This window comes from Heteronotia binoei, chromosome 17, assembly GCF_032191835.1.
Source record: "Heteronotia binoei isolate CCM8104 ecotype False Entrance Well chromosome 17, APGP_CSIRO_Hbin_v1, whole genome shotgun sequence".
Lineage (NCBI taxonomy): Eukaryota > Metazoa > Chordata > Lepidosauria > Squamata > Gekkonidae > Heteronotia > Heteronotia binoei.
The window spans coordinates 49,054,365-49,125,049 of record NC_083239.1 but is presented as its reverse complement, the minus strand read 5'-3'; the positions used below and the strand labels follow the sequence as shown (position 1 = coordinate 49,125,049).

At 49.4% G+C, this 70,685-nt stretch overlaps 1 protein-coding gene and 2 non-coding genes across 3 annotated transcripts; all 3 read right to left on the bottom strand.

Annotated features, from left to right (window-relative positions):
• Positions 1-18,247: 18,247 nt before the first annotated feature.
• TRNAA-GGC (transfer RNA alanine (anticodon GGC)) lies at positions 18,248-18,319 on the bottom strand. The gene has a single exon. It is a non-coding gene; the product is annotated as a tRNA-Ala (tRNA).
• Positions 18,320-44,533: 26,214 nt separating this feature from the next.
• On the bottom strand, positions 44,534-69,846 carry KPTN (kaptin, actin binding protein). The gene is made up of 12 exons (XM_060257618.1): positions 69,566-69,846; positions 66,887-66,969; positions 65,008-65,092; positions 58,942-58,996; positions 56,834-56,909; positions 55,494-55,567; positions 53,415-53,524; positions 51,620-51,733; positions 50,599-50,662; positions 50,375-50,510; positions 48,775-48,936; positions 44,534-45,059 (listed from the first exon to the last, which is right to left on the bottom strand). The coding sequence occupies exons 1-12, from the start codon at positions 69,825-69,827 to the stop codon at positions 44,922-44,924; spliced, it is 1,359 nt and encodes a 452-aa protein (XP_060113601.1). The 5' UTR covers positions 69,828-69,846; the 3' UTR covers positions 44,534-44,921.
• TRNAA-AGC (transfer RNA alanine (anticodon AGC)) lies at positions 50,858-50,929 on the bottom strand. The gene has a single exon. It is a non-coding gene; the product is annotated as a tRNA-Ala (tRNA).
• Positions 69,847-70,685: the final 839 nt, after the last annotated feature.

The following is a 70,685-nucleotide window of genomic DNA, read 5'->3' as shown; positions in this document are numbered from 1 at the left end:
CTCTAAGCTGAGTTAGTGTGAGCTCACAGTTTTTTAGCCTCGAGCTCACACATTTTTGTCTCAGCTCAGGAAAAATGGCCCCAGAGCACACTAATTGATGCAGCAGTTCACAACTTTAATGCCAGGAGCTCACGACTTAGAATTTTTGCTCAGAAGACTCCGGAGCTTAGAGGGAGCATTGCTACAGACACTGGCTCTTGTTTTTTTAAATAAATTTGTAGACATACCACTTTAAACAAACACACACGCACTCACACCCCTTTGCCAGGTCATGCAAAAACAGAGCTTTTTTGTGAAGAGAACCCAGCAGGAACTCATTTGCATATTAGGCCACACCCCCTGACATCACCATTGTTTTGTGCAGGGACTTATTTGCATATTAGGCCATACCCCCTGACACCAAGCCAGCCGGAACTGTGTTCCTGTGCATTGCTGCTCAAAAAAAGAGGTCAAGCACCCTGTGCAAGCACCAGTCATTTTCAACTCTGGGGTGATGCGGCTTTCACAATGTTTTCACAGCAGACTTTTTATGGGGTGGTTTGCCCTTGCCTTCCCCAGCCATCTACACTTTCCCCCCCAGCAAGCTGGGGACTCATTTTACCGACCTCGGAAGGGTGGAAGGCTGAGTCAACCTGGAGCCGGCTACCCGAACCAGCTTCCGCTGGGATCGAACTCAGGTCGTGAGCAGAGAGCTCCGACTGCAGTCCTGCAGCTTTACCACTCTGCGCCACGGGGCTCTTTTGCTCAAAAAAAAAAAAAAAAGCCCTGGGTAAAAATAATCCAGTCTGAAAAGAAACTTTTTACTAATTCTTTGTCCCGGAAACCTCCCAAAGATATCTCCATTGAGGCTTCGTATCATTATTCAATTTCATTGAGCTGATTAAAAGTCAGACAGTTAAACAAAAAAGAACATTTGCTGATGAAACCGGCTCCAGTTAATTATTTTTAAAACCATACTGCTGGTTGCCTGAGGCCTGACGGAAGGCCCCATTTGCCTTTCGTGTGCCTTCCTTTCCTGTACCACCCAGCGTTCTGGATTTGCTTCTCTTTTTTACCCAATTCCGATACCCAGGGGTGGAATTCTAGCAGGAGCCAATCCTCCAAGAGCTTACAAAAAAGAGCCTTGTAACCCCTTGCGGGATTGGCTACATCCAGGGTGTGTGTGGGGTTGTCAGGTCCAATTCAAGAAATCTCTGGGGACTTTGGGGTTGGAGCCAGGAGACTTTGGGGGTGGAGCCAGGAGCAAAGTTGTGACAAGCATGATTGAATTCCAAAGGGAGTTTTGGCCATCACATTTAAAGGGACCACACACCTTTTCAATGCCTTCTCTCCATTGGAAAAAATGAATAGGGGCACCTATTCATTATTCTTTGGGGGCTCACAGAATTGGACCTCCTGAAGTGGGGGGAGGGCCTCCAGACCGGGGGATCCCCTGCCCCAACCTGGGGACTGAGCAACCAACAAAGAGCAGTGTGGATACTGGAGCAAGGAATAAAGGTTACCACAACCCTCCACACCGACCAGCCTCAAAATTAATACACCTTAAGTATCACTCGTAACACTCAGCAGATAAATTATCAAAAATTTCATTGAGTTAATCAAACAATTATAGAAGAACAATATGGTAGAGCCTTAGGTGATTGTGGGTGTGGACTCTTGTTCCTTATTATTCTTCAATAATTGTTTGATTGACTCAATGGAATTTCGATAATTTGTTTACTGAGTGTTATGAGTGATACTTCGGGTGTATTAATTTCGAGGCTGGTTTGTGTGGAGGTTCGTGGTAACCTTTATTCCCTGCCCCACCTGGAGATTGGCAACCCTAGGTGTGTGGCCTAATATGCAAAGGAGCTCCTGCTAGAATTTCACCCCTGCCGATAGATACCCTTTGCATGCTCACATCTTACATCGGAAGGGGGCTCCTTACGGTGATACTAGAACTCGAGGGCAGCTGAGCAAGCCGGCGGGCAGTAGGTTCAGGACGGACAAAAGGAAACACTATTTTGCACAGTATCTAAACATGTGAGCAGTGACTCCCAAAAGTTTCTCCCCTGTCACAAATTTGGTTAGTCTTTAAGGCGCTACGGGACTCTGACTCTTTTCTACTGCTACAGGCACACCAACGTGTAGGGCTTCCAAGCCCCTGGGTCAGATGGGGGTTCTCCTGCCCTGGAGGTTCCCCGATGTGGGCCAGCAGGGGGAACCTCCCCTGATGATGACATCACTTGAGAGTGACATCATCACGCCAGCGACGTCGTGCGTGGCTCCTCCAGGCGTTTCCAGGAAAACTCTATGGTTTCCCTGGATGCTCTAGCAATTTGGAGAGCAAAACTCGACGGTACCTATTGTACTGTAGAGTTTTCCCTCCCAAATTGCTAGAGCATCTGGGGAAACCATAGAGTTTTCCTGGAAACGCCTAGAGCAGCTGCACGCGATGTCGCCGGCGTGATGACATCACTTCCGGCTGACGTCATTGTGTCGCGTGCGCACTTTGCATGTGCGCAAATGTCCCCCGCCAGAGGACTTGGCAATCCTACAACACAGCTACCAATTTTGATCTACTTCATGCAGAGAGTGATTCAAATGTGGAATTTGCTGCCGGAGGGCGGAGTGATGGAATAAACAGTTTTAAAGGGGGATTTAGATAGATGCATGGAGGATGATAAATTCATCAATGACTACTAGCCATGGTGACTGCGGGGAGCTCCACATTCAGAGGCAGTCAACCTCTGAATCCCAGAGCCAGGAGGCTATGTCAGGGGAAGGCAGTCTCCATGCTCTGTAGTTAGACCTCCAGAGGAACTGGTTGGCCACTGTGGGAGACAGGATGCTGGACTAGATGGGCTATTGGTTTGATTCAGCAGGGCTCTTCTTACTTAGAATCATAGAATCCTAGAGTTGGAAGGGACCTCCAGGGTCATCTAGTCCAACCCTTTGCACAATGCAGGAAACCCAAAACACCTCCCCCTAAATTCACAAGATCTTCATTGCTGTCAGATCGCCATCTAGCCTCAGTTTAAAAACCTCCAAGGAAGGGGAGCCCACCACCTCCCAAGGAAGCCTTTCTTATGAAGGTCTCAGCCTCAGTGGTAGATCATCTACTTGGTAAGGAGAAGGTCCCAGGTTCAATCCCTGGCATCTCCAAAAAAGGGTCCAGGCAAACTGGTGTGAAAAACCTCCGCTTGAGACCCTGGAGAGCCGCTGCCAGTCTGAGTAGACAATACTGACTTGATGGACCAAAGGTCTGATTCAGTATAAGGCAGCTTCATATGTTCATATGCGCCCTGTTGTTGGCCCTCCAGAGGAACTAGCTGGCCACTGTGTTTGACAAATTGCTGGTCTGATCCAGCAGGGCTCTTCTTGTGTTCTTATTGAAGAAAAGTGTCTCTGCTTCTGGAATAGGATCCATCCCATTTGACAGAACAAGAGTCAATATCTTGGGTTCGCCATTGCCTGTCTCTACATAGCAACCTTGGACATCCATAACGGTCTCCCATCCTAGTACTAACCAGCTTCTGAGAGCTGATGAAATCAAGCTAGCCTAGTTTAGGTTTTGGTTTGGCCTATCCCTGATTTTGTCCCATAAAAGAGGCTACTAAAATGGCTATTGTTTTGCAACCCCATGGCCACTTAATGGGGCTACGGCCAAGGAAAGACCTGAACCCAACTCTCCTGACACTTCTCTCTCCCTCCTCCCTCCCCTATCGATGAGCCTCCCTCCCTCTCTCCCTCCCTCCCTTCCTTCCTCTCTTTCTTTCTTCCTCCCTCCCTTCCTCCCTCCCTCCCTCTCTTTCTTCCTCCTCCCTCCCTCCCTTCCTTCCCCTCCCTCCCTCTCTTTCTTCCTCCCTCCCTCCCTCCCTTCCTCCCTCTCTTTCTTCCTCCCTCCCTCCCTTCCTCTCTTTCTTCCTCCCTCCCTTCCTCCCTCCCTCCTCTCTTTCTTCCTCCCTCCCTCCCTCCCTTCCTTCCTCCCTCCCTCCCTTCCTCCCTCCCTCCCTTCCTCTCTTCCTCCCTCCCTTCCTCCCTCCCTCCCTCCCTTCCTTCCTCCCTCCCTTCCTCCCTCCCTCTCTTTCTTCCTCCCTCCCTCCCTCCCTCCCTTCCTTCCTTCCTTCCTTCCTTCCTTCCTTCCTTCCTTCCTTCCTTCCTTCCTTCCTTCCCTCCTTCCTTCCTCCCTCCCTCCCCTCCCCTTCCATGTCTTATGGTTCTCAAACATCTGACATTCATGTCTTGCAACTCTCAAACATCAGATGTTTGTTCTGTGTGGCTCTTACGTGAAGCAAGTGTGGCCACCCCTGGGCTATACCATGCCACCTTGCTTCCTGCAACCAGATCCCCCAGCAAGGGACTTCCAGGGCAAGTGAGAAACAGGTGGTTTGCCCTTGCCTTCCTCTGCAGAGCCTTCCTTGGTGGTCTTCCACCCAAATACCCACCCTGAATAGCTTCCAAAATCTGATAGGCTTGGGCTATACCATGCCACCCCTTCCTGCAATCAGATACCCCAGCAAGGAGCTTTCAAGGCAAGTGAGAAGCTGAGGGGGTGGTCTGCCCTTGGCTTCCTCTGCAGAGTCCTCCTTGGTGGTCTCCCATCCAAGTACTGACCCTGCTTAGCTTCCAAGATATGATGAGATCAGGCTATACTATAACTCAGGGGTGGCCAAACATGCTTAATGTAAGAGCCACAAAGAATAAATGCCAGGTGTTTGAGAGCCGCAAGACATGAACATCAGATGGTTGAGAGCTGTAAGGGAGGGAGGGAGGCAAATAGAATGGGGGGAGAGAGAGGGAGAAAGAAAGCAACTTTAACTTTAATTGTGGCTTGGAGAAGTGATTTAAAGAGAGAAATGCCTTCTCCAAGACAGCCAATGGGTGGGGGCTTCAAGAGGCACACAATATGTGTGAAAGAGGCACAGTTTAGCCACCCCTGGTATAACTCATGCCACCTTCCTTCCTGCAACCAGATACCCCCGCAAGGGGCTTTCAAGGGAAGTGAGAAGCAGAGGTGGCTGGCCCTTGCCTTCCTCTGAAGAGCCTTCCTTGGTGATCTTCCACCCAAAGACCCACCCTGCATGGCTTCTGAGATCTAATGAGTTTGGGCTATACCGTGCCACCTTCCTTCCTTCCTTCAACCAGATCCCCCAGCAAGGGGCTTCCAAGGGAAGTGAGAAGCAGAGGCGGCTGGCCCTTGCCTTCCTCTGCAGAGCCTTCCTCTGTGGTCCTCCTCTCCAAGTATTCACCGGAGCCGACCCTGCATAGCTTCTGAGATCTGATGAGAATGGGTTTCCCCCCCCCCATGCCTTCCCTCCTGCTCCCTGCTCCCAGATATGAAAGGCTTGGAGCAGTCAAAATAAATCCTTACTCATTCATGTATTATTAGAGATAGGGGGGGGGGGGTGTGCTATTAACGTTCTGCCCATAGGATGCCGGAGTCCAAAGTGTTCTGGGACTCCCCCCCCCAAAAAAAAACCACACCGTTCCAGGGGATGCCTTGGCTGGTCTTGGACCCCCTCGTTTGCAGGCGGAGTTGTCCCAGGCCTTCCTCTCGGGAAGGGCTTCCCTGCCTTGCAGCGGGGTAATCCCCCCCTAATCGACTTGCCGGTCACGTCAACGGGAGGAAACATCAATCTGGCAGGAGGGCCTGAGAAATCCGTCATGATTAAACAACCGCGAGAAGAAGAGACGGTTCTGCAGCAGGAAGAGCCCAGCAGAAGCAGGGCGGGGGGGGGGGGGGGGGGAATCTTGTCCCTATTAGAGATCAATATAAAAACCCTTTTAGGGGGAAGGGGGTTCCACACCATTTTTTTTTTGCATGGCTGGCATGATTGGAAAAGGGTTCCGTGGATTTCTGGAGGAAAAACTGCTAACCCTGCCTGTGAAACGAAACTTCCCTGTTCAGGGGCAGTATATCTCAGAGTCGAGGTGCAAATCACGATGTGCAGGGAGGCGGGGGTGGGAGCAGGGGTGGGATTCTAGCAGGAGCGCCTTTGCATGTTAGGCCACACACCCCTGATGTAGCCAGTCCTCCGAGAGCTTCCAAAGAAGAGCCTTGGAATTTTCGCAGGAGCTCCTTTGCATATTAGGCCACACACCCCTGATGTAGCCAATCCTCCTGGAGCTTCCAAAGAAGAGCCTTGGAATTTTCGCAGGAGCTCCTTTGCATATTAGGCCACACACCCCTGATGTAGCCAATCCTCCAAGAGCTTCCAAAGAAGAGCCTTGGAATTTTAGCAGGAGCTCCTTTGCATATTAGGCCACACACCCCTGATGTAGCCAATCCTCCTGGAGCTTCCAAAGAAGAGCCTTGGAATTTTCGCAGGAGCTCCTTTGCATATTAGGCCACACACCCCTGATGTAGCCAATCTCCCAAGAGCTTCCAAAGAAGAGCCTTGGAATTTTAGCAGGAGCTCCTTTGCATATTAGGCCACACACCCCTGATGTAGCCAATCCTCCAAGAGCTTCCAAAGAAGAGCCTTGGAATTTTAGCAGGAGCTCCTTTGCATATTAGGCCACACACCCCTGATGTAGCCAATCCTCCTGGAGCTTCCAAAGAAGAGCCTTGGAATTTTAGCAGGAGCTCCTTTGCATATTTGGCCACACACCCCTGATGTAGCCAATCCTCCTGGAGCTTCCAAAGAAGAGCCTTGGAATTTTAGCAGGAGCTCCTTTGCATAATAGGCCACACACCCCTGATGTAGCCAATCCCCCAAGAGCTTCCAAAGAAGAGCCTTGGAATTTTAGCAGGAGCTCCTTTGCATATTAGGCCACACACCCCTGATATAGCCAGTCCTCCAAGAGCTTCCAAAGAAGAGCCTTGGAATTTTAGCAGGAGCTCCTTTGCATAATAGGCCACACACCCCTGATGTAGCCAGTCCTCCAAGAGCTTACAAGACTCCTTTTTGTAAGCTCTTGGAGGATTGGCTCCATCGAGGGGGTGTGGCCTAATATGCAAAGGAGCTCCTGCCAGAATCCCACCCCTGGGTGGGAGGCAAGAGACAGGAGTGCTGCCAAGAGGGGAACCATCGCTATCCTCAACCAAATCCCTGGTGGAACATCTCTGTCTTACAGACCCTGTGGAACCGCATTAGGTCTTGGTGCCCTGCTGTCACGTAGCACAGAGCTCCACCAGGTTGGAGCCAAGGTGGAAAAGCCCTGGCTTTAGCTGAGGACGGCCCGATCACTCCCAGGCCAGGGACCACCGGTGGCTTCTGATCTACCAAGCACGATGCTCTTTGAGGCAGGGGTCGTTGTGTAGAAAAATAGGTGGTGGAGCTCATTAGCATAACTCGTTAGCATATGCTGCCCCCTCCCAGCCAAAAGCAACCCAAAGCAAGAAAGGAGAGCCCCAGGTGAACGAGGCCTGCTTGGGCTGGCTAGAGATCCAGGCCTCACTCACCTGGGGCTCTTCTTGGCCACCCTCCCCCCCAGTCGAAAGGCCAGCAAGCCACCCACCACCCAAATCACAGAAGTGGAAAAAGGACAGTGCGGGCTTCTCCAGGGGTTAATGAGGGCTGCTGGGGACATGGCAAAGCCCCTGGTGGCTGGCTGGCTGCCCACTCTCCTAATCCAGGGATTGTTATGCAGCTGCACCTACTATTCAATGGACAAGGTAGGTGGGGAGGAGGAGGGGGAACCCTCAGGAAGGTTCAGGAGCTGCGCTCCTGTGAGCTCCTGCTGAATCAGAGACCTGCTTCAGGGGGTATACCAGGAGAGGCGGTCCTGAAGATATCCATTCCCCCTGGAGAGAACGGCTGCTCTGGAGGGTGGACTCAATGGTATGGTTCCATTTGGAGGCTCCTCCCCTCCCCAAGCCCCGCCCTCCCCAAGCCCCACCCTCCCCAAGCCCCGCCTCCAAAATATTCAACGATTTCCCAGCCTAGAGCTGGCAGTCTTACTGAGAAGCTGTGTTCTGCTGGCAGGGAGGGGGACACGCATTCTGACCGGCTGTTGTCTCTGCCTCAGCTCCCCCTCAAGGCTACAGTGCAGGGGTGGTCAACGGTAGCTCTCCAGATGTCTTTTGCCTACAACTCCCATCAGCCCCAGCCAGCATGGCCAATGGCTGGGGCTGATGGGAGTTGTAGGAAAAAACATCTGGATGGCTACCGTTGGCCACCCCTGCTATAGTGGTCGTCCACTGGCCTACCTTGCAAGGCTGTTGTATACCCACCCAAGCAAATGAACGTGAAGAGCGTCAACCTCTCCCTAAATGGTGCCATTGTGAACACAAGTGGTGGGCTGCTCAGGAAAGCACTCTGCCCATGGAAAGGCACTTTGGCATAGTGGTTAAGTGTACAGACTCTTACCTGGGACAACCAGGCTTGATTCCCCCACTCCTCCACTTGCAGCTGCTGGAATGGCTTTGGGTCAACTAGGGCAGCTGCTGTGAGAGCTCTCTCAGCCCCACCGACCCCACAGGGTGCCTGTTGTGGGGAGAGGAAACGAAGGAGATTGAGAGCCAGCTTGGCGTAGTGCTTCGGCGTGCAGACTCTTACCTGGGAGAACCGGGCTTGATTCCCCCACTCCTCCACTTGCACCTGCTGGAATGGCCTTGGGTCAGCCACAGCTCTTATAGGAGTTGTCCTTGAAAGGGTAGCTTCTGGCAGAGCTCTCTCAGCCCCACCTACCTCACAGGGTGTCAGTTGTGGGGGAGAAAGGGAAAGGATATTGTGACTGCTCCAAGACTCTGAAATTCAGAGTATGCAGTGCCAGATTAGACCCTGTGGAGGCCCCTCGGCAGTCAAAATCTCAGAAATCTCAAAATCCCTTGCAAATTATCTCAGAGTCAGAGCCCCCGCCCCACGGCCTGTGGCCCCCGCTGCAGCCTGCAGGCCCCTTCTCAAGAGCCCCTTAGACAAAGCTGCGGGGGAGAGGCAGAGAGAGGCAAACTTGGCAACGACGCCAGCAGCAGCCGCGCCAGGCAAGTCGGGTAAAGAGCTGTCTGTCTGTGCAGGGTGGGAGGGCTGTGAGCAAAGGGGAAACTGGGGGGGGAGCCGCCCGGGGCCCCTAAAGGTGTGGGGGCCCGTAGGCCAGTGCCTACTTGCCCTAATTGTTAGTCCAGCCCTGAGAGTATAGGGTGGGATACAAATGCAATTTCGTCATCATCATCATCATCATCTTCTTCTTCTTCTCAGGAAAAAGGAAAGGTCCCCTGTGCAAGCACCAGTCGTTTCCGACGTCACTCTGGGGTGACGTTGCTTTCACGGCAGACTTTTGACGGGGTGGTTTGCCATTGCCATCCCCAGTCATCTACGCTTTCCCCCCAGCAAGCTGGAGACTCATTTGACCAACCTCGGAAGGATGGAAGGCTGAGTCAACCCCGAGCCGGCTACCTGAAAACCCAGCTTCCAAACTCAGGTCGTGAGCAGAGCTTGGGACTGCAGTAGTGCAGCTTTAACACTGCACCACGGGGCTCTTGCTTCTTCTCAGAAGGAAGTTCTAATGGGGGGGGGGTCTAGCAAATTTCTGTGCCCCACACCTGGTGGTCTCCTTTTGGACAGATGAAGCTGCATTTTTGGCTCAGGAATCATCATTGGCTGGAGCTTGCAGGAGATGCTGAGAGCCGACTTCACACATCTTCCAGCAGTTCCATGGAAGGGGGGGAACACCCCATGGATTATGGATGGGGGGGGGGAGTATTAAGCAGGAGGATGGATAAAGAAAGGATTATGCACCAAACTCAGGAGATACATATATAAAAAGCAAGGTATGCGGAGGTTAATGGGGGGAATTATTACATAAAATAACAGGGACCTTTCCCTCCCATGTTCCTAGGCAGGGTTGCCAGTCCCCAGGTGGAAATATCGCAATCCTAAAGTACCACGGGAAGTTCAGCAAAATAGCCAAGAAAAACTGTGGAAAATAACGAAAAACTAGCAAAGCCTCCATATTGCAATATGGAAAAGTGTATTTTGAAACGAATATCCCTCCGTGCGCAATCAATGGCATTTAAATATCCAGTCTGCAAACTGATGAAAGATTTAGCAGAGAACTTAAGGGACCGCTTTGCACCGACTCCTTGAAGCGCTAGCGCTTTCGCCGACTGAGGGACTGACAGAAATGGTCTTAAACATTTAAAGTCGGAAACTGGCCTGTATACATGGAGTTCTAAATTCTGATATATTATCTGCACTGTAAACTCCCTTATGTAGATTTTTGTAGAGAAGAAGAAGAAGAAGACAATGACAACAATGACTGCATTGGATTTATATTCCACCCTCTACCCTGAATCTTAGAGTCTCAAAGTGGCTCACAATTTCCTTTTCCTTCCTCCCCAACAACAGACACCCTGTGAGGCTGAGAGAGCTCTCACAGATGTGGGAGATGTAGGTGGGGCTAAGAGAGCGCTCACAGATGCTGCCCTTTCAAGGACAACTCCTACAAGAGCTATGGCTGATCCAAGGCCGTTCCAGCAGATGCAAGCGGAGGAGCGGTGAATCAAACCCAGTTCTCCCAGATAAGAGTTCGCACACTTAAGCAAGACACCAAACTGGGTAGGGCTGAGAGCTCTGACAGCAGCGGTCCTTTCAAGGAGAACTCTGCGAGAGCTATGGCTGACCCAAGGCCATTCCAGCAGCTGCAAGTGGAGGAGTGGGGAATCAAACCTGGTTCTCCCAGATAAGAGTCTGCCCTTTCAAGGACAACCTCTGCCAGAGCTATGGCTGACCCAAGGCCATTCCAGCAGCTGCAAGTGGAGGAGTGGGGAATCAAACCCGGTTCTCCCAGATAAGAGTCTGCCCTTTCGAGGACAACCTCTGCCAGAGCTACGGCTGACCCAAGGCCATTCCAGCAGCTGCAAGTGGAGGAGTGGGGGATCTAACCCAGTTCTCCCAGATAAAAGTCTGTTCTTTCAAGGACAACCTCTGCCAGAGCTATAGCTGACCCAAGGCCATTCCGGCAGCTGCAAGTGGAGGAGTGGGGAATCAAACTCGGTTCTCCCAGATAAGAGTCTGCCCTTTCAAGGACAACCTCCGCCAGAGCTATGGCTGACCCAAGGCCATCCCAGCAGCTGCAAGTGGAGGAGTGCGGAATCTAACCCGGTTCTCCCAGATAAGAGTCTGCCCTTTCAAGGACAACCTCTGCCAGAGCTATGGCTGACCCAAGGCCATCCCAGCAGCTGCAAGTGGAGGAGTGGGGAATGTAACCCGGTTCTCCCAGGTAAGAGTCTGCGCACTTCGCCACTACACCAAACTGGCTCAAGTGGTGGCAGCGATGATATAACAAGCTTGCAAAGCAGGGAGAGGCTCGACTCAATTTTTCCCAGCATGGAATTCATAAGCAGACGAGGTGTAAAAAAGAAGAAGAAGCAGCAATGCCCGGGGGAGGTTCTTTCTTACACACACACACACACACACACACACACACCTGCTGTTCAGTGGCAGATTGGGACTTGTTACTAGGACATGCAGCGTATCAGATTTGGATTTTGTTGGCAGAAAATTACACACGCAGCATGGCAGCTCTTCTGCAAAGCGGCGGGCTGCACACCTGCGCATGAGTGCGAGTGCCACTCCTGTTGCGAGACCGGCAGGCCTGGCCCCCTGCTATGGACTCGCTAACTCAGGTATACAAGAGCCTCACAGCAGCCCAACAGCGGGCAGGCAGGATCAGACCAAGGGCTCTACAACCCTGCGTTCGGTTTCCGACGAAAAGCAGGTGGAGGGTGACAACAAGCAGAAACACCCTCCCCTCTCTTTCGAGCAGGGGTGGCCAGACTGCAGCTCTTTCAGACATGTTGTGTGGCTCCCACCATCCCGTCAGGCACCTTGGAGGACGTTCCACCCTGCATTTGAGCTTCTTGGACCTAACCCTTGCTGTGAATTTGTCTAATTCATTTATTTGCTTTATCTGTAAGAACATAAGACCATAAAAGAAGCCATGTTGCATAAGGCCAGAGGCCCATCCAGTCCAACACTGTGTGTCACATAAGAACATAAGAGAAGCCCAGTTGGATCAGGCCAATGGCCCCTCCAGTCCAACACTGTGTGTCACATAAGAACATAAGAGAAGCCCTGTTGGATCAGGCCAATGCCCCATCCAGTCCAACACTGTGTGTCACATAAGAGAAGCCCTGTTGGATCAGGCCAATGGCCCATCCAGTCCAACACTCTGGGTCACATAAGAGAAGCCCTGTTGGATCAGGCCAGTGGCCCACCCAGTCCAACACTCTGAGTCACATAAGAACATAAGAGAAGCCATGTTGGATCAGGCCAATGGCCCATCCAGTCCAACACTCTGTGTCACATAAAAACATAAGAGAAGCCATGTTGGATCAGGCCAATGGCCCATCCAGTCCAACACCCTGTGTCACATAAGAACATAAGAGAAGCCCTGTTGGATCAGGCCAATGGCCCATCCAGTCCGTGTCACATAAGAGAAGCCATGTTGGATCAGGCCAATGGCCCATCCATTCCAACACTCTGTGTCACATAAGAACATAAGAGAAGCCATGTTGGATCAGGCCAATGGCCCATCCAGTCCAGCACTCTGTGTCACATAAGAACATAAGAGAAGCCCTGTTGGATCAGGCCAATGGCCCATCCATTCCAACACTCTGTGTAACATAAGAACATAAGAGAAGCCCTGTTGGATCAGGCCAATGGCCCATCCAGTCCAACACTCTGTGTCACATAAGAACATAAGAGAAGCCAAGTTAAATCAGGCCAATGGCCCATCCAGTCCAGCACTCTGTGTCACATGAGAACATAAGAGAAGCCATGTTGGATCAGGCCAATGACCCATCCAGTCCAACACTCTGTGTCACAAAAGAACATAAGAGAAGCCATGTTGGATCAGACCAATGGCCCATCCAGTCCAACACTCTGTGTCACATAAGAACATAAGAGAAGCCATGTTGGATCAGGCCAATGGCCCATCCAGTCCAACACTCTGTATCACATAAGAACAGAAGAGAAGCCATGTTGGATCAGGCCAATGGCCCATCCAGTCCAACACTCTGTGTCACATAAGAACATAAGAGAAGCCATGTTGGATCAGGCCAATGGCCCATCCAGTCCAGCATTCTGCGTCACATAAGAACATAAGAGAAGCCATGTTGGATCAGGCCAATGGCCCATCCAGTCCAACACTCTGCGTCACATAAGAACATAAGAGAAGCCATGTTGGATCAGGCCAGAGGCCCATCCAGTCCAACACTCTGTGTCACATAAGAACATAAGAGAAGCCATGTTGGATCAGGCCAATGGCCCATCCAATCCAGCACTCTGTGTCACATAAGAACATAAGAGAATCCATGTTGGATCAGGCCAATGGCCCATCCAGTCCAACACTCTGTGTCACATAAGAGAATCCATGTTGGATCAGGCCAGTGGCCCATCCAGTCCAACACTCTGTGTCACACAGTGGCCAAAGCCCAGGTGGTATCAGGAGGTCGGTCAGCAGGGCAAGACTCCAGAAGCCCTCCCACAGTTGCTTCCCAAGCACTAAAAACACAGAGCATCACTGCCCCAGACAGAGTGTTCCATCTATAACTTTTGGCTAAGAGAACATAAGAGAAGCCATGTTGGATCAGGCCAATGGTCCATCCAGTCCAACACTCTGTGTCACACAGTGGCCAAAAAACCCAGGGGCCATCAGGAGGTCCATCAGTGGGGCCAGGACATTAGAAGCCAATGGCCCATCCAGTCCAACACTCTGTGTCACATAAGAACATAAGAGAAGCCATGTTGGATCAGGCCAGTGGCCCATCCAGTCCAACACTCTGAGTCACAAAGTGGCCAAAAAAACTCAGGTGCCATCAGGAGGTCCACCAGTGGGGCCAGGACACTAGAAGCCCTTCCACTGTGCCCGCCCCCCCAGGCATCAAGAATGCAGAGCATCACTGCCCCAGACAGAGAGTTCCAACGATAAGCTGTGACTAATAGCCACTGATGGACCTCTGCTCCAGATGTTTACCCAAGCCATGGATGGCCCTCTGCTCCATAGGCTTATCCATAAGTACCCCACCCTTCTCCCCAAAGGGGAGACGTATTTCTCCTCTCCTCCATTTTCTCCTCACCACAACCCTGTGAGAGCAGACTGCCACTTGGAGCATGGGCTCCCCAAATCTTGGTTTGACTCAATGACATTGCACTGGCTCTCTCTTTGGTTACCCCTCAGGTCTGCCCTGATCTAAATAGCCCAGGCTAGCCCAGCCTCATCAGAACTTTGACACTAAGCAGGGTCAGCCCTGGTCAGTTCTTGGATGGGAGACCACCCAGGAAGCCCAGGGTCGCTCTGCAGAGGCAGGCAATGGTAAACCACCTCCGAACTTCTCTAGCCTTGAAAACCCTACAGCAGGAGTGTCAAACATGCAGCCCGGGGTCCAAATCAGGCCCTCGGACAGCTCCTATCAGACCCCCAAGCAATCCGCTGTCATCTGCTTCCTTCTCCCTTTCTCTCACTTCCTTCTGCATCACAGCTTGCTTCGCAAGGCTTGCTCAATCGCACAGCAGAGCTACAGAGTGAAGTCTATTTTCTCCATTGCCTGAGGCTCCTCCCTTGGGGAGGAAGGGGGGGGGAGGAATAGCTTGCTTTGCCAGGCTCTCTCAATTGGACAGCAAAGCTACTGAGCCAAGCCTCTTGTCCCTCTATTGGCTGAGGCTCATCTCCCTCCCGGCCCCCTGAGGAAGGAAGGAAAGAGCCAGAACTTCCTTTCCTGGATCCCATGGGAGAGATACAAAGAAAGCACCTTTAAGACCATCGAGTGCTAATGTTTTAAGCATGTTTTATTTTTTAAAAATAATCTTTAATTGTGTTGGTCTGTGTCCTTTATAAAGTTTCTATCCCTGCTACCTAATCTTAAATAGATACACATACGGCCCAGCCCGACAAGGTCTCATTTATGTCAGATTCGGCCCTCATAGCAAATGAATTCGAATCCCCTATAGGGTCTCCATACAGCAGTTGTGACTTGACTGTCGTTTCCTCAGTCATCACCACACCAGTGTCTAAGCTAGTGGCCACGATCCCAGTTTATGGCAGAGCATTCCACAAGCACATGAGACGCGATGGTAATTTTTTTAAAAATAAAAGAAATGGCAAGTTCTCCTTCATGAACGTGTCCGCCTCTGTCTCACAGATGGCTTTTTGCGTAATTTATTATCAGCCACACCGAGACTTTGAGATGTTCGGCTAAGACTGTCATAAAAACTGAGTCTTGTTCAGATACATTTGTCCCTAGAGTCGGGGGAAGAGTCTGATCGTTGCTGGGGGGTGGGTGGGAATGAAGACTTTAATGGGTCTTTGACTATTTCAATTACCTAGAGATTCGCCCACCGGCACAGCTGGGAGGTTGGAAATGAAAGAGGGAGACGGCAAGACGTGCACAAGCGAGTCATGGAATTACAGCAGAGAAGAGAGGTTCTGCTAGAATGTGAGCCAGATCACCAGGAGTGTGTGCTGCAGGGTGGCGGAAGGAAGGAAAAGACCAAGCGACAAACCCAGCATGGCTTCTGTGTCCCCTAGTCTGTGCTGTAGAGTGGTAGAGTGCCCAATATAGAAGACTTGGGTTCAAATCTCTGCTTTGATGTGGAAGCATGCAGGGAGCCAATCACCCTCTTGCAGCCTAGCCTACCTCGATGGGATGTTGTGAGGGCAGGGCAGGTGAAAGCTATCCCAGGCTCTTCCGCGGAAGATTATAGCCGAGGGGTGGCCAAACTTGCTAAACATAAGAGCCACAGAATAAATGTCAGATGTTTGAGAACCGCAAGACATGGACAGAGAGAGAGGTAGAAAGAAAGCAACTTTAACTTGAAATGCATTCTCCAAGCTGCTGGCTGGCTTGGCTTGGAGAAGTAATCTAAAGAGACAAATGCCTTCTTCAAGGCAGCTGACAGGGTGGTGGGGCTTCAAGAGCCATACAATACGCTTGGGCTTTAAAAAAAAAAAAACAAAACCACCCAGTTTAGATTTCTCACCACTGCATAATGAAAAATACCATCTCTGGAAGTCAAAGCCCGTCTTCCGGTGGCAAGTTGACACCTGTCATGTTCACAGACGTGCCAACGCGGATGGTACACCGCTAGAATTAGCCGGGACCCTCTGATTCATGCTCTATTTCCGACGTGGCCTCCGGTGTTCAACATGATCTCGCCCTCCTCCTCCTTCCCATCCCCGTGCGATGCAAGCCGTATGGCACATGCGCCACCCAGCACTACCAAGACTCTGAACATGACCCCCAGCCCCAAATTTCTCCAGACATCACACACTCTCTCTCCCCACCCGGGCAGCTCTGCAACCACAAAACATGGACTTCAGCTTTTTCGGATGGGGGCGTGGGGAATGTGTTTGGATTATAACAGTAGGCTTTAAAAGAGCACAGAAGAGAGAGCCCACCTTTGTGTTCCTGCCAGGGTACTGGCAGCCACAGGCGTAGATTCCAGAGATTCGCCCACCCGGGGACTATAGCGGGCGGGGGGGTGGTAAACCTTGCTTAGCATAAGAGCCACATACAGGAAAGGTCAGATGTTTGAGAGCTGCAAGGCATGAACAGTGAATGTTTGAGAAAAGGAAGGAAGGAAGGAAGGAAGGAAGGAAGGAAGGAAGGAAGGAAGGAAGGTCTCAAAACCTTCTTACAATCCCTGGGCCAAAGGAGGCCCGTCTGAAAGTGACCAGAGACAGGGCCTTCTCGATTGCAGCTCCCTGTTGGTGGAATCAGCTCCCGGAGGAGGTGAGGGCCTTGCGGAACCTTGAACAGTTCCGCAGGGCCTGCAAAACAGCCCTCTTCCGGTTGGCATATAATTAATTGTTATCGGAATGCCTGAACATTCAAATCTCGAACATCAGATTATTCAATACTGGAATATTGAAGAATTGATTTAAGGAAGGTAGCATAGTACATACTGAAGTGAGTTTTACGTGCTTTTATGTATTTTATAAGTATTTTATCTATTTTATTGTATAATTATAATTATTAATGTATTTTGAATTGATTTTGTTAGCTTATTGTGTTGTGAGGGTATTGTGTCGGTGGGGTAGGGCGGGATACAAATCGAATAAAATAAAAAATAAAAAAGGAAGGAAGGAAGGAAGGAAGGAAGGAAGGAAGGAAGGAAGGAAGGAAGGAAGGAAGGAAGGAAGGAAGGAAGGAAGGAAAACAGACGAGGGAGGGAGAGGCAGAATGAAAGCAACTTTAACTTTAAATGCCTTCTCCAAGCCGCCGTCTGGCTTGCCTTGGAGAAGTAATTTTAAGAGAGAAATGCCTTCTCCAAGCCAACTGACAGGGTAGTGGGGGATTCAAGAGCCACACAATGTGTGTGAAAGAGCTACATGTGGCTCCTGAACCACAGTTTGGCCACCCCTGAATTGCCAGACATGTGCCTGGTGAATTTCATTTCTGATTCTGGGCGCTGTCTCCTGCCCTTGATGGGCAATAACTTTATTATGATCTTTTAAATTATTTTTAAAAAGCATCAACAGCTGCTATACTAGGTGCACCACTGCCCAACAGCCAACACACAAAGCTGCCTTCTAATGAAACAGACCCTTGGTCTATTAAAGTCAGTACTGTCTACTCACACTGGCAGCAGCTCTCCAGGGTCTCAGGCAGAGGTCTTTCCTATCACTTACTGCCTAGTAACTGGAGATGTCAGGGATCAAACCTGGGACCTTCTGCATGCTAAGAAGGTGCTCTACCACTGAGCTACAGCCCCACTTCATGGCTCTCCGAAGTCTCAGACTGAGGTCTTTCTCCTCACCTCCTGCCTGGTCCTTTTACCCTGGAGATTGAACCTGGGACCTTCTGCATGCTGAGCAGATGCTCTACCACTGTGCTACAGCCCCACTTCATGGCTCTCCAGGGTCTCAGGCTGAGGTCTTTCCCATCACCTCCTGCCTGGTTCTTTGAACTAGAGATGCCGGGGATCAAACCTGGGACCTTCTGCATGCTAAGAAGGTACTCTATCACTGAGCTACAGCCCCACTTTATGGCTCTCCAAAGTCTCAGACTGAGGTCTTTCTCATCACCTCCTGCCTGGTCCTTTTACCCTGGAGATGCCAGGGATTGAACCTGGGACCTTCTGCATGCCAAGCAGAGGCTCTATCACTGAACTACAGCCCCACTTCATGGTTTTCCTGTGTCTCAGGCTGAGGTCTTTCCCATCCCCTTCTCCCTGGTCCTTTTAACTGGAGATGATGGGGATTGAACCTGGGACCTTTGGCTTGCTGAGTAGATGCTCTACCACTGAGCTACAGCCCCACCCCATGGCTCTCCAGGGTTTCAAGGGTCTTTCCCATCACCTCCTGCCGGGCCCTTTCTAACTGGAGATGCCAGGGATTGAACCTGGGACCTTCTGCATGCCAAGCAGAGGCTCTGCCACTGAGCTACATCCCCACTCCATGGCTTTCCAGGGTCTTAAGTAGAGGTCTTTCCCATCACCTCCTGCCTGGTCCTTTTAACTGGAGACACCGGGGATTGAACCTGGGACTTTCTGCATGCAAAGCAGAGGATCTTCCACTGAGCCACAGTCCCTTCCCATGATTCACATGCTCTCTCCTGCCCCTTTCCTCCTGGCACCAAATGCTTGCCTGGACAAAAAGAAAAAGGCTTGACTGCTCTCCTAGCAGACTTAGAGCCTTCAAAACCCATTCACTTCAAGGGATTTAGAAGAGTGAAATCTGTGTTAGGATTGCACTGTATGAATTCATGCCCACTCTGCCCTTCTTCCAAGAGAGCTTGTTGCAAAGTAAATTAGGTTATGCCCTTTTATCCTCACAACGAGCCTGCAAAGCGGACCTGTGCCATCATTCCCCATGTCACAGCTCGACAGACTTCTACACTGACACCCTCACTGCTTTCAGTTTAAGACGGGAGCACTGAGGATGTTCTGTTTGAGTCCCCCCCATGCAAAAATTGCAGGGCCGATGCGGAGACATTTACATTGCTTTGTCTGCGTAGAATTCTACCCTGACACCTCCATACCTCATCCAAACCACACCCTTCCAAGTCCCTTTTTGATTCTAATCCATACTTCATGCTCAGATCTTCAAGACAAATGGCAGGCAGCTGATAAAACAGGCGAGGTTATGGGGAGGGGTGCACTGAAACTGTGCACTGAAGCAAGTGAAGTATCTCCACAGGGCTTTGATTCCCTTCCCCCCCACAACCCCACTACGAGCACACACACAGAGGAACCGCTTTTTCCAAGAGACCTGACTTTAAAAAAAAAACAACCACCACCTAATGCAAACTACACCCCCTTCCAACAAGTTGTATCACCTTCAGTAAAGCTGAGAGGGCTGTTAGTGGAGAGAGGGGAAATACTGAGAGAGGAGGAAACAAAATTGTGGCACGCCTTGAGATGCATGAGAGATCTCCCAGATTCAGTGGTGCTCCTAAAGTCAGGGGTGGCCACATGGGGCTATTTCACACATATTGTGTGGCTCTTGAAGTCCCCACCATTCCCCACCACCACTTGAAGTCCCCACCACTTGGAGAAGGCATTTGTCTCTTGAAATCACTTTTCCATACCAAGCCAGCTGGTGGCTTGGAGAATGCATTTAAAGTTGCTTTCCCCCACCTCTCCCTCCCCATCTCTTTTCCTTCCTTCCTTCCTTCCTTCCTTCCTTCCTTCCTTCCTTCCTTCCTTCCTTCCTTCCTTCCTTCCTTCCTCCCTCCCTCCTTCCTTTTCCTTCCTTTCTCCCTCCCTTTTCCTTCCTTCCTTCCTCCTTTTTTTCTTCCTTCCTACCTCCTTCCTTCCTCCCTCCCTCCTTCCTTCTCCTCCCTCCCTTTTCCTTCCTTCCTTCCTTCCTTCCTTCCTTCCTTCCTTCCTTCCTTCCTTCCTTTTACCTACCTACCTTCCCTTCTTCCTTCCTTCCTTCTTCTTTCCTTCCTTGTGGTTCTCAAACATCTGACGTTTATTCTATGTGGCTCTTACATTAAGCAAATTTGTCCACCCCTGAATAAAATTCTCTCCCCCCCCCCTCCCCTTTCTTTTTCTTTTGCCTCCTTTGGAAAGATTTTTCTTAAGGTGTCAGACGAAAAGCCCTCTCCAACTTGGGGAAATCAAATGTTTTGCAGATACAAACCGGGTGGTATCAAAAAGCACGCCCTGGGGCATTTTGGTGAGGCCTATTAAAAGCTTCCCCCACGTTTTGGTGGGGTCACACTGCTCAATTCCTGGAAAACTGCACAGAATATATTCTTCCCAACGGCGTGCTTCATAAAGTTGAAAAAGGGGTAGGCATTCGGTAGGGGAGCGGAAAGAACCCCCGTAATACTCTGCAATGCTCTTACACTCTGGGAGTGAGGATTGGCAATTCCCAAATTTTAAAAATTTGGTATCATCATTATACAAAAGGATTCGACACCAATCTCCCCTCTAAGCTGCAGAATCTCGTGAGCAAAAATTCTACTTTGTGAGCTCCTGGCACCAAAGTTGTGAGCTGCTGCAATCAATCCGTGTGCTCTGGGGTCATCCTTCCTGAGCGAAGACCAAAATGGGTGAGCCGGAGGCTCAAAATCCGTGAGCTGGCTCACGCTAACTCAGCTTAGAGGGAACATTGCTCAACACCAACGCTGGATCCAGTTCTCAGCCGATTCCTATTTAAAAACAACCTCTGGGGTTCGCCTTCCAATTCACTGGGACGATCCGCAACACCATTTCTGAGGGTGAATCATCCTCAAACCGAAGGATTGACTTGGGGAAGATGGCAAATCAGGCACCTTGGAGATCTTCTGTTCCTTCCAAAGCGGGGGGGGGGGGGGGGAGGTGGTGTCTATAGCAACTGTCCTGACCAGATGAGAGATCTGCTCAATCCACCAAGGGAACGGTCGGCAAGAGGCACAGTCGCAGGGTGTAACTTTCCCCCTCTGTTTCAGGGGGGAGGCTCTTTTGGCAGCCCTGAATGGTTTCATTTAAAAAAAACAACAACCACCACCAGGGTGGAGAATTAATTCTGCCTCTCTGTATTTATCGATCAGGTCTCTGCAAGGCTTTCAATGGCAGATCTCTCCAGCGGTTGAAGTTGGTCTCTTTCCCAAGGGAACCAACATGGCCCAGATTCCTGGAGGGGGGGGGGGGTGTGAAAAAAAAAACGCCTCCAGGAGGCAAAGGCGGGAGCCTCCCCCCCCCCTTCCCTCTCCCGCCCCGTCCCCGGCAGTGTCGAGTGGCATCGCTTCGCTGGAGTGAACACGGGCTGACTCGGCTTGGGGATCCAACCGGTCAACGCGAGGCTCCAGCGGCGACTCAGAGCACACCAGAGCGGCGCAAGGGAGCCAGGGTGAGAAGCCATGGCGAGGGGGGGGGAGCGAAGAGGGATAGAGCGCGAGCAGGTCCACATGGCACCAGCCGCAAGCGACCCTTCTGATCCGGATGGAGAGGGGAGCTCACCGAATCTGAACGCAGCACGGTGTGTATCCAAACAAGAAGGGAGGGGGGACACGACAGAGGAAGACCACCCAGCCCCACGACCCTGTACCCCACGAGGAGAGAAAGGGGCTTCGCCCTACCTTTCACTGCGCCCCTTGGAGACCTTCTCGTGCCTTGTTGTGGCGAAGCCCCAGGGGTCACTTCCCAGCCATGGTCTCTCTGCCCAGCTGGGCTCGGGGCTGGGGAAGGCTGGAGATGCAGCTGGGAAGGGCGATTAGCGTCCTGGGAGGGGGGGAGAGAAGAGCTCAAGAGCCCCTGGATGCTGCTCGAGTCGGAAGGCAGACAGCTCCCAGCAGCCGCCCTCCCCTCCTTCCAGCCGGAGACAGAGAGCTCGCCGCTGATGGGAGAGGGAGGGGTCCAAAGGAGAGGAGAGGTGGAGCTTACAGAGGGTGGGAGGGAGAGGGAAAGGAAAGGGGAGGTCCGGGCAGAGAGAAATGGGCTCGCGGAACCCACAGAAAGAAGCAGCTGGGAGGTGGGGGGGGGGGGGAGGAAGGCTCAAGCTCTTGAGAGCCAGTTTGGTGTGGTGGTTCAGTGCACGGACTCTTATCTAGGAGAACCGGGTTGGATTCCCCACTTCTCCGCTTGCAGCTGCTGGAATGGCCTTGGGTCAGCCAGAACTCTGGCAGAGGTTGTCCTTGAAAGGGCAGCTGCTGTGAGAGCCCTCTCAGCCCCACCCACCTCACAGGGTGTCTGTTGTGGGGGAGGAAGGGAAAGGAGATTGTAGGCCGCTCTGAGCCTCTGAAATTCAGAGTGGAGGGCGGGATATAAATCCAATATCATCATTATCATCATCTTCTTCTTTTTCTTCTTCTTCTTTTTCCACTGAGTCAACTAAATAAAAGGGGGTCTTCCAGTGGCGGACTGGCTAGGGTGTCAGCTTGCCCAATGGCACGTGGGCCCTGAAGGCTGCTGATGAAGCGGGCCCCCTTAAACTTCAGACCAGGGGTTGCCTACGGTAGCTCTCCAGATGTTTTTTGCCTACAACTCCCATCAGCCCCAGCCATTGGCCATGCTAGCTGGGGCTGATGGGAGTTGTAGGCAAAAAACATCTGGAGAACTACCGTTGGCCACCCCTGCTTTAGACAATATGTTAAAAATGTGAATGACCAGGGGTTGAGCAGCTTGAAAATATGATAGAAATCCCAATATTATTACTGTAATGCAGCTAAAATTGATGTTGTGTTTAGGGTTGCCAGCCTCCAGGTGGGGCCTGGGGATCTCCCGCTTTTCCAACCGATCTCCAGCTGGCAGAGATCAGCTCCCCTGGAGAAAATGCAATCTTTATTTACATTTAGTATTTACGGTATACTGCCAGTGATATGTACAATATATGTAATTACTAAAAAATATATACATTCATTCACAAAACTTTTAATTGTACCTTTTTCCCACTTATGTATTTTTTGAAAATTTTATTTATTTCTTAGACAAATGAAATGATAGCCTTATAGTTTGAGGTGGGCCCCTCTACGTCTCCTGACGACCAATATTTTTAGACCCGGTCTGCCACTGGGGTCTTCATCAGCCTGGCGAATGTTTCTCGGGGCGAATGTAAGGCACATTACAGAAAGCAGTCTCTGCCCCGGACTGTATACAGGTTTGCTGCCCACACCTTCTTCCCCCCACCCCACCCCGCGCTCCTACCAGGCCTTCGTGAGGGTCAACCTCATCCGTCTGCATGAGTAGACCCCCTGCGGGAATTCAGCACCGGCTGTCGTTGGACAGCTCTCTCGAGTTGCTTTCAGCACCCAGAAGCGGGACAGCTCCGAGGGTAGCCGCTATGCTCCGTGGCGCCGGGAAGAGCCTCAGTCGTTTCAGCACCACGGGAGACTGGACAGCGCCCCAGAGAGATGACATAAAAACATAACATCAGAGAAGCCATGTTGGATCAGGCCAGTGGCCCATCCAGTCCAACACTCTGTGTCACACAGTAGCCAAAAACCAAGTGCCATCAGGAGGTCCATCAGTGGGGCCAGGACACCAAAAGCCCTCCCAGTGTGCCCCCCAAGCACCAAAAATACAAAGCATCACTGCCCCAGTCATATAAACATCAGAGAAGCCATGTTGGGTCAGACCAATGGCTGATCCAGTGCAACACTCTGTGTCACACAGTGACCAAAACACCAAGTGCCATCAGAAGGTCCATCAGTGGGGCCAGGGCACTAGAAATCTTCCCACTGTTGCCCCTCCCAAGCACCAAGAATACAGAGCATCACTGCCCAAGACAGAGAGTTCCAACAATACGCTGTGGCTAATAGCCACGGATGGACCTCTGCTCCAGATGCTTATCCAATCCCCTCTTGAAGCTGGCTATGCCTGTAGCCACCACCATGATTCAATGCAACGTTGCCCTTCCTTGTGGTTGACCCCGATATGAAGGTATGGCGGGGGGAAGGAGGAAATGAGCCAGTGCTCAGCTCTTGAGGCCCTTTATTTATTTATTTATTTATTTAGAATTTATATCCCGCCCTTCCCACAAGTGGCTCAGGGCGGCTTCCAACAATAAATCCGACACAAAAATTAAACAATATTTAAACATGTAAGGAATTAAACATTTAAAAACAGATAAAACCTTAAAAATTAATAAATATTCCAAATATATAAAAAGAAATCTGGCAAGTTGCATTAAATTCTCAAGCTAGGTGTAAGCTAGCCGGAAGAGGGTCGTCTTACAGGCCCTGTGGAACTGAACAAGGTCCCGCAGGGCCCCCACCTCCTCCGGCAGCTGATTCCACCATGTAGGGGCCATAACAGAGAAGGCCCTTTCTCTGGTGGATTTCAAGCGGGCTTCTTTTGGCCCAGGGATAGTAAGGAGATTTTGTGTTCCCGACTTCAGTACTCTTTGGGGAACATGTGGGGAAAGACGGTCCTTCGGGTAGACAGGTCCCAAGCCATATAGGGCTTTAAAGGTGATAACCAGCACCTTGTACCGGACTCGGTATATCACTGGGAGCCAGTGCAGGGTCCGGAGACCCGGCTGAATGTGTCCCCACTTTGGGAGACCCAGTAACAGCCGGGCCGCGGCATTCTGCACCAGCTGCAATTTCCGAGTTCGGGACAGGGGCAGCCCCATGTAGAGGGCATTACAGTAGTCCAACCTCGAGGTGACCATAGCATGGATCACTGTTGCTAGGTCGTCGCGCTCCAGGAAGGGGGCCAACTGCCTCGCCCGCCTAAGGTGAAAAAACGCGGACTTGGCAGCGGCTGCTATCTGAGCCTCCATCTTTTATGCCCTGGGGTCAGGAAGGAATTTTCCTTCAGGCCAGATTGGCCCAGCGATCCTGGAGGCAACACCAGGGGAAGGCTTCAGTTGTTGACTGTTCAGAATAACTGGTTTACCACTGGTGTGAGAAAGGATGCTGGACTAGATGGACCACTGGTCTGATCCAGCAGGGCTCTTCTGATGTTCTTATGAAGGCCTCAACCTCTATGCACTGTTGCTGGCTGTTTAGAGCAGAGGTTCCCAACCTGTGGGTCAAGGACCAGTACTGGTCTGTGGCCTGTTAGCAACCGGGCCATGAGTTGTATAATTATTTCATTATATATTGCAATGTAATAATAGAAATAAAGTGCACAATTGTATTATCCTGAAACTATTCCCTTCCACCCCACCCCACCCCGGTCCGTGAAGACTTGTCCCTGGTGCCAAAAAGGTTGGTGACCGCTGGTCTAGAGGAATTGGTTGGCCACTGTATAAAACAGGATATGGGACTACATGGACCACAAGTCTAATCCAGCAGGGCTTTTCTTGTGTTCTTCTAAGAGGAAAGCCTCAGCCTCTATGCCCTGTTGTTCTCTGTCCAGAGGAATTGGTTGGCCACTGTGTGAGACTGGATGCTGGGCTAGATGGACCACTGGTCTGATCCAGCAGGGTTCTTCTGATGTTCTTATGAAGGCCTCAGTCTTTCTGCCCTGTCATTGGCCCTCCAGAGGAGCTGTTTGGCCCCTGTGTGAGACAGGATGCTGGACTAGATGGACCACTGGTCTGATCCAGCAGGGCTCTTCTGATGTTCTAAAAAAGTCTTTTTGCCTTCCTCTGGGTATAGAGCAGGAGTCACTGGGGTGTCAGAATGATGTAGTTGTGAATTCCCAGCATTCTGCAGGTGGCTGGACTAGAGGACCCTCGGGGTCCCTTCTAGCATTATGTTTCTCTGTGGATTTTGGTTTTAGCCTCTCCATCAGCCTCACTGAAATTCAGTTGACCAGCATTTTAGAGTGAAAAAGTTAAGAGTATTTCCACACAGTTACTCAAAATGTTCATTTAGAAAAAGGAAAGAACAAAGTGTCAAAAACAAGATTTAATTTGGCCTGGTAGCTGACATGGACAGTTGCATAGGAACTCGGAAAGGTTCAAGACTTGGTTTTGCCATGAATTGAATAGCTTTGGTAGTGAGGGAGGGGGAAAATAACATATGGAGTGTGCGCACACACACACACAGCAGGAACTCATTTGCTATTAGGCCACACCCTCTGATATCACCATTGTTTTGTGCGGGGGGTTGTGGAAAAGGCCCAGCAGGAACTCATTTGCATATGAGACCACACCCTCTGATGCCGAGCCAACTGGAACAGCTTGCTTTGCCAGGCTTGCTCAATTGTGCAGAAGCTACAGAGCAAAGTCTCTATTTTCTCCATTGGCTGAGGCTCCTTCCTTGGGGAGGGATACTTGCTTTGCCAGGCTCTCTCAGTTGCACAGCAGAGCTACTGAGCCAAGCCTCTCTTCCTTCTATTGGCTGAGGCTCTTCCTCCTCCTGGTCCCCTGGGGAAGGAAGGAAAGAGCCAGAGCTTCCTTTGCCCAGTTCCCTGAACCCCCTGGGAGAAATACAAAGAAAGCACCTTTTAAGACCAACAAGTGCTAATGTTTTAAGCATGGTTTAAGTTTTTTAAAAATATACATGTATGTGTTTGTGCCCTTTATAAAGTTTACATCTCTGCTACCTAATCTTAAATGGGTATGCACCTAACCCAGCATGGCCCAGCCTAACAAGGTCTCATTTATGTCAGATCTGGCCCTCATAACAAATGAGTTCGACACCCCTGTCAGGTAAGTCACCAGATTTTTTTTTTTTTTTTAAAGAGTAAGACTCATCTGCTTCCAGGTTATATACCCAATTTTTTTATTCAAATGCAAGCCCTCCCCAAATAATTTAAGATTGCAAGGTGGGGGGCTTGCTCAGAACCTCACCTAGGGAAACAGGGTTGATGGACAACATCCAGCAGGTTTCCTTGGAGGGAGGAGCCCCAAGCTTTTTTGTGTAGCAGGAACTCCTTTGCATATTAGGCCGCACCCCCTGATGTAGCCAATCCTCCGAGAGCTTACAGCAGGCCCTGTAATAAGAGCCCTGGAAGCTCTTGGAGGATTGGCTACATCAGGGGTGTGTGGCCTAATATGCAAAGGAGTTCCTGCTACAAAAGCAAGCCCTGGTCATTGCTCTATGAAGAGTTACAAGTTTCTTTTCCCTTGGCTACGCGTGGCATTTAATATGCACCATCAAACGGCAGGTAGCATTTCCACCTACCATGTTTCACCTGCATGAAGATTCAAGATGAATTCAGAGAGTCCAACATTGATGAGAACACCTATAGGTTATGTGTCTTTCTGGGCAACAGCCCCATGTTCTTGGGAGGGTAGAGGAGACAAGGATTCTTTCTAGCATCTCCGCTGGGAAGAGAATCTCGTTCCATCGCTTTCGATAAAGGCCTCTGAAGTCGGTGGTACAAACAAAATTGAAATTTCACGCCCAGATAACCAAGTTCTTCTGAGCTGCGGAAACCGTATTTCTGGAACCTGTGTAAATTACGCAAACTGAGCACCTTGACTCTCTCTTGTTCTGCATAATTTATTCCGCAATTTTTTAACAGCCTGTATAATTTATTAGGGTTTCTGCCCGCCCTGAAAGAAGCAAGGAGTTAGGCTCCAAACCGATGGCTCGAAATTTTATTCAGTCACTTCTCAGACTTGAAGAAGAAGAAGATATTGGATTTATATCCTGCCCTCCACTCCGAAGAGTCTCAGAGCGGCTCACAATCTCCTTTACCTTCCTCCCCCACAACAGTCACCCTGTGAGGTGGGTGGGGCTGGAGAGGGCTCTCACAGCAGCTGCCCTTTCAAGGACAACCTCTGCCAGGGCTATGGCTGACCCAAGGCCATGCTAGCAGGTGCAAGTGGAGGAGTGGGGAATCAAACCCGGTTCTCCCAGATAAGAGTCCACGCACTTAACCGCTACACCAAACTGGCTCTCCAGTTTGAGAGATTTGAATTTAGAAGTTACCTGCAATCTTTCAACTACCTGTTGACAATCATAATGGATACAGGAAAGATAATGGAAAAAGGTCCGCAACCTCTTTGAGCCTACAGGCACCTTTCTGACACAAGCTTGTTGGTACATGGCTGCCATACCGGGCTTTTTTTTGTAGTAGGAACTCCTTTGCATATTAGGCCACACACCCCGATGCAGCCAATCCTCCAAGAGCTTACAGTAGGCCCTGTAAGAAGAGCCTTGTAAGCTCTTAAAGGATTGGCTACGTCATGGGGGTGTGGCCTAATAAGCAAAGGAGTTCCTGCTACAAGAAAAGCCCTGCTGCCCTGGAAAGTGGAGCCAGAATGATACATTAGAGATTAAGACGTACGAAGTTTAATTCTGGTTATAGGCTTTCAAGTGCAAGCGCAGTCCTACAGATGCGCACATTTCAAGCCTGAAATGCTGCCTAGACAGACTCTTTGAAATATGTTCTTGCACAAGCTCAGCTTATTTTAAACCACGCAAGTGTAGACCCGTGAGCTGTGTTGGCCGCTTCTGTCAAAGCGATGTGTTCTTGAATCTGCACAGCCGATTGGATTTCCAGTGGCCTCTTAGAAAACCCTGTGGACAGAACCCCCGCCCAGCTCCAACCTCTTCAAGAGGGGATTGGATAAACATATGGAGCGGAGGTTCAACAGTGGCTATTAGTGACAGCAGTTTGTTGGAACTTTCTGTCTGGGGCTTGGATGCTCTGTATTCTTGGTGCTTGGGGGGGCACATTGGGGGCTTCTAGTGTCCTGGCCCCAATGGTGGAACTCCTGATGGCCCCTGGTTTTTGGCCACTGTGTGATACGGAGTGTTGGACAGGATGGGCCACTGGCCTGATCCAACATGGCTTCTCTTATGTTCTTATGTGACACAGAGTGTTGGACTGGATGGGCCATTGGCCTGATCTAACATGGCTTCTCTTATGTTCTTATGTGACACAGAGTGTTGGACTGGATGGGCCATTGGCCTGATCCAACATGGCTTCTCTTATGTTCTTATGTGACACAGTGTTGGACTGGATGTGCCATTGGCCTGATCCAGCATGGCTTCTCTTATGTTCTTATGTGACAGAGTGTTGGACTGGATGGGCCACTGGCCTGATCCAGCAGGGCTTCCCTTATGTTCTTATGTCTGGGGCAGGGATGCTCCATATTCTTGGTGCTTTGCGAGGGGGCAACAGTGGAAGGGCTTCTGGAGTTCTGATCCACCAGTGGACCTCCTGATGGCGCCTGGGTTTTTTGGCCACTGTGTGACACAGAGTGTTGGACTTGGATGACCACACTGGCCTGATCCAACATGGCTTCTCTTATGTTCTTGTGTGTCTTTCTGTGCAGCAGCCATGTGTTCTTAGGAGGGTAGAGGAGACAAGGATTGTTTCTAGAATCTCTGCTTAGAAGAGATTCTCATTCCATCTCTTTCAATAAAGGCCTCTGAAGTCAGTGATACAAACAAAATTGAAATTGCATGGCTAGATAACCAAATTCTGAGCCATGAAAAACGTATGTCTGGAACCTGTATAAATTACGCAAATTGAGCACCTTGACTCACTCTTGTTCTGCATAATTTATTCCGCAATTTTTAACGTCCTGTATAATTTATTATGGTTTCTGCCCACCCTGGGAAAAGCAAGGAGTTAGGCTCCAAACCAATTGCTCGAAATTTTTATCCAGTCACTTCGCGGACTTGGGAGATTTCAACTCAGATATTACCTGCAATCTTTCAAGTACATGTTGGCAATAATAAGGGATCCATCAGGAATCTGCAACCTTTTTGAGTCTGCGGGCAGGGCTTTTTTTTGTAGCAGGAGCTCCTTTGCATATTAGGCCACACCCTCTGATGTAGCCAATCTTCCAAGAGCTTACAGGGCTCTTCTTACAGGGCCTACTGTAAGCTCCAGGAGGATTGGCTGCATCAGGGGGGCGTGGCCTAATATGCAAAGACATTCCTGCTACACAAAAAGCCCTGCTGCCATGGAAGGTGGAACCACAATGATACATTATGGATTAAGACCTACGAAGCTCAATTCTGGGTATAAGCTTTCACACGCAAGCACAAATACGCACATTTCCGGCAGAAATGCTGCCTGAACGAACAAGACTCTTTTAAAATATGTTCTTGCACAAGCTCAGCTTTTTCAATGTTAAAACAATTTTATGTGGTAACATATGGTAACAAATTATATTTCTTGCATCATTAATAATTTCTTTTATCTATCCCATATATTACTTTCTACCCACCCCTCCCCCCGTTACTTGACCCCCGCCGGTGTTATTTACTTAAAGTACTAATGTTTAAAGGTACTCTTAACTAATAAAAACAAAAATTAATATTCTTCTTTTTTCTAAGACTTAATTATTATCAAAAATTGTCCAGTGTCCTTTTATTTTCCGCTCTTTTTCTACATATCTTCTGAACTTTTTCCACTCCATCTTAAAAACGTCTAAATCATAGTCTCTTAAAATTCTTGTTAATTTGTCCATTTCACTCCATGTCATAACTTTTACAATCCAATCCTATTTCTCTGGTATTTTTTCTTGCTTCCACAACTGCACATATAATGTCCTAGCAGCTGAAAGCAAGTACCAAATTATAGTTCTATCTTCTTTTGGAAATTTTTCCATTTGTAATCCCAACAGAAAAGTCTCTGCAACTTTCATAAATTCATATCCCAAGATCCTAAAAATCTCTTGTTGAATCATCTGCCAATACTTTTTTGCTCTTTCACAAGTCCACCACATATGGTAGAAAGAACTTTCATGCTTTTTACATTTCCAACATCTGTCTGGCATCTTATTATTCATCTTTGCCAATTTCTTAGGAGTCATATACCATCAATACATCATTTTAAAACAGTTCTCTTTAATACTTTGACACGTTGAAAGCTTCATAGAGTTCTTCCACAAATATTCCCAAGTTTCCATCTGTATTTCTTTATTTACATGAATTGCCCACTTAATCATTTGAGATTTCACTACTTCATCTTCCCTAGACCATTTAAAAAGTAATTTATATAATTTTGAAATTAATTTTTCGTTGTCTCCAAGTAGAACTTTTTCCATTTCTGTTTGCTCTTTTCTTATTACTTCAGTTTTAATGTCATTCTCCACCAAGCTCTTTAATTGTTACATTTGAAACCAATCATATTTATTATTCAGCTCTTCAGCAGTTTTCAATTCTATTTTGCCACTTTGTATTTTTAATAGTTGATTTTATGACAACCATTTTTCTTCACCCGTCTCAGCTGTTATTTTTATCTCTTCTGCTGGCACTATCCATAACGGTTTTCTCACATCTCCATATTTCTTATATTTCATCCATGTATTTAGCAAGCTGTTTCTTATATAATGGTGAGAGAAAAAGTCGTCTATCTTTTTTCCCCCCATAATACATATAAGTGTGCCAGCCAAATTTATTTCCATGACCTTCCAACGCTAAGAGTTTTTTGTTTAACAACATTATCCATTCTTTTATCCATACTAAGCAAACGGCTTCATGATATAATTTTAAGTCTGGTAATTGAAATCTGCCTCTCTCTTTTGCATCTGTTAAAATTTTCATTTTAATTCTTGGTTTCTTCCCTGCCCACACAAACTCTGAAATTTTTCTTTGCCATCTATTAAATTGTTTACTGTCTTTCACAATCGGAATAGTTTGAAACAAATACATTATTCTTGGTAGAATATTCATTTTAATTACGGCTATTCTACCCAAAAGTGACAAATTAAGTTTATTCCACTTTAACATATCTTCATCCATTTTACGCCATAGCTTCTCATAATTATTTTTGAACAAATCAATATTCTTCATTGTTATCTCCACACCCAAATATTTTACCTTGGAGGTAATTTCACAGCCCGTTAGTCTCTGCAATTCTTGTTGCTTATTTATTTGCATATTTTTACATAGAATTTTTCTTTATTAATACAAAATCTCGCCAGCTCCCCATATTCTTGCATTTTGGCTAACAACAAAGGTGTGACTGGTATGGGGTTTTCATTTATAAACATTATATCATCTGCAAATGCTCTGTATTTGTAAGTAAATCCTTTTACTTTTAATCCTTCTATTTCTTTATCTTCTTGAATTTGCATCAGTAATATTTCAAGAGTCATTATAAACAACAGTGGGGAAAGTGGACAACCTTGTCTTGTACCTTTACTAATTATCATGTCTTCTGTAAGATCAACATTTATACATAGCCTTGCACGTTGTTCAGTATATATTGCTTTTATCATTTTTATAAAGCTTTCTCCCAGCTCCATTTTCTCCATTACTGCAAACATAAAATCCCAATTTAAATTGTCAAATGCTTTCTCTGCATCTGCAAAGAATAATGCTACTTCTTTTTCTGGATGTCTTTCATAATATTCTACAATATTTACAACAATTCCGATATTGTCTCTTATTTGCCTTTTGGGAAGAAACCCCGCTTGATCTTCCTTTATAACGTTTATCAAATATTGTTTAAACCGTTCTGTCAAGATTCTTGTATATATTTTATAGTCATTATTTAATAATGAAATTGGTCTATAATTTTTTACGTTTGTAACATCTCTATGTTCCTTTGGAATCAATGAAATAACAGCTTCCTTCCACATATTTGGTATTTTCCCTTTTGTTCTTATCATATTCAGAAATTTCTGAAGTTTTGGGATTAACTCCTCTTTGAGGGTTTTAAAAAATTTAGCTGTATATCCATCTGGCCAAGGTGTTTTTCCATTTTCCATTGCATTAATTGCTGCTTCAATTTCTATTTTTTCAATTGGATTGTTCAAAACTTTTCGCATATTTTCTGCTAAGGGTGCTAAGTACTCATCCATCTTTTCTTTCCTTATTTTAACACCTTTAAATAACTTGGCATAATACTTAAAGAATTCTCTTTTTATTCCTTCTTGATCTACCACCTCTCTTCCATCCACCACAATTTTATTAATAATTTTACTTTCTCGCTTTTTCTTCAGTTGCCAGGTCAAATATTTTCCAGGTTTGTTTGCTCCCTTGAAAGATTTCTGCTGCAATCTTTTCAGATTCCATTCCAGTTCTTTATTTAACAAATGTCTCATTTGCGTTTGTAATATTGTAATCTCCCTTATAATTTTCTTTTTCCCTGGCCTTTTTCTCAGTTCCCCTTCTTTATTTCATTTTGAATGTCCAACATCTGATTTTCTTTTGCCCTCTTATCTTTGTTATTCAATGTAATCAATATTCCTCTCATTACTGCTTTATAAGCATCCCAGACCGTCTGAAATTCTATATCCTCTTTATCGTTTATTTGAAAGAAAGTGTTAGTTTCATTTTCTAGAGATGTCACTATTTCTTTATTCTGTAGTAAATCTTCATTCAATCTGCATCTTCTCAACTTCTTAGACTATTTTGTAATCCACATTATTGGGTTATGGTCAGCCCCAATTTTAGGTAAAATCTCTATTTTCTTTGTTATAAGGCCTAAGTCTTTAGTGCCCCACAACATGTCAATTCTGGAAAAAGTTTTATGTCTTGCTGAAAAAAAGATATAGTCCCGCAATTCAGGATTACATTTCCTCCATATATCCTCCAAATTTTCTTGTTTGACCAATTCAAAAAAAGACTTTGGCAATTTTCCTTCCTTATTATTGTTTTTCCACCCAGACCTATCCAGTGTGTTCTTAATTGTTCCATTAAAGCCCCCCATTATCAAAACTTGGTCATAAGTCAGTTCATCAAATTGTTGTATAATGTCTTTTTTTAAAGCATCCTTTGCACCATTTTGTGCATACAGTCCCAATAACAACATTTTTTTTGCATTTAATATTATTTCTACGACTACAAATCTTCCATCTTTATCTTTAAATTTCAGCTCCAATTCTTGTCTAATATAGAAAATCACTCCCCTTTTCTGTTCAGCCAATGAATAAAATTCTAGTCCCAGTTGTTTATTCCATAAAAATTTGTAATCTTTTTGTTTGATATGCACTTCTTGTAAACAAACTATATTACAATTTTGCTTTTTAATCCAATGGAACGTTGCCTTTCTTTTTTGTGGTGAATTTAGTCCATTTACATTCCAAGATAATAATTTGTAATCCATCATGGTGCAAATTCTTTATGTTCTTCATAAAACCTACGCAGTTCCTGTGTGCTTGTAATTGTAATCTTTTTTCCTTGCAGCTCAAAGCTCAGACCTTCAGGTATTATCCATCTATACCTCATTTCATTATCACATAGTTTTTCTGTCAATTTTTTGTATTCTTTTCCGTCATTTATCACTTGTCTTGGCAATTCTTTCATGATTCTTACTCTGCTGCCTCCCACTATCAATGTCTTTTCAAAATTTTTATTCAAGATTTTCCCCACTATTTCTTTTGTCATATATCTTATAACCACATCTCTTGGTAGATTATTTTTCTTGGCATAAAGTGAGTTCACTCGTCATACATGCTTCTAGTTCCTTCAGGATCTTCCTCCAAAAATTCTGCAATTATTCTTATTATATATCCTTTCAAATCAGTTTCTTCATCCTCAGATACTCCTCTTAGATGTATCTGGGTTTCCATCAATTTGCAGTCATGAATTGCCACCTTTTCTTGCATTTTTAGCAAGGTGGAATCATGTACTTTCACTCTCTCTTCCACCTCTTGCACTTTCTTTGATGTTACCACAGTCTCATTTCTGAGATCTTCTATATCTTTCCTTAGCTCTTCAATGTCTTTTCTAATTTCTTTTTTAGAAGCAGTTATCATGTCTCTCACCCCTTTCATCATCCTGGCTTCCATTGCTTCTAATTGCTCTTGCATTTTCTCCATTAAGGCAGTCCTTGCACGGGTTAACTTATGCTCTGACATTTGAAAAAACACCGAAAATTTTGACCTCTCCAAATTAAATTTAAACTATCAGGTTTGATAGAGCAATAAGCTTAATAAGCCTAATTTCACCGTCCTCAGAGCCTCCTGGGCTCAAATATTAACTTTTAAAGTTTTTATTTCTTCCAAAATGATGGTCGCAACTTTCTGCTTCCCTTTAAAAAAATTTCCTTCAAAAGGCTTCTAAAATAATTATCAGCGATAATGTCCAGTAATATTTACCTTAGAATTGTCACCTGTCAGCTTCACCAATTTTTAATGTCCCTAACACTTTAAAAACTTTGTTTAAATTTTGACCTAGCAATGGCCGCCGATGTTTTTCTATGATATTATAGTCCTAGAGTAGGCTAGCTGCTTCAATGATTTCCCTCTTCTATCCAACACTTCCTGCTTTTCTTGCCACCAAATCCCGTTTTCACTGGTAAAAAGATCTCGCGATGTTTGACGTATTTCCTGTGTTGACTGTGAGACCTGCAAATCTGTGACGATGGGGCTTTTTCACCAAAACCGCGAGTAGACAAAACAATAAATTCCTTTCCACTTTTTAGCACTAAATTTACGAAGTTCAAATTTTGCCCCTTCGCCCCTTCTTCTTCCAAGCTTTCTGAATCTCTATTTCCCACTTTCTGATTTTATTTTGTTTAACTTTAAATAGTCCCAGAATGAAGATAGTCATCAGTACCTTTTTCTGCAGTTATCTAGATCCAACACCGGTCTTGTGTAGCTTTAGATGTTTAGCAGTCTCAAAGAAGGCTAGGATCCTGTCGCACTTATGTCAAATAAATGACTCTGGAAACTTCTGCAGATGATGAATATGCAACTTGTCTCTGGAGACCTCTCAAAGCCTCAAAGGAGCCCCCCCCCCCCCCCCGGATTCCCTTTTAGCCAAGGTAAATCTCCTCAGCGTTTCCTGTGCATATCTTGGACTGATTTCTGACTGAGAAAAGTAAGCAGTAGGCATTAAATTGCCCTCCACTACCCCGAACAGAAGCCCCAGCCTGCTCTCCTTCTGAAAAGCAATTCAGCTCGGCATTTTCCAACCCCGGAAGTCCACAAGCTCAGCTTTTTAAGCCACACAAGTGAAGACCCATGAGCTGTGTTGGCCGCTTCTGCCAAAGCAATGTGTTCTTGAATCTGCACAGCCAATCAGATCTGCAGTGGCCCACTAGAAAACCCTGTGGACAGAAGCCCCGCCCAGCCCCGACCTCTTGAAGAGGGGATTGGATAAACATATGGGACAAAGGTCCATCAGTGGCTATTAGCCACAGCTTATTGTTGGAACTCTCTGTCTATGACAGGGATGCTCTGTATTCTTGGTGCTTGGGAGGGGCAACGGTGGGAGGGCTTCTAGCCCCACTGGTGGACCTCCTGATGGCACTTGGGTTTTTTGATCACTGTATGACACAGAGTGTTGGACTGGATGGGCTATTGGCCTGATCCAGCATGGCTTCTCTTATGTTCTTCTATAGAGCAGAGGTCCATGAGTGGCTATTAGCCACAGAGTATTGTTGGAACTCTCTGTCTGGGGCAAGTGATGCTCAGTATTCTTGGTGCTTGGTGGGGGGGGGGGGCACATTGGGAGGGCTTCTAGCCCAACTGGTGGATCTCCTGATGACACCTGGGTTTTTTGGCCACTGTGTGACACAGAGTGTTGGACTGGATGGGCCATTGGCCTGATCCAACATGGCTTCTCTTCTGTTCTTATGTGACACAGAGTGTTGGACTGGATGGGCCATTGGCCTGATCCAACATGGCTTCTTTTATGTTCTTATGTGACGCAGAGTGCTGGACTGGATGGGCCATTGGCCTGATTCAACATGGCTTCTCTTATGTTCTTATGTGACACAGAGTGTTGGACTGGATGGGCCATTGGCCTGATCCAACATGGCTTCTTTTATGTTCTTATGTGACGCAGAGTGTTGGACTGGATGGGCCATTGGCCTGATTCAACATGGCTTCTCTTATATTCTTATGCCTGGGGCAGGGATGCTCTGTATTCTTGGAGCTTTTTTGGGGGGGGGGCAAAAGTGGGAGGGCTTCTAGTGTCCTGGCCCCACTGATGGACCTCCTGATGGCACCTGAGTTTTTGGCCACTGTGTGACACAGAGTGCTGGACTGGATGGGCCACTGGCCTGATCCAACATGGCTTCTCTTATGTTCTTATGTGTCTTTCTGTGCAACAGCCATGTGTTCTTGGGAGGGTGCAGGAGACAAGGATTGTTTCTAGCATCTCTGCTTGGAAGAGTTTCTCATTCCATCTCTTTCAATAAAGGCCTCTGAAGTCAGTGGTACAAACAAAATTGAAATTGTATGCCCAGATAACCAAGTTCTGAGCCATGAAGACAGCAGGGCAGTGATGGTCTGTATTCTTGGTGTTTGAGGGGGGGGCAAAGTGGGAGGGCTTTTCGTGTCCTGGCCTCACTAGTGGATCTCCTGATGGTACCTGTTTTTTTGGCCACTGTGTGACTCAGAGTGTTGGACTGGATGGGCCACTGGCCTGATCCAACATGACTTCAATCATGTTCTTGTGTTCTCGCTTTTTAAAAACACATTCTCAGCACAAAGAAAGGTGCCAGTGGGTGCCACAGTGCCCAAGGGCACCACGTTGGGGAGCACTCGGATTTTAAAAAATGTGCTCTTTTTAAAAAATGTCCAAAGGTGCATCTTGGGTGTGGTCTCTCATTCTCCCCCCACCCCAGCCCACTCCAGTGGAATTTCACCCAACGCAAAAATTGCAGCCAGTTTCAAAGTTGTCGCTTCGTCAGCCTCACAAAACGGGTCAGCCCTGGAATTGTAGCTACAAATCCGTTCCGAACGGCGGCTGTTGTTGCAGTGCCACGCAGCGATTGCCAGCGGTGCCCGGCCGCAAATTGGTTACCTGCTGCACAGCTGTGCATCATCTGCCGCCTCCACTTCAGTGTCATCCAGACGGTGGGAAGCAGAGGAGGGACAAGCTGGGAAGCAGGACTCTTCCGGCAGGGCAGGCCAAGAGGCGAGAGGAAGGCGCCCGCGCGGACTGTGCAGGGGTGGGGAAACTGTCTCTTTTCTCTCCCCCAGTCCTCCTGAACAGCTACCCTGAGAAAACTCCATCAAGGGCCCTGGCTGGCGTTAGCAAGGGGGAGAAAAAAACACCCTTCGCCTAAGAGTGTCTTTTCCCCCTGTGAAGCCAAGTGGGAGAGTTATTTTTTACTTATATTCCCCCCTCCAAGCCTTCCTCCTCCAGCTAAGATGATGAGTAACAGAATGTTCTTTTGAGCCCCAGATTTAGCTTCCAAAGCAACCCCTCCCCGCAGAATAACACCTATGTCCAAGGCACCAGAGAGTGTCAGAAAGAGATAGGGCGAGAAAGAGAGACAGACAGAGACAAAGTCACAGAGCGAGAGAGACAGACAGAGAGATGGGAAGAGAGAGAGACAGAGACAGACAGACAGAGACAAAGTCACAGAGAGAGAGACAGAGAGGCAAAGACAGAGAGATTCACAGAGAGAGAGACAGAGTCACAGAGAGAGAGAGAGAGAGACAGACAGACAGACAGAGACAGAGTCACAGAGAGAAACAGACAGAGACGGGCAGAGAGAGAGACAGACAGAGAGACAGAGACAAAGTCACAGAGAGGCAGAGAGAGAGAGTCACAGAGAGAGAGAGACAGACAGACACAGACTCACACAAAGAGAGAGAGACAGAATCACACACACACACACAGAGCGAGAGAGCAATTTCAATGTCACACTCAGTTATGTATTTCTCGCCGTGGCAGACCTCGGAAAATGTTATAAAGATGCTAACACAGCTGGGCAATTAACCTGCTTTGGCCAAAAGAAGACAAACCACCAGCCACCCACCCACCCCCACCTGGCCCTCCTTTGGAGACCTCGATTCTGCTGTCTCAGCTTGTACAATCCACAACCGTGAGCCGAGCACAATTATTTAGGAAGGAAGGAAAAAAAGACGGAGACACACAAAAGGAGAAACGGGAGAACACAGCAAAGTACTTGCTCTTGTTTTGCAGGATCAGACCTTGGTATTTTTGGTCTGAGCTCTTCACTCTTAGCAGCCTGGTGAAGCTATTGGTTTTTACTCAAGAGAGAAAGGCGAAGTGAGGGGGGGACGCCCTCCAAAATAGCCTGAGATGGTTCCACTTGTCACAGATGCTGGTGGGCGGTTGGCCTCGCACCACAAACAGCTTCTCAACGATGCAGCCAACTGGACTAGCGGGAAACAGGGCTCTGGGGGTTGCAGTTTTATATCCCTACCCAGAAGAGAGGAGAAAAGAAGAGATTGGATTTCTACTGCGAGATGGCGGTGAAGGCTGCAGAGAGGGAGTTCTACTCAGCCTCCATTGCATCTGCCGGCTCACACGAAGCTCAGTTGTTTAGGACAGGGGTGGCCAAACTTGCCTAACGTAAGAGCCACAAATGTCAGATGTTTGAGAGTGGCACGGCATCAACAGCAGATGTTTGAGAGCTGGAAGGAAGGAAAACAGATGAGGGAGGGAGAGGTAAAAAGAAAGCAACTTTAACTTTAAATGCATTCCCCAAGCAGCCAGCTGGCTTGGCTTGGAGAAATAATTTAAACAGAGAAATGCCTTCTTCAAGCCGGCTGCCGGGGCAGTGAGGACTTCAAGAATCACACAATATGCGTGAAAGAGCCACATGGGGTTCCTGAGACATCACCCCTGGTTTAGGGTAATTTGGTTATTAAGATCCCTCACACCAAGAGGCTCAAAAAGTGGCAGGAATTCGGCTATTGGTTCAGAGGCCTTTATGAGCTTTTTGTGAGTGTGTGTGTGGGTAAAGCCTTGTTGCTCCGTCGCAATGTGCCTGCCACTCTTGATAAAGCAAGTGAACTGGAGGCCCCTTGGCCATCATTGGAGTCAGTTTGCAACTCCTTCAATCTGCTCTCTTCTGATATCGACAGAGCCCGGAATGCTGTAGGGCCCACCATTTGCCTACATGACCCGTGTCTCTCGTGGTGATGACGATGACATTGGATTTATATTCTGCCCTCCACTCAGAGTCTCAGAGCAGCTCACAATCTCCTTTATCTTCCTCCCCCCAACAGACACCCTGTGAGGTGGGTGGGGCTGAGAGGGCTCTCACAGCAGGTCTGGAGACCAAGTCCTATGAGGAAAGGTTGAAGGAGCTGGGCATGTTTAGCCTGGAGAGGAGGCGGCTGAGAGGTGATAGGATCACCATCTTCAAGTACCTGAAGGGCTGTCCTGTAGAGGATGGGGTGGAATTGTCTTCTGTGGCCCCAGAAGGTATGACCAGAACCAATGGGTTGAAATTAAATCAAGAGTTTCTGACTCAACATTAGGAAGAACTTCCTGGCCGTTAGAGCAGTTCCTCAGTGGAACAGGCTTCCTCCTTGGGAGGCGGTGGGCTCTCCTTCCTTGGAGGTTTTTCAACAGAGGCTAGATGGTCATCTGACAGCAATAAAGATCCTGTGAATTTAGGGGGAGGTGTTTGTGAGTTTCCTGCATTGTGCAGGGGGTTGGACTAGATGACCCCAGAGGTCCCTTCCAGCTCTAGGATTCTAGGATTTTAGATACAGCCAATTACCGCCCAGTTTCAAACCTGCCATTTCTGGCCAAGGTAATTGAGAAATCAGTACCTGAGCAATTTTAGGACTTTCTGGAAGACACATCGGCACTAGACCTGTTCCAGTCTGGGTTTCGCCCTGGCCATGGGACTGAGACCGTCCTGACTGGTCTAATAATAAGAAGATGATATTGGATTTATATCCCGCCCTCCACTCCGAAGAGTCTCAGAGTGGCTCACAATCTCCTTTACCTTCCTCCCCCACAACAGACACCCTGTGAGGTGGGTGGGGCTGGAGAGGGCTCTCACAGCAGCTGCCCTTTCAAGGACAACCTCTGCCAGAGCTCTGGCTGACCCAAGGCCATTCCAGCAGGTGCAAGTGGAGGAATGGGGAATCAAACCTGGTTTTCCCAGATAAGAGTCCGCACACTTAACCACTACACCAAACTGGCTCTCTTTTGAATGACTTTTGAATGCAGTCAGATCGAGGTGGGTCAGTACTGCTACTATCGTTAGATCTTACAGCAGCATTCAACACAGTTGGGGACAGAGGGTGGCACAAGGGGAGTTCTGTGTGGGGTTCTACAAGGGGCACTCCTCTCCCCAATGCTATTCACCGCCCCCTTGCCCAGCTGCTACGGAGCTTTGGGCTGGGATGTCATCAATATGCGGATAACACCCAACTGCATTTGCCGTTGGACAGCCAGTTGGCTCGCAGTGGTAAAGCTGCAGTACTGCAGAGCTAAGCTCTGCTCATGACCTGAGTTCGATCCCGGTGGAAGCTGGGTTCAGGTAGCCGACTTGAGGTTGACTCAGCCTTCCATCCTTCCGAGGTCGGTCAAACGAGTACCCAGATTGCTGGGGGGAAAGTGTAGAGGACTGGGGGAAGGCAAGGGCAAACCACCCCATAAAAAGTCTGCCGCGAAAATGTTGTGAAAGCAACGTCAACCCAGTCGGAAACGACTGGCGCTTGGACAGGGAACTACCTTTACCTTTTTAACCAGTTGGCCACGGTCCCATCATCTCTGGCTGAGGGTTTGGTAGGCTGGCTAAGAAAGAGCAGGTTGAAGTTGAACCTGTCAAAGATGGAGGTTCTGATCCATCTTTGATATGACCACCATCTTCGAAGGGCTGTCCTAGAGAGGACGGTGTGGAATTGTTTTCTGTTGCCTCAGCAAGTCTGATCAGAACCAACGGGTTGAAATTAACTCAAAAGTTTTTGGCTCAGCATTAGGAAGAACTTCCTAACCAGAGCGGTTCTTCAGTGGAGTAGACTTCCTCGGGAGGAGGTGAGCTCTCTTTCCTTGGAGGTTTTCAAACAGAGGCTAGGGGGCCCTCTGACAGTGATGGGAGGGGAGGAAGGGTTACATCGGGGCTTGGCTCTAGTGGCCCATTCTTACACGCCCAGGGAAATGCTGATGGCCACTTTGGGTTCAGCCAGCAATTTTTCTCCAGGCCAGTTTGACCAGAGATCCTGGAAGTTTCTGCCATTTTCTGGGCATGGAGCAGGGATCGCTGGGGATGTGTGTGTGTGGAGGGGGGGGAGGCGTTTATGGACTTTCTGCATTGTGCAGGGGGTTGGACTAGATGGCCCTGGAGATCCCTTCCAGCTCTTTGATTCTAGACGACAGAGCTGTCCAAACATCAGGCCAGGCTGTAATTCAAGCAAGAAACATTTAGGGCCATACCCAGAAGAACCAAGGGGGTACCAGGCAAGGAGTGGAGGGGGAGAGGCCCCTGCTGGGGCCGGGGTGGACAAGATTGCCCCGTTCTTCCTCCACTTGGCATTCTCCGGTAGCCTAGCCCCACAGAGAGGGCCCACAATACAGAACAGAAGGCTTCCAGTTCCAAGTCCTGGTGGATTCTGACCATTTCACCAGAGTCGAACCACCACCATCACTGTCTCTCCTGATACAAAGTGGAGCCTCTACCAGTTTGGTTTAGTGGTGAAGTGTGCGGACTCTTTATCAGGGAGAACCAGGTTTGGTTCCCCACTCTTCCACTTACACCTGCTGGAATGGCCTTCGGTCAGTCATAGCTCTCGCAGGAGTTGTCCTTGAAAGGGCAAACTCTTATCTGGGAGATACGGGTTTGATTCTCCCACTCCTCTACTTGCACCTATTGGGTCAGCCATAGCTCTCGCAGAGCTGTCCTTGAAAGGGCAGATCCAAGCGTCATGAGCTGCTGCCAGTCTGAGTAGACAAGACTGACTTTGATGGACCAAAGAGGGTCTGATTCAGTAGAAGGCAGCTTCATATGAAATGAAATAAAATCAGGCATCCTGAATCAGACATCCTGAGTCACAATGGCGGAGCCAGGGGAAGTGAGCCGCTAAGTCCCCCACCACCAACTTTGGGAGGGAGGGTGGCTCAGCGGTAGAACATCTGCTCGGTAAGCAGAAGGTCCCAGGTTCAATCTCCAACTCAAAAGGATCCAGGCAAGAAGGCATGAAAAACCTCAGCTTGAGACCCTGGAGAGCAGGAGAGGGATGGTGCCTTAGTGGTAGAGCATCTGCTTAGTAAGCAGAAGGTCCCAGGTTCAATCCCCAGCATCTCCAACTAAAAAGGGCCCAGGCAAATAGGCGTGAAAAACCTCAGCTTGAGACCCTGGAGAGCAGGGGAGGGAGGGTGGCTCAGTGGTAGAGCATCTGCTTGGTAAGCAGGAAGGTCCCAGGTTCAATCCCCGGCATCTCCAACTAAAAATGGTCCAGGCAAATAGGCGTGAAAAACCTCAGCTGGAAACCCTGGAGAGCCGCTGCCAGTCTGAGTGGACGATACTGACTTTGATGGACCCAGGAGGGTCTGATTCAGTAGAAGGCAGCTTCAGACATTCGTATGTCTTTCCCCATGCAGAGATGGCAGATGCCTGCCTTGCGTCGCTAGCAGCACTGTGAGAAGAGCTAGTTCTGGGTTTGCTCACCGTGGGGCGACAGACCTAGCTGGCCGCTTCTCCCTCTCCAAGTGCCAGCAGAGAGCTTGAGGCAAAAACTCATCATGGGCAGAGGGAACTAGGAGTGCGGAGAAGAGCAAAGGCTCCTGGGTGTTCTCCCCAGCCCCGAGTGGGGTCGCCATGTCACGAGCCAGAAACGCCGCCCAGACTTTTAGAACCAGGGCAGCTGTAGTTTTAGCCTGGCCCGTTCCTTCTCCCCCTCTGGCTGCCAAGGCACAAAACCTGTGTCCAGCTTTGTGAGGACAGCGAGGGGAGGCGGAAGAGGAGAAACAGAGCAGGAGGGGCCGTGTGGCCTAATAACGCCTACTCCGGAGGGAGACGGGAGACTGGCGACTGGGGGTCAAGGACACTCAGCTTGGCTCCGGTCCATATTTGCGTCTGATGTAAATACGCACAGGAAGCTGCCTTATACCGAATCAGACCCTTAGTCCATCAACATCAGTATTGCCAACTCATACCGGCAGCTGCTCTCTGGAGTCTCGGGTATTGCCAACTCAGGCTGGCAGCTGCTCGCCAGGGTCTTGGATATTGCCAACTCAGACTGGCAGCTGCTCGCCAGGGTCTCGGGTATTGCCAACTTAGACTGGTAGCTGCTCGCCAGGGTCTCGGGTATTGCCAACTTAGACTGGTAGCTGCTCTCCAGGGTCTCGGGTATTGCCAACTCAGACTGGCCACTGCTTTCTAGGGTCTCGGGTATTGCCAACTCAGACTGGCAGCTGCTCTCTGGGATCTCAGGTATTGCCAACTCAGACTGGCAGCTGCTCTCCAGGGTCTCGGATATTGCCAACTCAGACTGGCCACTGGTCTCTAGGGTCTCAGGTATTGCCAACTCAAACTGACAGCTGCTCTCTGGAATCTCAGGTATTGCCAACTCAGACTGGCAGCTGCTCTCCAGGGTCTTGGGTATTGCCAACTCAGACTGGCAGCTGCTCTCCGGGGTCTCAGGTATTGCCAACTCAGACTGGCAGCTGCTCTCTGGGGTCTCAGGCATTACCAACTCAGACTGGCAGCTGCTCTCCAGCAGTGATCCCTCTGAGTTAGCGTGAGCTAGCTAACAGGTTTTTAGCCTCCAGCTCACACATTTTTGTCTTAGCTCAGGAAGGATGACCCCAGAGCACACTATTTTATGCCGCAGCCAAATTGCTTGCTCACAACTTTAATTGCAAGTAGCTCAAGTAGTAGAATTTTTGCTCACAAGACTCTACAGCTTAGAGCGAGTATTGGTCTCAAGTATTGTCTACTCAGACTGCACTTCATGGTTCTCCAGGGGGTTTGAGGCTGAGGTCTTTCCCATCCCCTCCTGCCTGGTCCTTTTAACTGGAGATGCCAGGGACTGAACCTGGGACCTTCTGCTTACCAAGCAGATGCTCTACCACTGAGCCACAGCCCCCTCCCCCCATCTGATGCTTTCATCACTTTATCAAGGTTTTATTACACCCATTTTAGTGTCCTGACACTACTGCCATTGTAAGCTGTAGCTGGGAAAGCAAACTGTGAAATGAAATTTAAGAAGCATGATCTCCATCTTGTTCTAGACTCGTATGCATCACACAAGCACAGAGAACGAATACTGCTTTTAATGACCGATCTACGCCCTGCGTTGACAGGTTTCTTGGCCAGGCCTCGCTCTGGCCAACCGCTCAGGCAAGACAGAAGGAGAGTTCCTAGGGAGTGTCATGACCCGAGTTTGCTTCCTGCGTTCCAGAGGTATCAATTCCTGCCTGGCTCTTCTTGTGATTCAAGATTCAGCCTAAAAGGCCTTGGGGGCACCAAGCCTGCTCTCTCCTCACCCACCCCCCGGACCGTCAGAAGGTTCCCCGGGAGTGCCCCCATCGTGCAGACCTTATTCCCTGTTCCTTCTGGCCGAAGTGGAAAGGCGGCCTCCGAGCAAACAAGCAGGCCCTGCTGAGCCCCTCACTCCTTCGGCCCTCCTTTCCCGTTGGCCCCTCACTCCTTTGGCCGTTCTTTCCCGTCGGTGTCCTGGCCCTGGGGCTCTGAGGGCTGCAGGCTACGCTGGGCGGCCAGCCTGGCCACTTTCAACCGGAGTCGCTCCAGGAGGCATTCAGCCGTCTGTGTCAGGCTGTGCTGTGGAGGGAGAAGGGGGAGGAAAGAGGAGAAGCAGTAAGTCAAGTGGGGGTGGGTGCAAAGAAGACTTATACCCTGCCCTTCTCTCTACTAAGAACCTCATGGTGCAGAGTGTTAAAGCTGCAGTCCTAAGCTCTGCTCATGACCTGAGTTCGATCCCCACCGGAAGCTGGGTTTTCAGGGAGCCGGCTCAAGGTTGACTCAGCCTTCCATCCTTCTGAAGTCAGTAAAATGAGTCCCCAGCTTGCTGGGGGAAAGTGTAGATGACTGGGGAAGGCAATGGCAAACCACCCTGTAAAAAGGTCTGCCGTGAAAACGTTGTGAAAGCAACGTCACCCCAGAGTCGGAAACGACTGGTGCTTGCACAGGAGACCTTTCCTTTTCCTTCTCTCTGAATCAGGGACTCAGAGTGGCTCACAATCTCCTTTATCTCCTTCCCTCACAACAGACACCCCGTGAGGTGGGTGGGGCTGAGAGAGCGTTCCCAGAAGCTGCCCTTTCAAGGACAACTCCTGTGAGAGCTACAGCTGACCCAAGGCCATGCTAGCAGCTGCAAGTGGAGGAGAGGGGAATCAAACCCAGTTCTCCCAGGTAAGAGTCCGCACACTTAACCACTGCATCAAACTGGCTCTCAAATAGGCCTGCAAATAGGCCTGGAGTGGGAGGAAATGTCCTGTCCCCTTTCACAGAAGCTTAATCTGTAGAAACAGGCAAAACTCAGCTATTCAAGACTGCTTTTCTGAACATAAGAACATAAGAGAAGCCATGTTGGATCAGGCCAATGGCCTATCCAGTCCAATATTCTGTATCACACAGTGGCCAAAAAAAACCCCAAATGCCATCAGGAGGTTCACAAGTGGGGCTAGAAGCCCCCCCACACACAAGCACAAGAATACAGAGCATCACTGCCCCAAACAGTTCCAACAATACGCTGTGGCTAATAGCCACTGATGGACCTCTGCTCCATATGTTTATCCAATCCCCTCTTGAAGCTGTCTATGCTTGCAGCTCCCACCACCTCCTGTGGCAGTGAGTTCCACATGTTAATCACCCTTTGGGTGAAGAAGGATTTCCTTTTATCCGTTTTAACCCGACTGCTCAGCAATTTCATCAAATGCCCACAGGTTCCTGTATTGTGAGAAAGGGAGAAAAGGACTTCTTTCTCTACCTTCTCTATCCCGTGCATAATCTTGTAAACCTCTAGAGCCCCAAGCGTTTTAACCTTTCTTCATAGCAGCAGCGGCTGTCTTTATATACTGCCCTTCACTACCCAAAGGAGTCTCAGAGTGGCTTACAATCGCCTTCCTTTCCTCTTCCCATAATAGACACCTTGCAAAGTAGTCGGGGCTGAGAGAGTTCTGAGAGAACTGTGACCGACCCAAGGTCACCCAGCTGACGGCACGAGGAGGAGTGGGGAATCGAACTCAGCTTTCCAGATTACGGCATGCAGCTTCTTAACCACTACGCCACTCTGGGGAAAAAAGCAGGGTCGCCCAGTACAAAACGTGCTTGGATGAACGATTAGGGACTGTGGACTATATCGCTGTCTACAGATTACTGTACGCAGGATCCAATTCCCATCATTTCTGTCCCGCTTAATATGTCATGTGAATACTTACGTTCTGCTTCAGTTCATCCCGGTGGTTCCAGACTTCTCAAAAACCCCAAATGCATCGGTTATTGAATGTCCCATTTTGCGGATTGTACCGACTTAATATGCATAATCTACCTTAAGTCTCTGCGAGAAAGGCAGACTATAAATAACATCCCGGTAAGCTTTCATTAAAGGGGCAGGACGTTTCTCCCCCCTCCAGGCCTGTTGGCGACCCAACCTAAAGAGCGCTGAAGCTTTGCCGCTGACCACTGTCAACTTCCTTTTGGGTGAAGATCATAAAAAATCCCACGGGAGTTCTTACTCATTGCTTCCAAGACATCGCGAGGCAACCTCTGGCTGTTTCCCAAGTTGATCTTTGCCCAGCGCTACAACCTGGCTTCCGGCAAAAACTGGAGATTTCGCACAAAGCTGATTCTGGCCCCTGAAGACTACCCCCCCCTTGTGGATTTTCTGTGCTGACATCACATTTTGGGCAACGTGACTTCGGGGCAGGAGCTACGTGGCCAAAGACAGACACTCGCAAGGCATTTGGCATTTTCATCCACCAATCTTGGCACCCAGCTCTGCAAAACACCCTACAGACTATAAATTGCAGAAAGTCTCAGAACAACCAGCAAATTCCACAGAACAATCAGCACAGTCGACAACCATCTTCCTTATCTTCAACCCCCTTCCAACCCTCCCAGCAATTAACACGGAACAATGGTCACATTCAACAGCCAGTTTCCTTATCACTACCCTTCCAGGAAGCCCCACCAAACAATGGGCACATCCACAAACCAATTGCCCTTTCATCACACCCCCTCCAGCCTACAAATAGCAGCTCTCCAGCAGCCCTGGCCCCACTCAATGCACAACAGCCAAGAAGGTCTGAGCGCCTGCTCCGGCTGCAACGCCACTGAGGATGTTCTCCGCAGCTGAGAACGAAACGTCTGGAAGGAAAACTTTCTCCAGTAGAACTCGGCACTTGATCCCAAAAGATTCTACAAACCCTAACTCACAAGACGTTTCGATTCGGTGGAAAGCATCTCTTGACACTCAGATTTTTTGGGGGGAGGGGGGGGGAGTTCGAGTCCAGTGGCACCTTTAAGACAGATAAAGTTTTTATTCATGGTATAAGCTTTTGTAGGCATGCACACTTCCTCAGATACAGAGAAATGGAAGTTGCCAGTCCACACATATAGGCAGGCAGGGCTCATTTTGTAGCAGGAACTCCTTTGTCTATTAGACCACACACCCCTGATGTACTCAGTCCTCCAAGAGCTTACAGGGTTCGTCTGACAGGGCCTACTGTAAGCTCCAGGACGATTGGCTACAACAGAGGGGTGTGGCCTAATAGGCAAAGGAGATCCTGCTGCAAAATGAGCCCTGCATATATATGTAGAGGGAGGAGGAGAAGGAGAAGGAGAAGGAGGAGAATGAGAAGAAGGAGGTGAAAAAGAAGGAGAAGGAGGAGAAGGAGGAAGAGAAGGAGAAGGCGAAAAAGAAGGAGGAGGAGAAGAAGGAGAAGGAGAAGGAGGAGAAGAAAATGACGACGACCACCAGTTTGGTGTAGTGGTGAAGTGGGTGGACTCTTATCTGTGAGAACCGGGTTTGATTCCCCACTCCTCCACTTGCAGCTGCTGGAATGGCCTTGGGTCAGCCATAGCTCTGGCAGAGGTTGTCCTTGAAAGGGCAGACTCTTATCTGGGAGAACCGGGTTTGATTCCCCACTCCTCCACTTGCAGCTGCTGGAATGGCCTTGGGTCTGCCATAGCTATCGCAGGAGTTGTCCTTGAAAGGGCAGCTGCTGGGAGAGCTCTCTCAGCGCCACCCACCTCACAGGGTATCTGCTGTGGGGGGGAGAAGATATAGGAGATTGTGAGCCTCTCTGAGTCTCTGATTCAGAGAGAAGGGCAGGGTATAAATTTGCAGTCTTCTTCCACTTCTTCTCAGCCCCGCCCACCTCACAGGGTGTCTGTTGCAGGGGAAGGAGATAAAGGAGATCGTGTGCCGCTCTGAGACTCTAATTCAGAGAGAAGGGCAGGGCATAAATCTAGTTTTCTTCTTCTCCCCTTCTTCCCCCCCCCCCCACAAAAAAATCACAAACCCACCCCATACCTGCAGGATGTGCAGTCCCTTCAGGCATACCACGGCCAGCTCGCGGAGCCCATCGCAGGTCAGGTCCACGTATTCCATGGACAGGAGGGGGCTGGGGAAGGCACGCTGCCAAAGGAGACGGAACTCCCCGTCGGGCAAGACGTACTTGTAGCACAGCAGTTCCTGCAAGACACAAGAAGCTGCCGGAACAAACCACCTCCTAAACGTCAGTGCAGCCTCTGATGCGTATTCCCAGAGCCCTTTGCGGCTTTTTTCTCTCTCTGAAAGCAAGTTTCTACCCTGCGTGACTGTAGAATTGGCGTGTCGGGAGAGGTGGACACCAACATTGAAAATGTTGGGACCTTCTCTTAAAAATACATATATAATGTGGAGGACCATTCCTGGCATCCCCCGAGGGTTTTTAGAAAGTGGGTGGGACCGGGTGGGCTTTCGCCCAGCAGGGCTTCTGATTGGCCGCTGAAGAGCTGAGTGGCAGCTGCCACCACAGCATGAAGATCTGAAACCATGCATTCGTTTTAGAAGGCCTCCTGTTAAATGCTGAAGAGTACTATTAGAGGTAGGCACAAATCTATTCCCTGTTCGGCCTTTCGTTAGAAAAAGGCATCTTATTATTATTATCAGGGCTTTCTTTTGTAGCAGGAGCTCCTTTGCATATTAGGCCGCACTCTCCTGATGTAGCAAATCCTCCTGGAGCTTACAGCTGCTGGAATGGCCTTGGGTCAGCCATAGCTATCGCAGGAGTTGTCCTTGAAAGGGCAGACTCTTTTGGGAGAACAGGTAAACGAAATAGAAGTTGTTCTGCTAAGCATAAAATGAACATATGAAGCTGCCTTCTACTGAATCAGACCCTGGGTCCATCAAAGTCAGTCTTGTCTACTCAGACTGGCAGCAGCTCTCCAGGGTCTCCAGCTGAGGTTTTTCACACCTACTTGCCTGGACCCTTTTTCGTTGGAGATTGCTGGGAATTGAACCTGGGACCTTCTGCTTACCGAGCAAATGCTCTAGCACTAAGGCGCCATCCCTCCCCTGCTCTCCAGGGTCTCCAGCTGAGGTTTTTCATGCCTATTTGCCTGGACCCTTTTTAGTTGGAGATGCCGGGGATTGAACCTGGGACCTTCTGCTTACCAAGCAGATTCTCTACTACTGAGCCACCATCCCTCCCCTTATACACCTATACTTTGAGAATGTATGAATCGGGACCCTGAAAAGGAAAATGTTCTTGTACAAGTGTGAATAATTAGACCAACAGAATTATCCTTAAGTGGAAGAAGACTGCTTGACAAAGGGCTACGCTCTGAAATGCGCCAAGACATCCGGAAGTCGCGTTGTGTATCTCAGAAGGCGTCTATACGTCAGATTATACCTATTTAGAAATATTAGCAGCAAATTACCAGAAGTAGGATTCTCTGCCACATTTCTTGGACACTGTTTATAACTGAGCCGTTTGGACTTTTGATACTTGCTACTGGTTTGTTCAGTGTTGTTGGTATTGTATAAATATTATTTGCATGATTTTGCAGCGATATCGAACACCGTTCCTCTGTAGCTATTTCTCGGGCCTGCCGCCAAGACACGGCCCGGCCCTGTCACGTCACCTCACCTGCCCGTACGTCCCCAGGAGGATCTCGGGCTCACGGTCGAAGTCGACGTCGGTCACCAGGGCGCAGATCACGCTGTCGTGCTGGTCGCTCGAGGGCAAGGCCAGCTGCTCCCCCAGGCCGCTCCGCAGGACGTTCCTGGAAAGGGAGGCAGGAGACGCAGTCTGAAGAGTTGGCAGCCCGTCGGGCGCTCCGTCGGGCTGCCTGCTCTACCTCCCCCCCCCACCTGTAGACGACGGAGAGCTCGATGGTGCTGGTGACCAGGATGCTGTAGGTGTGGCCGGTGGCACCTGGAGAAAAGATGCAAAATGATTCACATGAAGATTCACATGAAGCTGCCTTGTACTGAATCAGAGCCTGGGGCCATCAGGGTTAGCACTGTCTACTCAGACTGACAGCCGCTCTCCTGGGTCTCAGAACAGCTGCGGTTCTCCAGGGTCTCAGACTGAGGTCTTTCCCATCCTCTCCTACCCGGTCCTTTTAACTGGAGATGCCAGGGATTGAACCTGGGACCTTCTGCATGCTGAGCAGAGGCTCTGCCACTAAGCCACAGCCCCACTTCATGGCTCTCCAGGGTCTCAGGCTGAGGTCTTTCCCATCCCCTCCTGCCTGGTCCTTTTAACTGGAGATGCCAGGATTGAACCTGGAACCTTTCGCCCGCCAAGCAGAGGCTCCACCACTGAGCTACAGCCCCACTTCATGGCTCTTCAGGGTCTCAGGCTGAGGTCTTTCTCATCCCCTCCTGCCTGTCCTTTTAACTGGAGATGCTGAGGACTGAACCTGGGACCTTCTGCATGCCCGGCAGACGCTCTACCATTGAGCTACAGCCCCACTTCATGGCTCTCCAGGGTCTCAGGCTGAGGTCTTTCTCATCCCCTGCCTGGTCCTTTTAACTGGAGATGCTGGGGACTGAACCTGGGACCTTCTGCATGCCCGGCAGACGCTCTACCACTGAGCTACAGCCCCACTTCATGGCTCTCCAGGGTCTCAGGCTGAGGTCTTTCCCATCCCCTCCTGCCTGGTCCTTTGAACTGGAGATGCCGGGGATTGAACCTGGGACCTTCTGCATGCCAAGCAGAGGCTTTTCCACTGAATCATGGCCCTTCCTCATTTATAGCCTGCATCTCAACCCATTGGTCATCCCTGAAAGATACTAGAGATAACTCCCTTAATCCCTGACAGCTTCAAGAAGCTGGGTATCATGGGAAGCAGGAGGGAACCCTCGTGTTTGTGTCTTGGGTTCTTACCGTCTGTCGCTGCGGTGCCCGGGAGGTCGTCTGTGCAGCAGGGAGCCGGTAAGGCGAAGACCAGGACTTTGGAGATGGGCCCGTCTTGCAGGAGGCTCCAACTCTGCAGCACCTCTGACCCGGGGAGGGAAAGGGAGAGAGGGGGTGAGGCCCACAATCTCTGCGGCTGCAGAGCCTCCAGAGAAGGCACGGATGGGGGGGGGGGCTACTGCGTTCTCCTCCCTCCTCCCAAAGGTGGCCCAGGAAGGGTCTCTTGTGTGGTTCTCCCCTCCTCTGTAACAAGAGAGCTCATGGGCTGCAGCTAGTGCAGAACAATGCTGCCAAAGTAGGGGTCAGGGCCAGTGAACAGGATCGTGTGACCCCAGTCCTACAGCAATTACACTGGCTTCCAATCAGCTCCTGAGCCCAATTCAAGGCGCTGGTTTTGAACTTTAAAGTCCTCACAGGGCTAAGGATGGAGGGTCCAAAGGACTCTCTTCTCCCATATGCTCCTGCCCGGAGAATTACAATCACAGGGGCGGCCCTCCTGACTGTTCCAGAGACCAAAGAAGCTTGTCCGGTGAGTACACAAGAGAAGGGCCTTTTCAATGGTGGCCCCTACAGTTATCGAACAACCTTCCCAGAAGGTGTGTCTGGAGCAGTGCGCCCTCTAAGCTGAGTTAGTGTGCCAGAAGCTCACCTTTAATGCTAGTAGCTCACAAAGTAGAGTTTTCGCTCACAAGACTCTGCAGCTTAGAGGGAGCATTGGTCTGGACTCTTGTGAGCAGAAGGGAGGGAGGGAGGGAGGGAGGGAGGGAGGGAGGGAGGGAGGGAGGGAGGAAGGAAGGAAGGAAGGAAGGAAGGAAGGAAGGAAGGAAGGAAGGAAGGAAGGAAGGAAGGAAGGAAGGAAGGAAGGAAGGAAGGAAGGAAGGAAGGAGGGAAGGAGGGAAGGAGGGAGGGAGGGAATGGAAGGGAAAAGAAGGGAAAAGAAGGGAGGAAGGAAGGGAAAGGGAAGGGAAAAAAGGAAGGAAGGAAGGAAGGAAGGAAGGAAGGAAGGAAGGAAGGAAGGAAGGAGGGAAGGAGGGAGGGAGGGAAGGAGGGAGGGAATGGAAGGGAAAAGAAGGGAGGAAGGAAGGGAAAGGGAAGGGAAGGGGGAAAAAGAAAGGAAGGAAGGGAGGGAGGGAGGGAGAGAGGAAGGGAAAGGGAAGGGAAAAGAAGGAAGGAAGGACGGAAGGGAGGGAGGGAGGGAAAAAGGGAAGAAGGAAAGGGAAGGAAAGGAAAGGGAAGGAAGGAAAATGGATGGTGGGCAGGCGAGAGAAGGGGAAAGAAAACAACTTTAACTTTAAATGTATTCTCTAAGCTGCTGGCTGGCTTGGCTTGGAGAAGTGATTTAAAGAGTGAAAGGCCTTCTCCAAGCAGGCCAACAGGGTGGGGGGAGGGGCGGGCTTCAAGAGCCACACAATATGTGTGAAAGAGCCACATGTGGCTGCTGAACCACAGTTTGGCCATCCGTTTTATACTGTAAGCTGCCTTGTGCTCCTATAAGGTAGAAATAAATAAATAAATAATAAACGTTTTAAACACTAAATGTTTAAATAACATACGCAAGGTCTGTCAGGGCGAGAGACAGAGGGTGTCTCAAAGAAAGCTCCAGGGGGAAGTGAAGATGTCTGTTCAGGCCCTGGTCATCCAGAAGTTCTGACCGCCACACCACATTTCTGTGCCCTCCATGGAAGGCTGCAGCAGACGCGCGGGTCGGACTCCCTGCCGGCTGCAAGCAAAGGGCTCCGGCTGAGGGGGCTGCAGACGGTCTTACCTCTGCTGGCTGGATCGACGTGGGCCAATCGGATGTAGCCGCTCTGGCAGCCGAAGGCGGTGAGGCGTCGCCCCGAGTCGGGGAGGTTGAATACGTCCAGCCACAGCACGCTGAGGGGGGGAGAAGGGAGGGGAGAGGAGGACCGGAGTAGCATCCCGAAAGAGACGGACAGACGGAAGGGAAGGCGCGAGACGAGGGAGCTGCTTTTTCAGGGAGGGAGGGCGGGAAGCACCACCAAGTCGCAGCCAACGTAGGGAGACCCGGGGCTTTTTTTGTAGCAGGAGCTCCTTTGCATATTAGGCCACACCCCCAATGATGGAGCCACTCCTTCAAGAGCTGACGGGAGGCCCTGTAAGAAGAGCCCTGTAAGCTCCTGGAGGATTGGCTACAGCAGGGAGGTGTGGCCTAATATGCAAAGGAGCTCCTGCTACAAAAAAAGCTCTGGGGAGACCCCGTAGGGCAGGGGTGTCAAACTCATTTGTTACAAGGGCTGGATCTGATATAAATGAGACCTTGTCGGGCCGGGCCATGTCAGGTCAGGCCATGTGTGTTCCTATTTAAGATTAGATACCGGGAATATAAACTTCATAAAGGACATGGACAAACACAATGATTTTTAAAAAAATTTAAAACATGCTTAAAACGTTAGCACTCATAGTTCTTAAAGATGCTTTCTTTGTATTTCTCTTCTGGGATTCAAGGAACTTGGCAAAGAAAGCTCTGGCTGTTTCCTTCCTCCCTAGGGGACTGGGAAGGGGAGGAGGCTCAGCCAATAGAAGGAAGAGAGGCTTGGCTCAGTAGCTCTGTTGTGTGATTGTGACAGCCTGGCAAAGCAAGCTCTTCCTTTCCCCCCTTCCTCCCCAAGGGAGGAGCCTCAGCCAATCGAGAAAATAGAGGCTTTGCTCTGCAGCTCATGTGCGAATGAGCAAGCCTTGCAAAGCAAGCTGTGACGCAGAAGGAAGCAAGAGAGAGGGAGAAGGAAGTAGATGACAGCCAGTTGCTTGGGGGCCTGATAGGAGCCCTCCGAGGGCCTGATTTGGCCCCCAGGCCAGATGTTTGACACCCCTGCCAGAGGGTTTTGTAGGTGAGAGACGGACAGAGGTGGTTTGGCCCTTGCCTGCCTCTTCCAAGGTGGTCTCCCCCCACCCCAGTACCAACCTTACACAGCGTCCAAGATCCGACGAGACAGTGGTAGCTTGGGCCACCCAAGTCAGGGCGTTTGGAGAGTAGGGGAGATGCAAAATTGGATTTAGAAGATGATATTGGATTTATATCCCGCCCTCCACTCTGAATCTCAGAGTCTCAGAGCAGCTCACACTCTCCTTTACCTTCCCCACCCCCACAACAGACACCCTGTGAGGTGGGTGGGGCTGGAGAGGGCTCTCCCAGAAGCTGCTCTTTCAAGGACAACCTCTGCCAGAGCTATGGCTGACCCAAGGCCATTCCAGCAGCTGCAAGTGGAGGAGTGGGGAATCAAACCCGGTTCTCCCAGATAAGAGTCTGCCCTTTTAAGGACAACCTCTGCCAGAGCTACGGCTGACCCAAGACCATTCCAGCAGCTGCAAGTGAAGAAGTGGGGAATCAAACCCAGTTCTCTCAGATAAGAGTCTGCCCTTTCAAGGACAACCTCTGCCAGAGCTATGGCTGACCCAAGGCCATTCCTGCAGCTGCAAGTGGAGGAGTGGGGAATCAAACCCGGTTCTCCCAGATAAGAGTCTGCCCTTTCAAGGACAACCTCTGCCAGAGCTCTGGCTGACCCAAGGCCATTCCAGCAGCTGCAAGTGGAGGAGGGGGGAATCAAACCCGGTTATCCCAGATAAGAGTCTGCCCTTTCAAGGACAACCTCTGCCAGAGCTATGGCTGACCCAAGGCCATTCCAGCAGCTGCAAGGGGAGGAGTGGGGAATCAAACCCGGTTCTCCCAGATAAGAGTCTGCACATTTAACCACTACAGCAGCACTTTTGAAGCACAAGTTAGTCTTTGCACACTCATAGTGTATCAGGGGAACCATTGCACACCCCCTACCCCCCATCGCACCTTTGCTTCCTGCCCACATGTTGGAAAAGGGGGGCTGCTTACTTGCTTGGAAGCTCCATGAGTTCAGGAAAGAGATCCTCAACGGGCTGCTCCTCAAACTGGTGAAGCTCCTCATTCTGCAAGGAAGGAGAGGGGACGAAGATTTGAATCCCTCGAATTAATCAGATCCCACCTTAAACATTCGTAAGAACAAGCTGGCGGCTTGGAGAATGTGTTTAAAGTTACTTTCTTTCCACCTCTCTATCCCCTCACCTATTTGCCTTCCTTCCTTCCTCCCTCAAACGTCCGACGTTCATGTCTTGCAGCTCTCAAACATCTGATGTTTCTTCTGTGTGGCTCTTACATTAAAAAATTTGGCCACCCTTGCTCTAGCCTGTCATTTTAACAGCCATGCCATGCCAGCTCTCATAAGAACATAAGAGAAGCCCTGTTGGATCAGGCCAATGGCCCATCCAGTCCAACACTCTGTGTCACATAAGAACAGAAGAGAAGCCATGTTGGATCAGGCCAATGGCCCATCCAGTCCAACACTCTGTGTCACATAAGAACATAAGAGAAGCCCTGTTGGATCAGGCCAATGGCCCCTCCAGTCCAACACACTGTGTCACATAAGAACATAAGAGAAGCCATGTTGGATCAGGCCAACGGCCCATCCAGTCCAACACTCTGTGTCACAGAAGAACATAAGAGAAGCCATGTTGGATCAGGCCAACGGCCCATCCAGTCCAACACTCTGTGTCACATAAAAACATAAGAGAAGCCCTGTTGGATCAGGCCAATGGCCCATCCAGTCCAACACTCTGTGCCACATAAGAACATAAGAGAAGCCCTGTTGGATCAGGCCAATGGCCCATCCAGTCCAACACTCTGTGTCACATAAGAACATAAGAGAAGCCCTGTTGGATCAGGCCAATGGCCCATCCAGTCCAACACTCTGTGTCACATAAGAACATAAGAGAAGCCCTGTTGGATCAGGTCAATGGCCCATCCAGTCCAACACTCTGTGTCACATAAGAACATAAGAGAAGCCATGTTGGATCAGGCCAATGCCCCATCCAGTCCAACACTCTGAGTCACATAAGAACAAAAGAGAAGGCACGTTGGATCAGGCCAATGGCCCCTCCACTCCAACACTCTGTGTCACATAAGAACAGAAGAGAAGCCATGTTGGATCAGGTCAATGGCCCATCCAGTCCAACACTATGTGTCACATAAGAACATAAGAGAAGCCATGTTGGATCAGGCCAGTGGCCCATCCAGTCCAACACTCTGTGTCGCATAAGAACATAAGAGAAGCCATGTTGGATCAGGCCATCCAGTCTAACACTCTGTGTCACATAAGAAAGAGAGAGGAGGGAGCCCAAGTCTCTTTGTGGCCTCACCTCTTTATACAGGTGAATGGCAGGATCATTGCCACTCAGCAAGAAGACAGTCTCCGGCTGGCCAGCAACCTGGACTCTGCAAGGCAAGATGAAAACCATAAAGGGGAATAAAAATGTCGGCAAAACTTCATTTGTGAGCTGTCCTGGAATACCGCCCCCCCCCCCAATTCTGCTACCACATCCCCCCAAAAAATAATTGACACACATCGGAAGTTCAGTAGCAACAGCCAGTTTGGTGTAGTGGTTAAGTGAGCGGAATCTTATCTGGGAGAACCGGGTTTGATTCCCCACTCCTCCACTTGCACCTGCTAGAATGGCCTTGGGTCAGCCATAGCTCTGGCAGAGGTTGTCCTTGAAAGGGCAGCTGCTGTAAGAGCTCTCTCAGCCCCACCCACCTCACAGGGTGTCTGTTGTGGGGAGAGGAAGATAAAGAAGATTGTAAGTCGCTCTGAGTTTCTGATTCAGAGAAAAGGGCGGGGTATAAATCTGCAGTCTTCTTCTTCCCTTCCGTTTCCAGCTGCCTCCCCCCCCCCCAGTCCAGTTTTCCAGAAAACCACGCCCGTGGCATGCCAACCGTGCAGGGTGGCCAACTCCCAAGGCGCACCTGGAGTTCTCCTGGAATGAATGACATTTGTTTGCATCACGCCTTTCTCCCCAGTGGAGACAGAATGTGGCTTACCGCCTTCTCCTCCCCCTCCATTTTATCCTCACAACAACAACGCTGTGAAGTAGGTAAGGGTGTGACTGGCCCAAGTTCACCTGGCGAGCTTCCATCATAGAGTGGGGGGATTTGAACTGGCACCATCCAGATCCTAGAGAGCCAGTTTGGTGTAGTGATTAAGTGTGTGAACTCATATCTGGGAGAACCGGGTTTGATTCTCCCACTCCTCCACTTGCACCTGCTAGCATGGCCTTGGGTCAGCCATAGCTCTGGCAGAGGTTGTCCTTGAAAGGGCAGCTGCTGGGAGAGCCCTCTCAGCCCCTCCCACTTCACAGGGTGTCTGTTGTGGGGGAAGGAGATAAAGGAGACTGTGAGTCACTCTGAGTCTCTGATTCAGAGAGAAGGGCAGGGTAGAAATCTGCAGTTCTTCTGCTGCTGCTGGGCTGGACAGACAAGACGTCTGCCCACATTTGGTTCCTTCTAGTTCACAGCTCCAAGGAAGGAGGCTCAGCTGGAATCTTGGCATCAAGTGTAGCTGGAGCTTTCAAAGATCCGCCTTTCACGTTTCCAGGCTGTTGGATCCCTCTACTGGCCTTTTCACTGATTGCCTGAACACACGGGTGGTTGAGGCAGCGTCCCTGGAAAAAGCGTCAGGGCAATTTCCCGCATAAAGAAAGAAGGGGTGCTTTCAGAACTGTTTAAAAAATGTTTTAGGTTCATGAACTGATTCAGAAAATATTGAAACTGTCACTCCCTTTAAATCCGAACTATTTCTCTGAAACATGTTTATAACTAAGATGGATAAAATATCAAAATATATGATCATTCATACCATAACAGCTGCAAGAATAACATCTGCACAATACTGGAAGGAAAAAGAGACTCCGCCTATAGATGACTTGATAGTAAAGCTAATGGAGATAGCTGAAGCAGATGAATTGACATATATGCTTAACACTCAAAACAGACAAGAATAAGGTACAGGATTAGTCAAAGTTTAATGAAAGGTTACGCAAACGTAAATGAAAATGTAAATGAATAGCCGAATGTAAAGTATATTTAAGAAGAATGACAGAAGGTTAAAAAGGTTAAGAATGGAGGGCGAATGAGCATAAAAAAAGAGAGGGATATAATGTTGCTCATAATTAGATCTCGTGAAGAGGAACTGCTCACCTCACCTTTGTTTTTTGCTATATATGTTTAAGTATGGTGTGCGATTTTTATGTTACATGGAAATTTGAATAAAACACTGAAATTAGAAGACGTTTTAACTTATTGGTTTTGTTTCTGTTTTTATTTTCTCTCCCTGTGAGTCTCTGCAGACAGCTGCCAGGGCAGGAGAGGTCCAATCGTGCTGAGCTGTGGCAGAAGCGTCTCGGGCATCTGCAAAAAAGGGGGACGAGGAGATGCCAGGGATGGGGGGGAGAGAGAGGCTGCATATACCTACTCTGCGTGGTAGAGCTGGAAAGGGGTAAACTGTAGCTCTAGGTTCAAGCAGCTCTCTGGAGGGGAAGACAGAAAAGAAAGAAGGGCTTCTGAAACAAACAAGAAATCATGTTCCTTTCCTCACCTAGAGCAGAATAGAATGTGCTTTAAACATTCTGTGATGCTGATGGATCTAATAGTTCTTCATCACAGTGCTATCAATCTCTCTCTCTCTATCTATCTATCTATCTATCTATCTATCTATCTATCTATCTATCTATCTATCATCCATCCATCTCTATCTCTCTATCTAGTTATCATCCATCCATCTCTATCCATCCATCCATCTCTATCTATCCATCATCCATCTCTATCCATCCATCCCTATCTATCTATCATCCATCCATCCATCCATCCATCCATCCATCCATCCATCCATATCTAATCCATCCATCCATCCATCTCTAATCCATCCACCCATCCAGCTATCTAATCCATCCATCCATCTCTATCTATCTAATCCATCCATCCATCCATCTCTATCCATCCATCCCTATCTATCTATCATCCATCCATCCATCCATCCATCCATATCTAATCCATCCATCCATCCATCTCTAATCCATCCACCCATCCAGCTATCTAATCCATCCATCCATCTCTATCTATCTAATCCATCCATCCATCCATCTCTATCCATCCATCCATTCATCCAGCTATCTAATCCATCTATCCATTTGTATCTATCTAATCCATCTATCCATTTGTATCTATCTAATCCATCCATCCATCCATCCATCCATCCATCCATCCATCCATCCATCCATCCATCCATCTAAAATGAGTCCAGTGGCACAAAGTGGTAAAGCTGCAGTTCTGCAGTCCAAGCTCTCTGCTCAAGACCTGAGTTCAATCCCAGCAGAACCTGGGTTCAGGTAGCCGGCTCAAGGTTGACTCAGCCTTCCATCCTTCTGAGGTCGGTAAAAGTAGTACCCAGCTTGCTGGGGGGGGGGGCGGAAGTGGAGACGACTAGGGAAGGCAACGGCAAACCACTCTGTAAAAACTCTGCCGTAAAAACGTTGTGATGCGGCATCACCCCAGAGCCGGAAACAACTGGTGCTTGTACAGGGGACTACCCTTTTTTTACATCTGTCTGTCTGTCTATCTATTTATCGCTTAATTTGAGATTTATTATAGCCTTTACTCATCAGCGGATCAGCTACTGATACAAACGCAAAAAAACAAAGTTCACCATGAAACAAGACTGAATGTTGAAAATGAATTATGAGATGCCTCTCTAACCATTTGTTGTAAGTAGATCCAAGTAGGCAGCCGTGTTGGTCTGAAGTAGCAGAACCAAATAGGAGTCAAGTGGCACCTTTAAGACCAACTTAGTTTTATTCAGAACGTCAGCTTTCGTGTGCTCTCTGAGCACACTTCATCAGACGAGGAATCCTGTTTGGTTCATTTGTTGTAAAGTTTCTATTGTCAGGTGCTAGGAGAAAGGGCTCAAACCCAGAGCCAGCAGCTTCGAAGCCTTGTTCTATGCTCCAGTATAACTGTCTCTGTGGCTCCACAGCGCCCTCCTCAAGAATGCCCAGCAGAGGAAACACACCTTGGCTGAAAGGGCCCAATGGGAGCTAGGAGGTCAGCTGACTTGAGGGTCCAATCAGGTCCCAGCCTGGAGGTATAAAGCTACTCCCTCCCTGTACGGAGCCTTTCAGCCTGCACCACTTGTACGTATGGCAAGGACCGCATTCGTTCTGCCAGCCCTCATTTCTGCCCGGAAGAGGTATCGAGACGGGTGGCTGCGTTTGCAAGCGGCAGAAAAGAGCAGGAGTCCGGCAGCGCCTTAAAGACCGACAAAATTTGTGGCAGGGCAGGAGCTTTTGAGAGTCACGGCTCACTTCTTCAAGACGGGTAAGCCATGTTAGTCGGTCTGTAGCAGGAGCAAAGAGTAGGAGTCCAGGCCTACGAAACCTGGGGCAGGGGAGAAGCTTTTGTAAGGATTAGGACACTTTCCCTATGAAGAAAGGTTAAAGCGTTTGGGGCTCTTTACCTTGAAGAAATGTCGACTGAGGGGTAACACGATAGAAGTTGGCAAGATTATGCATGGGATAGAGAAGGCAGAGAAAGAAGTCCTTTTCTCCCTTTCTCAAAATATGAGAACTCGTGGGCACTCCATGAAATTGTTGAGCAGTCAGGTTAGAACGGATAAAAGGAAGTCCTTCTTCACCCAAAGGGTGATTAACGTGTAGAATTCACTGCCACAGGAGGCGGGGTGGCGGCTACAAGCATAACCAGCTTCAAGAGGGGAGTGGATAAGCACATGGAGCAGAGGTCCATCAGTGGCTATTAACCAGAGCATATTGATGGAACTCTCTGTCTGGGGCAGTGATGCTCTGTATTCTTGGTACTGGGGGGGGGGGGGTGGAACCACAATGGGAGGGCTTCTAGTGTCCTGGCCCCACTGAAAGACCTCCTGATGCCACTTTGTTTTTATGGCCACTGTGTGACATAGAGTGTTGGACTGGATGGGCCATTGGCCTGATCCAACATGGCTTCTCTTCTGTTCTTATGCGACACAGAGTATTGGACTGGATGGGCCATTGGCCTGATCCAACAGGGCTTCTCTTATCTTCTTCTGTGACACAGAGTGTTAGACTGGATGGGCCATTGGCCTGATCCAACAGGGCTTCTCTTATGTTCTTATGTGGCACAGAGTGTTGGGACTGGATGGGCCATTGGCCTGATCCAACAGGGCTTCTCTTCTGTTCTTATGTGACACAGAGTGTTGGACTGGATGGGCCATTGGCCTGATCCAACAGGGCTTCTCTTCTGTTCTTATGTGGCACAGAGTGCTGGACTGGATGGGCCATTGGCCTGATCCAACAGGGCTTCTCTTCTGTTCTTATGTGACACAGAGTGTTGGACTGGGTGGGCCACTGGCCTGATCCAACAGGGCTTCTCTTCTGTTCTTATGTGACACAGAGTGTTGGACTGGGTGGGCCATTGGCCTGATCCAACAGGGCTTCTCTTCTGTTCTTATGTGACACAGAGTGTTGGACTGGATGGGCCATTGGCCTGATCCAACAGGGCTTCTCTTCTGTTCTTATGTGGCACAGAGTGCTGGACTGGATGGGCCATTGGCCTGATCCAACAGGGCTTCTCTTCTGTTCTTATGTGACACAGAGTGTTGGACTGGATGGGCCACTGGCCTGATCCAACAGGGCTTCTCTTCTGTTCTTATGTGACACAGAGTGTTGGACTGGGTGGGCCATTGGCCTGATCCAACAGGGCTTCTCTTCTGTTCTTATGTGACACACAGTGTTGGACTGTGTCACAAAAGAACAGAAGAGAAGCCATGTTGGATCAGGCCAATGTCCCGTCCAGGCATCATCAGGAGGTCCCCCAGTGCGGCCAGGACATTAGAAGCCCTCCCACTGAGGGAGTTTGCTGTTTAGTGCCTTAAACTGGAGGAAGGATACATTCCCTCCCCTGTAAAAAGCGGGTTTGCTGGGAGCTGTAGCACCTCCCAACTTTTGTCTGCTATGGTTTTTGCAAGGAAGAGCATGGTGGTGGTGGTGGTGGGATGTTGGGCTTTTAGAGCATAGATGAAGGGAGCGCGGGGAAAAGAGAACCCATAGATAAAAACCGTGATGGTTCTTTATGATAGGGAGTCAGTCTAATCCAAGGGCAGCCAAACTGTGACTCGGGAGCCACATGTGGCTCTTTCACACATATTGCATGGCTGTCGAATCCCCCAGCGGGAGGGAGGGACAGTGGCTCAGTGGTAGAGCATCTGCTTGGTAAGCAGAAGGTCCCAGGTTCAATCCCCGGCATCTCCAACTAAAGATGGTCCAGGCAAATAGGTATGAAAAACCTGGAGAGCCACTGCCAGTCTAAGTGGACAAGACTGACTTTGATGGACCGAGGGTCTGATTCAGTATAAGGCAGCTTCATATGTTCATATGTTCACTACGCCCCCCAAGCACCAAGAATACAGAGCATCACTGCCCCAGAAAGAGAGTTCCAACGATAAGCTGTGCCTAATAGCCACTGATGGACCTCTGCTCCATATGCTTATCATTAAAGAATATGCATATGCTTAAAGAATCAACTATTCCTAGACACATCTGAAGCTGCCTCGTACTGAAACAGACCCTTGGTCCATCAAGACTAGCGGCTGCTCTTTTGCGAGTCCCTGAGAATCAGTTTGGTGTAGAGGTGAAGTGTGTGGACTCTTATCTGGGAGAACCGGGTCTGATTCCTCACTCTTCCAATTGCAGCTGCTGGAACGGCCTTGGGTCAGCCAGAGCTCTCGCAGGAGTTGTCCCTGAAAGGGCAGCTTCTGTCAGAGCTCTCTCAGCCCCAACCACCTCACAGGGTGTCCGTTGTGGGGGAGGAAGATAAAAGGAGATTGTGAGCCGCTCTGAGACTCTGGGATTTGGAGTGGAGGGCGGGATATAAATCCAACATCACAGGGGTAGCCAGCGGTAGCTCTCCAGATTTTTTTTTGCCTACAACTCCCATCAGCCCCAGCCAGCATGGCCAATGGCTGGGGCTGATGGGAGTTGTAGGCAAAAAACATCTGGAGAGCTGTCATCTTCTCTCCAGGGTCTCAGAAGCAGAGGGGCCATTGTTCAGTGGCATGCAGAAGGTCCCAGGCTCAATCCCCAGCTTCACCAGTTAAAAGGACCAGGCAGGAGGGGATGGGAAAGACCTCCGCCTGAGACCCTGGAGAGCCATGAAGTGGGGCTGTGGCTCAGTGGAAGAGCCTCTGCTTGGCATGCAGGAGATCCCAGGTTCAATTCCTAGCATCTCCAGTTAAAAGGACCAGGCAGGAGGGGATGGGAAAGACCTCCGCCTGAGACCCTGGAGAGCCATGAAGTGGGGCTGTGGCTCAGTGGAAGAGCCTCTGCTTGGCATGCAGGAGGTCCCAGGTTCAATTCCTAGCATCTCCAGTTAAAAGAACCAGGCAGGTGGGGATGGGAAAGACCTCCGCCTGAGACCCTGGAGAACGCCTGCCAGTCTGAGTAGACAAGACTGACCTTGATGAACCGAGGGTCCGATTCAGAAGAACCGAGGGTCCGATTCAGAAGAAGGCAGGTTCATGTGTTCACCTTCTACCTGGTCCTTTTAAACTGGAAATGCAAGGAACTGGACTTGGGACCTTCTGCATTCAAGGCAGACAGAGGGTGCCAGGAGATTAGAGTGCGGAAAGAGAGCACAGGAGTCAAAGGTGCCATTGGAAAGAGGGATGGAATTAAAGAGAGCAGCACAGGGTTCCCTCATAGCTTCTGTAGGAGCTGTATTAACTAACCTTGGTGTCAGGGCAAAGAGGGCTGAATAATGATGCAAATGGCGGTCAGTGATTTATTATGGTACATGTGTGTTTCCTTCTCCCACTGGTGCCAAAAAAATAATTCCCTAACCTTTTCCTATGCTGGTCTTATGGGGACTGTTATTCCAGCTTTTGTTTTTTTTAAAAATTCTCTTTCTAGCACAGTCATGTTGTAAAGTGTATACATATATATTTTATCTTTCTATGCAGAGAAAGTATGAAGAGTTTTAATAAAAAAAACATGCGTGCAATAGTTGTTCATGTCTTGTGGCCCTCAAACATCTGAAGTTTATTCTATGTGGCTCTTATGTTAAGCAGATTTGGCCATCCCTGCTCTAGGCTGATGCTGCATTGAGCAGGGGGTTGGACTAGATATGGCCTGCATGGCCCTTTCCAACTCTATGATTCTATGTCTTTCACAGTGAGCTTCCATCCAAATACTAAGCAGGGCAGAACCTGCTTGCTTCCCAGATCTGATGAAATTGGGCTTGCCTGGCCCATCTATCTTAGTCCTACTACACTGTGAACAAGAGCTCTCTGGTGACTGATCATTCTCCATTCTGTCATCTGCACCAAGTTTTGGCAAGCAAGGTGTCCGAAATGTGAAAAATAAGACAGGAAAAGATATTGACTCGCTTCTGGAGACTTTCTTTTCCCGAAGACCGGGGTAGCCTAAAAGAAAGGGAACAGCTGAAGACCCAAAGGAGAGTAACTGGAGAGCAAAGGCAGGCCTTCGAAACTTACGTGCGATGGAGTCCAGGTTATATTCTGAACCCGGTTCGTAATCGCAGTATATGTTGAGGAAAGGGCTGGCTTTGTCTCCGGAATCCTGGGAAAGGGAAAGAAAGACAGGCCAATCAGGAGTCAATTTTTGCCAATTCCCTCCTACCACTATAGACATTCAGCTCTTCTTCTCCCTTCCAAACTACTGGGGACGGGGGGGGGGGGTGTGGGTGGGTGGATCTTCTGTCACATGAGCAATATTTCAGGGGTGGGATTTGGGACTTCAAGAGAAGAGGAACTGAAGAAGTCCTGCTGCACTGAAGGAAATCTCTTCTACGAGCAGAGATCACTTGGGGGATTCAACCCCCTCTATTTCGCAGTTCAAGCGTAATGACACATTATGTTTCGCCATGGCAACGAAAATTTAAATATCAAGCCATGTGCGAGATCAAGGATTCCGCAGGAACCGTTTATGACTGAGACAAGCAACCATCTGCCGACCCGCCTGCGTCCCCTGCGTCTAGGTCAGCAGGCTGAGAAGCCCAGCTGCACCTGCCCTTCCAACAAGGAAGGACTTACTCCCAAACAAACGCACGAGGGTCAAAGCAGAAGGAAGCAACAATCCGGGAGGAACAGGTCATCCTCGAGTGCATTTTGTAGCCTTGCTTTGGAATAACCTAACCATGGAAGTTGTTGACCTTACTGAGAACGTAAGAGAAGCCATGTTGGGTCAGGCCAATGGCCCATCCAGTCCAACACTCTGAGTCACAAAGCGGCCAAAAAAACCAAGTGCCATCAGGACGTCCACCAGCGGGGCCAGGACACTAGGAGCCCTCACACTGTGCCCCCCCAAGCACCAAGAATACAGAGCATCACTGCCCAGACAGAGAGTTCCAATGATAAGCTGTGGCTAATAGCCACTGATTGACCTCTGTTCCATATGTTCATCCAATCCCCTCTTGAAGCTGCCTATGCTTGTAAATTCCACGTGCTAATCACCCTTTGGGTGAAGAAGGACTTCCTTTTATCCATTCTAACCTGACTGCTCAGCAATTTCATTGAGTGCCCACGAGTTCTCGTATTGTGAGAAAGGGAGAAAAGTACTTCTTTCTCTACCTTCTCTATCCCACGCATAATCTTATCAACCTCTATTGTGTCACCCCTCAGTCGACGTTTCTCCAAGCTAAAGAGCCCCAAGCGCTTTAACCTTCATAGGGAAAGTGTTCCAACCCTTTAATCAGTTTAGTTGCCCCTTTTCTGCACTTTTCCCAATACTATAATATCTTTTTTGTGCGGTGACCAGAATTGTACACAGTACTTCAAATGACGCCACACCACTGGTTATGATACTGGCTGATTTGTTTTCAATTCCCTTCCTAATCATTCCCAGCATAGCAGTGGCCTTTTGCAGTCGCACACTGTCTTGACATTTTCAGTGAGTTATCTACCACGACCCCAAGATCTCTCTCTTGGTCAGTCTCTGCCAGTTCACACCCATCAACTTGTATTTGTAGCTGGGATTCTTGGCCCCAATGTGCATGACTTTGCACTTGGCCACATTGAACCGCATCTGCCACGTTGACGCCCACTCACCCAGCCTCGACAGATCCCTTTGGAGTGCCTCACAATCCTCTCTGGTTCTCACCACCCTGAACAGATTACCACGGCTATCCATCTTGATCTACGTGCTATTTAAGCCGCGATTATTGCTACCAGCAAGGAATATCCCTAACTTTCCAACCCCAAAAGAGGCCGTTTTAATCAGTTTTCTGGAAAAGAGCCCCCCCCCAAAAAAGGACACCAAAATAGAAGAGGACACTTGGTAACCGCATTCCAGCTGCTCAACACCGCTGCCCTCCTGAAACGGTTTTCCCAGGCGGCAATCCAGAGCTGTGCGTACCTTAATGAAGGTGATCCCCACGACCAGGCCCCGTTTGGGAGGGGACTTGTTGAACGTGTCAATGGACACAATCTCAGCATCGACTGGAAAGGCAAAAGAGGTTTTTAAAGGCTGCAGGCGATACAAAGGCAGCGGGTGTCGAGACGCACTGCCACCGCGATAACAGGATTATCGAGCAAATAAAAGAAAAAGACCAACAGCAGAGATGCCTGCTACAATTCTTGCATTCTGCAGGTACGTACAGGTCAAATGATTTCTTTTTTAGGACTCTTTACATTCTTAGGCATATGGCAATGATACTTCAGCATACGCCGACGACCCCCAAAGCGTGAATACGAAGGAGGAATGCCTGGAAACGCGAGCGCTGCAGCTTGCAAGGGAATCCGGACGTGTGCACCTCTACCTGTGACTGGCCCAGGGTCACCCAGCTGGCTGCATGCGGAGGAGTGGGGCATCAAACCCAGTTCCTCAGATTATAGCCCACCACACTTAACCCACTACACCACACGGCATCCTATTTCAGACATCCCTAGTAGACTATAAGTAAGCTGGAACCTTTTCTTCACTATCAGCAGTAAAAGAGTAAGAATGTAAGAGAAGCCACGTTGGACGAGGCCAATGGCCCATCTAGGCCGTCACTCTGCATCACACAGCGGTCAAAACCCAGGGACCAACAGGAGGTCCATTAGTGGGGCCAAAAATAACACCAGCCCACCTTGCAGGGCAGTTGTAAGGATTACATCAACACAATAAGCTTTTTCCTGAAAAGGGGAGGCTGTCTGCAGCCTTCCCCCACTTCAGCTTCACTCTAGGGTTGCCAGCTCTGGGCTAGGAAATTCCTGGGTTTTTGGGGGTGGAGTCAGGAGAGGGAGGGGCTTGGGAAAGGGAGGGCCCTCAGCAGGATACAGTGCCAAATAGCCCACCCTCCAAAGCTGCCACTTTCTCCAGGAGATCTGCTCTCTGCAGTAGAGGCAGTGTGGTGTAGTGGTTAAGAACGGTAATCCCGAAGCTGGAGAACAGGGTTTGATTCCGCATCCCTCCAAATGAAGCCAGCTGGGGTGATCTTGGACCAGTCACCGTTCTCTCCAAGCTCTCTCAATGCCACCTGCCTCACAAGGTGCAAGTTGTGGTGTGAGGAAGGGAAAGGCGATCGTAAGCCGCTTTGAAACTCCTTAGGGTAGAGAAAAGTGGGGTATAAAACCAACTCTTCTAATCAAGTAGAGTATAAAAAACAACTCTGCTTTCCCCCCCTAGTCAATAGAATAAATTAAATGGGCTGTCCTGCAGAGGCTGGTACAGAGCTGGTTTTTGTGTTGCCCCTGAAGTTCAGACCAGAAGAGTTTACATTAAATCAGAAGAGTTTTCGACTAAACATCAGCAGTTCCTCAGGAGGTGGTGGGTTCCTCAGGCTTCCATGGGAGGCGGTGGGCTTTCCTTTTGGGAAGTTTCCAAACAGAGGCCAGATGGCCCTCTGACAGCAATGCTGATTCTGTGAACTTAGGCAGATCATGAGGAGCAGGGCAGGAAGGGCTGCATCAGTACTTAGTTTGTGTGGCGCTTTCTTACACACCCGAGGGAATGCTGATCATCACTTTGGGATCAGGAAGCAAGTTTTCTCCAGGCCAGGGATCCTCAAGGGTTTATTTCCTGCCATCTTTTGGGCATGTAGCAGGCGTCACTGGGTGTGTGTGTGGGGGGGGGGGTGGTAGGGTTGCCAATCCCCAGGTGGGGGCAGGGGATCCCCCGGTTTGGAGGCCCTCCTCACGCTTCAGGGTCATCAGAAAGTGGGAGGGGGGAATGTCTGCTGGGCACTCCATTGTTCCCTATGGAGACCAATTCCCATAGGTTATAACGGAGAATTCATCCTTGGGCATCTGGGGCTGGGGGGGGGGCTGTTTATTGAGGTAGAGGCACCAATTTTTCGGCATAGCATTCAATGCGTCTCCTCAAAAGACCCTCCAAGTTTCAAAAGGCCTGGACCAGGGGTCCTATTTTATGAGCCCCAAAAGAAGGTGCCCCCATCCTCCATTGTTTCCAATGAAGGGAAAGCATTTAAAAGGCATTTAAATGGGATGGCCCGAACTCCCTTTGGAGTTCAATGACGCTTGTCACAACCTTTCTCCTGGCTCCACCCCCAGTGTCTCCTGGCTCCACCTCAATGTCTCCTGACTTCACCCCAACGTCTCCTGACTTCACCCCAACGCCTCCTGGCTCCACCCCAACGCCTCCTGGCTCCACCCCAACGCCTCCTGGCTCCACCCCCAGTCTCCTGGCTCCACCCCCAAGTCTGGCTCCATCCCCAATGCCTCCTGACTCCACCCCCAGTCTCCTAGCTCTACCCCAGTGTCTCCTGGCTCCACCCCCAAAGTCTCCTAACTCCACCCCCAAGTCTCCTAGCTCCACCCCAATGTCTCCTGACTTCACCCCAATGTCTCCTGGCTCCACCCCCAGTCTCCTGGCTCCACCCCCAGTCTCCTGGCTCCACCCCCAATGCCTCCTGACCCCACCCCCAGTCTCCTAGCTCTACCCCAGTGTCTCCTGGCTCCACCCCCAAGTCTCCTAGCTCCACCCCAATGTCTCCTGGCTCCACCCCCAAGTCTCCTGGCTCCACCCCTATGCCTCCTAGCTCCACCCCCCCAAGTCCCCAGATATGTCTTGAATGGGACCTGGCCGCCTTACCTGGGATGTAGGTGAACTGGAGCTCCCTGGCGACGGGGCGGAGCTTCTGGCGGAGGTCCTGGTAGCGGAAATAGATGACCTTCCCCTTGAGGGTGGCGGCCAGCAGCCCCCCCGGCCCGCCCTCGGGCGCCTCCCTGCCCCCCTCCTCCTCCTCCTGCGCCTGCCCCCCCGGCAGGGCGGCCAGCCCGTAGACGTTGCTCTGCGAGGAGAAGCGGGTGAAGCTGTCCTCCACCAACGGGCAGCCCGCCCAGGGAACCTCCATGCCGGCACCGGCGAGGACAACCCCCTTCGTAAACTCCTCTCACTGGAAGAGCCCAACCGACGGGGCCTCCCATCAGCGGCGTCGCGGAGGATGACGTCACGGAGAACCGCCGGTCTTTCTTTCGTTTCCGCCTTCTGCCCATTTTAGAAATGGCCACCCAAGCGTCAGGGCTGGTTTTATTCTCAGCGACGGCGCAGGGGGGACGCGACAAGCCTGGCGGAAGAGCGTCATTCCTCCAGAGAGACTGACTCCTGGTTTAGAACGGAGCCTTAGGTTTTCTGAGCGCTATTGCCTGTTCATAAAATGTTTTTATTGTATTTGTTTTATTTTATGTTGTGCTCTGCCCTGAGCCCTATGGGGAATGGGCGGAATAGAAATAAATAGATGCAATTCCTATTTATTCCTTCTGTCCTGTCCAGGGGTGGGGAACAGTGGCTCTCCAGATTTTTTTTTGCCTACTATCATCAGCCTCAGCCAGCATGGCCAATGGCTGGAGCTGATGGGAGTTGTAGGCAAAAAACATCTGGAGAGCTATCATTGGCAACCCCTGCTAGACTGTCTATGTGTAACAGATGTGGTGATACAGGGAAGGGTCCAGGTGTACTTTTAAGACTAGCACATTCTATTGTAGCATCAGCTTTTGAGAATCACAGCTCTCTTCGTCAGATGCAGGAGAGCTGTGATTCTCAAAAACTTATGCCACGATAAAATGTGTTATTCCTAAAGGTGCGAAGAGACTCTTCACTATTTTGTAGCAACTAACACAGCTAACTGCTCTGGAGATCCCCCGGAATTACAGCTTATCAGACCATGAGTTCAGCAGGAGCTCACAGGAGCACAGCTCCTGAACCTTTCTGA

Coding starts and splice junctions, on each gene's coding strand:
- KPTN (XM_060257618.1), bottom strand. CDS start 69,827: ATGGAGGTTCCCTGGGCGGGCTGCCCGTTGGTGGAGGACAGCTTCACC. Junction 56,910..58,941: donor TTCCAGCTCTACCACGCAGA/GTAGGTATATGC, acceptor CTTGCCTTGCAG/AGTCCAGGTTGCTGGCCAGC. Junction 45,060..48,774: donor AGGGACTGCACATCCTGCAG/GTATGGGGTGGG, acceptor CTCCCTCCACAG/CACAGCCTGACACAGACGGC.